This window comes from Oratosquilla oratoria, chromosome 6 (assembly GCF_046742065.1).
Source record: "Oratosquilla oratoria isolate Oo_2021 chromosome 6, ASM4674206v1, whole genome shotgun sequence".
Classification (NCBI taxonomy): domain Eukaryota; kingdom Metazoa; phylum Arthropoda; class Malacostraca; order Stomatopoda; family Squillidae; genus Oratosquilla; species Oratosquilla oratoria.
This window is the reverse complement of record NC_134782.1, coordinates 43,358,860-43,430,948: the sequence shown is the minus strand read 5'-3', so window position 1 is coordinate 43,430,948 and position 72,089 is coordinate 43,358,860. Positions and strand designations below refer to the sequence as shown.

The following is a 72,089-nucleotide window of genomic DNA, read 5'->3' as shown; positions in this document are numbered from 1 at the left end:
TGTGTGTGTGTGTGTGTATTTGTATCTGGGAATGTGTGTATGTGTGTTCGTGTGTGTCTGCGTGTGTGTGTGTGTGTATGTGTGTGTGTATGTGTGTGTGGGGGTGTATGTGTCTGCAGGCGAACGTACATGTGTGTGCTTACATGATGTTTTTGTCCGGGAGGGTATAAACTGTCGATTACGGGCACAGCACGTGATCCAAGACCATGATGACTTAAAGACACGCACGGGCACACACACTCACTCACCTGCATCTACACACACGCGCGCGCGTGCACACATACAAACACACACACACACACATACACACACACAGACAGACAAACAGACAGACACACACACACACACACACGCACACACAAACGCACACACACACACACACACACATACATGTATTGACACTGGTGTGTAAATATACTATCGGCATTGTGTCTTTATATATGAAATGTGAAACGATTGATTAATGCTGTAAAATCCAAATATTATGTGAAATATGATAGTGCTATTTGTTTTCCTCTATTTTTACACAAAACATCAGAACATGACAGGATATTTTCGGCTTTGATTTATTAGAAAAGTGGGGGGAAATTTCCGGAAAAATATTAATTTAATTCTCTTTTCTTTTTTAATTCCTCAAGTGTGAGTTCTTTCGAATTTTTCGATTTTGAATGGAGACTTTGTTGCAATATATTTATGTTTTTTCAGTATCATAACTTTTAGCCGAGGCTGTACTTTTCATAGTTATTTTTACCAGCGTTTGTCTTTGAATAATGTTCTGATTCACACTTGGTGTCAAGTTTATATTGTTTCGATCAATTTCATATGGTTTCGTGCTTTCTCGATGATCCCTTTGAGTTCGTCATTGTCCTCTTAAATACTTTCACTACCGAAAACGATTTATAATCTTTATTCTGAATGTCGCTAGGCAATTTTATTCAAATAAAGAAAACACCGTCAGTCAAAGAATTCGGCCTTGAGAACCTTCGTGGGTAATTATTTTCCAAATCTTATTTCTGATGACGTTGTAGTGGTTTGGTTCGAACAAGCCAGGGAAAATGAAATTCACTTTGGTCTCTTATTCTAATCTCTTTGGTAAAACCACAAGTAATAGCCACTGGTTAGTGGATCTGATCAGTCGTAGCTGGACGGTGAGCCTAACGTCAGAGGCGGTGGCGGCTGATGACGGCGAGGCTCGATGGGACTGCTACAAGACTGGACGAGATGTTGTTGCTGCTGCCGTGGCTATTACTATTCTGCCCTGACTGGCCGCCGCTGCCCTATTTAAGGGTCGCTCGTGGCTCAGCGTAGTTGGCAAGAGAGGTCGCTAGCCGCTCGAGAACCATTTGCTGGCTCCTGATTGGCTAGCTCATATTCACCTCTTGCCAACTATGGGAAGTGTGTGACCGCCTGTGGCTGCGTCACTACACCACTCCCCCTCTCTTCGAGAGCGGGCGTCGAGGGAGATAGGGAGCGACGCGCGCGACGTGGTTGAATCGGTGTGGCCTTCGTATCACTCGCCCAAAACGTGTGGTCATTCCATCAGGGGGCATGTCTGGCGAGGAGGGCCTTGATGGAGGGGGGCTCGAATGCAGGGTGGTGTGGTCGAAGTCAGATGCCTGGCGAGGTGGGGTCGGTTGAGTATGGAGCTGTGGAGACATAAGGTTGGGTGAGAATTGTTGCATTGCATGGTAGAGTGGGGGCGTAGGGTGGGGAGGATCTTGCGGGGTGCCGGGAACAGTTGTAGAAGGATGTGGTTGCGGGGTGGGAGAAGGAGAAGGGTTCGCTGTCGTGTGCGTGTGATCTGTGTATGGTGAAGAGTCAGGGGCAGGAGGGGAGTGTTGGTTTGGAAGGGAGAGTGTTTCGGGGGGTGAGGAATGACTTGGTTCGGTGGTGAGGATGGGGTTAGGACCATGTTGTAAGATGTATTGTAGTGGCCCTGGAGGGGAGTGTTGGTTTGGAAGGGAGAGTGTTTCGGGGGGTGAGGAATGACTTGGTTCGGTGGTGAGGATGGGGTTAGGACCATGTTGTAAGATGTATTGTAGTGGCCCTGGAGGTTTGGTAGGGGGATTGATGGGGAGATGGGCCGGCTTGAGCCTGTCGATGGAGACGCTATCCGGTTTGGCATCTCGGTTGATCACGAAGTACTTTGGTGATCTGCTGAGGACTCGGAAGGGGCCGTCGTATGGGCGCTGAAGAGGAGCTCGTGTGGAGTCTTTCCTGACGAAGACGTAGTCACTTGTAGACAGGGCCGGGGGAAGGTGCTCCGGCTGTGGTTGTGGTGGACGAGGGGGTGTTGGACGGGTGTTGGCGAATGTGTCCTTGATGAGTTGGAGGAGGGCGTGACGATCCGGATCGCCGACGGCAGGCGTGGCAATTTCCCCAGGGAGGCGAAGGTTCTCAGCGTAAAGTAGCTGCGATGGGGAAATGTCATTGTCGACCTTAGGTGTGACGCGGATCGTGAGAAGCACCAGGGGAAGGGCGTCGACCCAGTCGCATGAGGGTTGTCCATTCAGCGACTCCTTCAGTTGGCGGTGGAACCGTTCCACGAGTCCATTGGCTTGGGGGTGGTAAGCGGTGGTCCGGTTACGTTTGGTGCCAAGGAACTTGAGGAGGCTGGACCATAGGTCAGACTCGAACTGGGGGCCCCTATCGGTGACAATGATGTGAACCGAATATGCAAAACCATCAAGAGAGGAAAGCACGGGCGGTCGTCTCGGCGGATATATCCGGAAGGGGGATCGCTTCTGGCCACCTGGTGTATCTGTCGATACACGTAAGGAGGTAACGCATGCCGCGAGAAGGCGGAAGGGGGCCCACAATGTCCACATGAACTGACTGGAAACGTGCCGTTGGTGCAGGAAAACGCTGGAGTGGTGCGTGGACGTGGCGCGTAACCTTGGCCGTCTGGCAGGGGAGGCAGGTCCGGGTCCATTGTCTGACATCCTTGTTGATGCCTGGCCAGACGACTCGATCCGTGATGAGGCGTTGTGTCGCGCGGATGCCCGGATGACTGTGGTCATGGAAGGAGGAGAAGACGTCCTTACGGTGACAGGCGGGGATGTACGGACGGGGTTTGCCTGTGGAGATGTCACACCACAATGGTACGGGGTTGTTGGGAAGCTGTCTTAGCTGTAGGGATGAGGTGTCGTGCATACGTAGGAGGCGGAGTTCACCGTCGTTGTTCTGAGATGCGGCGATGCGTGCGTAGTCTATGTTGTGGTTAGGGAGGATGCTGGAGGTGATTCTAGACAAGGCGTCGGCTACCTGGTTATCCTCTCCCTTGATGTATTCAATGCGAGTATCAAATTGGGAGAGGAAGGACAGCTGCCGAGAGACTCTTGGGGACTGATGGTCGGAGACTCTGTCTAGGGCATGGGCGAGTGGCTTGTGGTCTGTAAGGATAACGAAAGGCCGGCCTTCCAGGAAGTAAAGGAAGTGCTTGACAGCCGAGACTATGGCTAGCAGTTCCCTGTCAAAGGCGCTGTAGCGAATTTGAGGAGGGTCCAGACGTTTGGAGAAAAAGGCGATAGGCTGGAGCTGGCCGTTGATCTTCTGTTGGAGGACGGCGCCAATTGCTGTGGAGGAGGCATCAGTGGTAAGGAATGTGGGTGCGTGAGCTACTGGGTAGGACAAGCGGGCGGCTTCAGCTATTGCCGCCTTGGCTTGTTCGAATGCCTGGGTCGCTTCGGAAGACCATCTCACAGGTTTGAGCGACCGCTTGGAATGGTTCTTGGTGAGGTCGTTCAAGGGAGCGAGTTTTGCAGCTGCGTTGGGGATGAATCTGTGGTAATAATTGACGATTCCTAGGAATCGTCGGAGCATCTTGATGGTTGTTGGCTGTGGGAAATCTTGGATTGTGTCTACTTTCTGAGGGAGAGGATACAGACCTGCTGTTGAGATGCGGTGTCCGAGGAAGTCGAGAGATGAAACTCCGAGGAGACACTTGGACGGATGTACCCGGAGGCCATAATCTTGGAGGCGGCGGAAGAGGAGGCGGAGGTGTTGGCGGTGTTGGTCGTGGGTATCGGAGGCTACGAGGATGTCGTCGATGTAAACGGTGATGAAGTCAAAGTCTCTGAGGGCATGGTCTATGAACCTCTGGAACGTCTGGGCGGCATTCCGGAGGCCAAAGGCCATCATCTTCCACTCGAAGAGGCCGAACGGAGTGGCTATGGCTGTCTTCTGGACGTCTTCCGGCGCTACAGGGATTTGATGAAACGCCCTGACCAGGTCAATTTTGGAGAAGACCTGCTTCCCGTGAAGCTTGAAGTGGAAGTCTTGAGCGTGAGGGATGGGGTAGCGGTCGGGCTTCGTGATGCGGTTAAGTTGACGGTAGTCACCGCAAGCCCGCCATTGGTTGGGCGGTGGGGGTGGCTTGGGAACCATGTGGAGTGGTGATGCCCAAGCACTCTCCGATGGTTGGATGATGTCCTGGTCTAGGAGTTCTTGGAACTCCTGTTTGGCAGCGGCCAACTTCTCTGGGGAAAGTCGTCGAGGCTTGCTGTGTACTGGCGGTCCAGATGTCTGGATGTGGTGCATGATGTTGTGAGGGGTGGTGGTGGTGTTGGTCTTGTCTGGCGATGTTAGCTGGGGAAACTCCTGCAGGATGAGTACATAATCGCCAGCGGACTGGAGGGACGATATCTGGTGGGATTTGGCGTTAGTGGTAGTTCCCGGTATGCTTGTCGTGCCGTGGTAAAGCAGTTATCCTTGGCGCTAACTACCATATTGTAATGCCGGAGGAAGTCGTAGCCAAGAATGGGGTGCTGGACCGCTGCTATGACGAATGTCCAAGGGAACTTGACATCGTGGAGGTCCAGGACGCTGTGGTGGCTGCCGTACGTTGCAATGGGCGTACCGTTGGCTGCAAGCAGGTCGTAGGATGGCCACCGTGTACCGTGGTTGGGTTCTTCCGTCGGGGGTATGATGCTGACGGCTGAGCCCGTGTCTACCAGGAAAGAGAGGCCAGAGTGGCGATCACGCACTGAGAGGAGGGTGTGAGTATGGTTAGCGGGGGTAGGAGTGCTTACCGACCCCCGCGTTTGGCGTTTCCCTGCGACCAGCTGCATGGTTGTGTGCATCTGAGCGCCTTGGCTCCGAAGCGGGTATGGTACCAACAGGAGGCAGTATCCTGTCGTGGAGCGGGGCTAGGTGGTGGTTGAGGGGGGGTTCCCTTCTCGGCAAGCAACTGGTTGAGCAAGGTCTTCATGTCGGCGACTTCCTGCCGTAGTTGCTGCATACTTTGGTCACTGGCACTATATGACATGGGAATGTTTTCACTCACAGCACTATGGTCGGTAACACCTGGGTTGTCACTACACTTTGCACGAACACTATGGACTGGTTTGTGTACCGAGGTATGTCGCTGGAACAACCTATCTGCTATTTCGCAGTATTGTTCGTCGTCCTTATCGCCGGCTAGAGCTTCCAGGTGTAAGTGGAGGGCGTCCGGCATCTTGGAGAGGTGAATGGAGCGGAGGAGTTCCTTGGGCAATGACACCTTTGCCCGGGTGTTGAGGTTGGCCATACGGGTGTATAGCTGTGAGGGGGTGGTGTCGCCGAGTTCGCTCTGCTGGATATCTCGGTAGAGCTGGTCGTCAGGCCTGGCGCATAGCTTCCGTAAGGCAGTCTTGAGGGCGGCACACTTGCCTTCTTCCGGAGGAGAAGAGACGGCGTTACGGACAAGGGCGATGACGTCCGTTGGTAGAGCGGCGATGTACGCGCCGAAGGCTTGGTGGTCCGGAACGTCACCTTGAGTGGCTAAATAGGCTTCTGTGTGAAGTAGCCAGCTCTCCAAGTCACGGGAGAAACTGGGAAGTTTCACTTGTGAATTTTCCATAATCCTGGTTGTCCTTCACCGGGGTCACAAATATGTAGTGGTTTGGTTCGAACAAGCCAGGGAAAATGAAATTCACTTTGGTCTCTTATTCTAATCTCTTTGGTAAAACCACAAGTAATAGCCACTGGTTAGTGGATCTGATCAGTCGTAGCTGGACGGTGAGCCTAACGTCAGAGGCGGTGGCGGCTGATGACGGCGAGGCTCGATGGGACTGCTACAAGACTGGACGAGATGTTGTTGCTGCTGCCGTGGCTATTACTATTCTGCCCTGACTGGTGTGTTTAATTTGGGAGTTAAGGCTCCCACGGGCTTTGGGTGTGAGCCCGTTTGGTGGGTGATTGTACATACGAGTGTGTGTGGGCCCAGCCACACACACTCATACATTCACAAGATGTGCACACGCATCAGAATGCGCATGCACATCTCCGTGAATGCACCCTTCTCAATATAGCTGAATTGGATGGTAAGTGGTGACATATTCGTAAATATAATATAAGAAAAGGGGAGGGGGGTGATCCGATGTATGAGTGTGTGTGACCTTGGCCACACACACTCATACATACATTGGATGTGCATACGCATGCAATATGCGTATGCAAATCACCATGAATACACCCTTCCTGACAATAAGCATATATATATTGAAATTAAAGGGGGGGTGATTCAATGTATGAGCGTGTGTGGCCTAGGTCACACACACTCATACATACATTAGATGTGCATACGTATGCAATATACGTATGCACATCGCTATGAATTCACCCTTCCGAAAGAGACATGTATATATAATATTTTAAAGGGGGGGCTGACACTCCACAGCCCTGACTGGCCGCCGCTGCCCTATTTAAGGGTCGCTCGCGGCTCAGCGTAGTTGGCAAGAGAGGTCGCTAGCCGCTCGAGAACCATTTGCTGGCTCCTGATTGGCTAGCTCATATTCACCTCTTGCCAACTATGGGAAGTGTGTGACCGCCTGTGGCTGCGTCACTACAACGTCTTCAACCTCCTCCTTTCGCGGATCCTCTTCCTCCTCCTTCTTCTTCTTTATTTCTTTTCCCGTTCTCTACATGGTAAAATATCTCTTACGTCTTCCTTGCATCTCCTCCTCTTCCTCCTTTCTCCTCCTCCTAGCTCCTCCCCTTCTTTGTAGTTCTTCTTGTTTATTTATTTATTTAGTTTTCTTTACATCCGGACTGCGCCTGGTGTCCTTCCCCGGACCACTCGAGCGTGCTCGAGGATATAGGCAGGCACTTTCAAGGTCTCCTCTCCAAGCCTGACCTCCACCTGGGTAGGGAAAAAAATTAGTAACGAACACAGGAAGATTTTTTTTTTTTTTTCGTGCTAAGGCCTAGTCTCCAAGTTCGACAAAAAAGAAAAAATATAATATATGATATAATATATAGTATAATATATAATATAATATAATACGACATAACATAATATAATATATATAGTATATATATGTATATATATATATATATATGTATATATATGAAATGAAAAATATCAATTAATTTCTTATCCCTCATTTCTCCCAGCTGAATGGTCATTCCGTGTTAGCTATAAGATCCCAAACGTGCAACAGGGAAAAAAGACATATTTAGAAACTTCATGGCTTTGTTCTTGTTAATGCTAGATGATTTTATTCAGCTTAGAAAAACTTTTAGAAAGACATAAACAGCTATTGCTTATATCAGGTTCATCTGTCGACTTTTAGAACCTAAGCCAGAGAGTGAGGTATCTTGGGAGTTACCAGAAAGTCTAAGTGGTGACGACTATTTCGTTGAAGTAAGGGACTTATTATTTATTTTAATTTTTTCTGTATATTTTTTTCTGGGGCTGAGGAAAATAATAGACAAATGTTAAAGGTTACAACTGCAATTTGTTTACATATTTGATCTGCCTGGCGCTAGGTGATTTTATACAGTCAAGGAAAACCTTCCTTACAGATTAACCCTCTCACTGTTATTGAGAACTTATACATTTATTGTGGCTGTCTCCAGGCAATTTTATTTAGCAGAGGGAAACTCTACCTTGCGTATCAAATGGGTTAAAGGGTCAATATGTGTTAGTGTCGTTTTTACTGAATATAGAGTTCTCCCTAATGGGACTCTCTACAATTGAAAAAGATCTCCAATATTTGGAACAAAATTGTCTAAAATAAAGAAACTTTTGTTTACCAGAAGCATTTTGTGATATGATATGATATATTTTTGGAAGGCATTTTTGTTTCGAATAGTAGAGCGTTCTGAATTCTAAACATTATTAATAGAAAGGACTGTTTGTACAATGAGAAGCAAGATTTTGTAGACACTTCAGTTAGTAAGATAAAATATTATCTATATATGCGAGCCAGTGTGTTTGTGTGTGTTTGTATGCGTGTGTGCGTGTGTGTGTGTGAGAGAGAGAGAGAGAATATAAAGGAAAAAGAGAGGAGGGAAAGATAGATACATGTATAGGTAGGTAGGTAGGTAGGTAGAAAGAGAAAGAAAACTATGGAGAAAACGAAGTGTGGAGATGGACATACAAGGAGAGAAGAATAGAAAGGAAGAGGGAAATAATCAATTGGATAGATGGATAGATGGATAGATAGATATCAAAGCAGATAGAAAAAAGAGAGATAGAAGGAGAGAAAGGGAAGAAGGAAGAAAGTTTAGGAAACTGGGTTGGGAAGTCAACATATTGATTGTGTTCCTGTCGACATGACCATATATGGAAAGCAAATACCACAACTGTGAACCTATGGCCACGCAGCACGTCTAGTATCCATCGACTTAGATTGACTCTTGCTTGGGACTCTTCTAAGCTGAATAGATTCATCAGGCCTTAGTCAACCTTTCAAGGTGTCAGATTCATTCTTAATCGAGATGGCTTTGTTGATTTTGTTTTTGTTTTGTTTTACACTTTCATCATTGCCTAGCTGAATAAAAGTGTCTGATGTTTAATCACTCTGTCAAGAGGACTTCCTTAGCCTCCGCCTGCCCTATCTGACTCCGGCATGAATAAAGTCGCCTGGGGACTGAATGTTGGACAAAGGAAACTTTCTACAGCTTCATCACCTCCTCACTACCCACCAGATCATTCGAGGATCGCAGGTGCTCCTGACGGGGGTGCCTGGCGACGTCCTCCTCTTCTTCCTCGAAGGGCTCGCTGAGAATGAAGTCGGGGTCGGTGACGTCATAGCCATAAGGCGTTTTTACCAACGCATCAGAATATCAAACGCTATCAAAACTGTTTGATGTTCTTGCTTGGTTTTTATATACCACTCCGGACAACCGACATATGTATAATGCTAGGATGTAAACACTCCAAGTGAACGAATTTATGGAAACGATGACTCGATTAACCCGATTCAGTGAAAGTTGTGCGATTTGAACGCGTGATTCACGAGTCTTACATCACTATTCCACACACTGTTGCCAAACAACCAAAGTCCAGCACTGCATGACCTCTTGCATCATTTACAAGCTTTAACAAATTACCATTAGTCATCCTTACCTTCACCGTCTCTCCGATTTTCGTAAGAATCTGGACAATGAAATGAGACACCACATAAAACACACCTTGACACTCAACCATCCCCCCTATGGGATTCTCTATGGGATTCGTAGCATATCTTCCAGCTCCGTCCTTGATATACCACCATTCCTCTTTTGTATGTCGGTCGTCCTAGCATTGCTCCACCAATCATAGAATGTCTTTGTATAATCACCACTCCTGATTTTCAGGTCGCTTGTCACACTAGTTATAGTCGAATAAGGTCTGCTCATATCACCAACAATAATACGACACAAAGCATTTCATGTCGTAAGTTACATCGGTATCGGCAGATATCACTAATTGTCTTTCACTGTCAAATCACATGATATGAGCATAAACGCCCTCACAGAATCAGGCAGCGTTATGCCTTGTTCCAAAAACTTAAAAGTATGCATGTTCGTATCTAGCCACAAAACTGCACATTTTCATGTCACTATTGACTAGACCTTCTAAGGTTACAGTTCATGGAAAGCCACAAATTTGCGACGTCCTTCATCCACTAGAAACAGCTCTTTTCAACAATACTTCAACCCCATTGTTTCTTTATATCCGTGACGGGAATTTCGGACGAAGGTTTGCGAGCCCGCTCCATCAAAAGTGGATTGTTGATGCCTGTTCGTTTTTCGCTAGATCCAAACTCACACCAAATGTCTATATTTTTTTCCAATTTTCTTATACTTCTTCACGCTCCAGCTTCGGTGGCCATTTTGTTGAGCAAGCCATCATCGCTAAACTACGCTTTGCTACCAGTGTCAAGCATACGAAAAACACCGCGTGCCTGAATGTAAACATGTCGCTGGGCGCTGTCTCCTCGCACGAAGCTCGACAACCGCATACCACGGCGTGTCGGTTTGTGATAGGTCCAACACTAAAAATCATGGTTAAATCACCATCACGCCATTTTTATGTCATCGCCACGACCGTTATCTACATACACCACTGTATATAGATTCACAAATACCAATAACGGCGATGCTGATTTTTTTTTTCTTTAGCACAGTATGAGACACTTGGATCGGTGCATTAGCGGTCGAGAACGGCACCACTGTATCGCCGAGCCATGCGGGATATTATGCTTGTGTCTAAAAATACAACAGTCTGCTTGTTGGACTGGCATGTGATTTCAGAAGAGAAATCTATAAAAATGTTGATTTGTTCTTTCCAGGCTGGAATTTTGGTATTTGAAGGGATGACGGCTTCACGTATCATGATGTGTCTCCTATTATCGTTGTTAATAGACCATAGTCTTGTAGAATTGGCCACTTGCCATTGACTACTGAGAAGGTCACACACATGTGGGGGTAGCTACAATAGCAGTAATTGCCTGAGTACACAAAGGATGAATAAAAGATATATTTATAAAACTGATTTGTAATGGCATTATAATACAGAGTTCCTCTCATCTAAAAATCTGCTGCTTGCATAAATATAACCTGTCACACAATATTATGAAGAATGGTCTTGAAAAGAAAGTAATGAAAATAGATTGAATATGTAAGAATTTACATGTAAAATGCATAGATTGCTAAATTGTTATGCTACTTTACTACACAAATTCAACCACTAGATAACCACTTGTTATATATATATATATATATATATATATATATATATTGCAAGTAATCACATCACCATGATACAAAAATGCAAAATAACCACAGGAGAAGGGAAACTTGTAGACAGTAAGTACTTTCGTATATTACATCTTCAGTCTGAAGATGTAATATACAAAAGTACTTACTGTCTACAAGTTTCCTTTCTCCTGTGGTTATTTTGCATATATATATATATATATATATATATATATAATATACCACAACTGCCATAAGTTTAGATGTGAGAATGCTGACATCAGTAATTATGCCACAAATAGGAAATCCCTTGCCCTCAATATCCCGAATGAGCCAGATATTTTTTTGTATGCCTGGCAGCAAGACCAAGGTTGGCTGCCACCAGTACATTCACTGTTTCCAGGCTCAGTGCTGTTTGAGATTCAACAGGGGGAGGATTATGTTTCTGGTTTGGCATCTGTGTTGCTGGCTCATACACGGAATACTGCCACTGGGAAAATTGCCACTGGGAACATTGCCGCTAGAAACATTGCCAATGTGGGAAAATTGCCACTGGGAACATTGCCAATGTGAAATTACCCATTTTTTAACAACTTTTATTTAAACAGACATTTAACTTTTATTAAAAAGAGAATTAACTAGTATTCTATTTAACTTCCATTTACAATTTTTTTTTAGTTAGTACAAAGCAATTTTTGTTGGTGTTTTCTTTACATAACTTAGTTGAAAATTTTTTAGCTTTGAATTGTTTACGGTTTTAAAATAAATTTGTTCATTCTGAGATAAGACCCATAATGGCACATGTGATAAAAACTGAACATGGAAGTGATATGCTCGTGGATGAGCTGCAATATCAAATGGTTGTTTCTTTTACTTTTTTAAGTCATTATACAGTAAGGTTGTTGATCTTGGTTATAAACAACAATATCACATCAATAATGCATTCATTCTTTTAATGAGGCATTTTTCTGCACTTGCATTTGTACTACCCAATGAAGTTATTGAAGTTTTTGAAGAGCTATCAGAGGATAAATGTAAACCATCAGAATTTATCTCATACTTTGAAATGACTTACATAGAGGAAGAAGAAACAACTGATGCAGAGATCAATCTATGTTCCCAATTGCTTTCTGGATTGTCTTCAGTCGAACTGAGCTAGCTTTACCATGTACAAATATTAGTGTTGAAGCATTTCATAATGCGCTAAATAAATCTGTGAGTAATTCTCACCTTCACCTTTGGAAAATCATCCTTGCATTGAGACAGGAGGAAAGCTTAGCTAGAGCTATGCATGTTCAGTTTGAACGTGGTGACCCTTTCCTCGGTGTAATTATCAGTAATGATCTCAAATCATCTAAGCAGTGTATTTCAGCCTCTGAGAAAGCAAATAAGATTCTAGGACTGATTACGCAATCCTTTGACTTCAAAAGTCCATCTCTCATTAACAAGCTATATAAATAATTAGTTCATCCACATTTGGAATATGCTGTTTCCGTATGGTCACAGAATCTCATTAAAGACATTGACAGATTGGAAAAAGTATAATGGTGAGCCACAAAACTGATTCCAAATATCAAAAATAAATCATACGAAAATCAACTAAAACATATGAATCTGTTTTCCCTAAAAAGCGTAGACTCAGAGGTGACTTGATACAGGTCTTTAAGATTCTAAAGGGAATTGACATCAAGAGACAAAATCTTTATACTGAATGAGAACCTGACAAGAAAAAATGGTCTCAAACTGTCAGGAAATAATTTAATTTGGAAGTGGATAGAAACAACTTCGCCAACTGTGTAGTTAATGAATGGAATAGAGTTCCTGCAGGGGCAGTGCAATGTAGTTCAGTTCGAAGCATTAAGATTAATTTAGATAAACATCTAAGCAAGATGCTGTAATGATTGCCATTTATTTTATTTGTTTATTTGTTTGTTATTATTTGTCTGTTTATTATTTGCTTGATTTTCATTTATTATTATCTATCTGACAATCTATTATTATTTACTATTTACCTGTTTGTTTATTATCTAATTATACCTATGCATTTATTTTATTTATTATTAGTTTGAATGTGAGATGAGGTGTCTGAGAAGTATGATGGGGGTTACTAGTCTGGATAGAGTGAGAAATGAGGAGGTGAGGAGGAGAACAGGGGTGGAAAGGGAGTTGTTGTTGTTGTTGTTGTTGTCGTTCCCTAGACTGTCTGTCCGAGCAGTCCCGTCTCCCCAAGGAAGGCCACAGCCGAAACTGGGTTTTCCCACAAATCCTTTATAGAGTGTATGTTGTGTTGTTTGCGTGCATGATTGTGTATAATGCAGTCTTCCATTATGTGTTGTATGGTATGGGGTGAAGTGTTACATCCTGGGCAGCTGTTCACAACACGGTCATCCAGCCTCTTCTGGTAGCTTAGAAGTGCTGGGTGGTGACCGCATCGCAGTCTGGCCAAGTGGACTCTGTCCTTTCGTGGGAGAGAGGATTCAGAAGGGTGGATATCAGGGGGTCTGGCATGCAGCAGTGTGTTGTCTTTCAGTGTGTTAATGGAGCGGTGAGTGATATGATTATGAATATGTTGTTGTTGTTGTTGTCGTTCCCTAGACTGTCTGTCCGAGCAGTCCCGTCTCCCCAAGGAATGCCATAGCCGAAACTGGGTTTTCCCACAAATCCTTTATAGAGCGTATGTTGTGTTGTTTGCGTGCATGATTGTGTATAATGCAGTCTTCCATTATGTGTTGTATGGTATGGGATGAAGTGTTACATCCTGGGCAGCTGTTCACAACACAGTCATCCAGCCTCTTCTGGTAGCTCAGAAGTGCTGGGTGGTGACCGCACCGCAGTCTGGCCAAGTGGACTCTGTCCTTTCGTGGGAGAGAGGATTCAGAAGGGTGGATATCAGGGGGTCTGGCATGCAGCAGTGTGTTGTCTTTCAGTGTGTTAATGGAGCGGTGAGTGATATGATTATGAATATGTTTCCGGAGGCTGGTATTTGGTGGTTGTGGAGGAAGAGAAGAGAGTATCTGTGCGTGATAAAGGTCTTTGTCTACGTCGTGGGACCACCCCCCAACCCCAAGAGTTGGGGGCCAAACGGCAGCAACCACCCCTGGCCACCGGCTCTACGCAGGTGGCACCGATCCCCAAGAGGAGCTACGCCTACCTTGGGGAGTACCACAATCCTTTTTCCCAACATGGAAAGGGAGTTGGGAGATAGAGTTGGACACATGGAAAGAATGAGTGAAGAAAGACTAGTAAAAGAGGTATGGAAGGCAGATGTGGAGGGAGTGAACATGAGGGTATGTCCTAGGATGAGGTGGATGGATGGGGTGAAGGGGGCTTTGGGGAAGAGGGGAATGTCTGTTGAGTAAGGACGGGAGAGGACAGAAGACAGGGGTGAATGGAGAATGGTTGTATATGGATGATGTTGTGATGCATGAGATGGAATGGGCAGGGGGATGGGGGGTGAGGTAGTATGTGTGAGCAAAATTTGACGCAGCCCGAAGGGATTTCTCCCCGTCTTCTCCTTTTATGCTTGGGGGGACGGAGAAGGGGGGGTCGCCAATTTAATGAAGCGGCCTTGCTGTGGATGTGCTGTGTCTTGCGACACTGCTTCTGACCCAGGGCAATGGACAAGGTGCAGGGATGACCCGTCATCCAGGAGGTGATAAGATAAGAGGGAGGGTGGAGGGGTGTGGAGTGTATTCAGGGATGGAATGGGTGGGAATGATTTTATGCCTTTTCCTTTTTGGCTACCTCCCTTGTAAGGGGAAAAAAGCCTTGGTATATGTATGTATGTGTAATTTTTTTTTTTTTTTTTTTATCATTATTATATATTTTTTTTGCATCCAACCTAGTTGTGGACCAAAAGGTCTCCTGTCGGCATGCTCCGCCTTTGTAATCCTTTGTAATAAAAAACTATGTCAACATCAACGCACTCATAATAAATGTTGTTGATAATTTTGGAAATCCCCATGGTCAATTGGTATATTTGAGGGCTATTGCATATAAGTTGCAAATATTTTAAATAAATTTCTAAATATGTAAATCCTATATTAATAATAATTTATTAAATTTCAAATTTATTCCATTTTTAATTATACTATCACTTACTAAATATACCTTTACATAAATTCAATTTCTAGATATCATAATGCTTTTCAAATAAATAATTAATTGTCTTTTTAAATAAAAGTTTGATTTTTTTCAAGACAATTCTTATCCTTAATTTCAAGTATAAGGCTACAAACATGTGTTGAAAAGAATGGGCAATGTTCCCACATTGGCAATGTTCCCAGTGGCAATGTTTCCACATTGGCAATGTTCCCAGTGGCAATTTTCCCAATGGCAATATTTCTATCGCTATTGCTGGCTATGGGTAGTGGACGTGAAATTGAATGTTACAAGATTGCTACTATAGTGGCCCTGTTTAAGGCAGAGGATTCTGTGAAAGAAATATCTGAAAATACAGGAGTTACAGTGCATTCAGTGCAACACTGGTTGTTACGTTTCAAGGATGGTGGGGGCGGCAGTATTGCATTGTGTGAAGAGACACACCACCTAATAGCCTAGGACTTTCCTGCTGAATTTGTTTAGCAAATTTACAAGGAGACTTGTCTATCTCATGCTTAATAACATTTAAAGTGCGTGGTGTAAGTTTCCTGGGTCTGCCACAGCACTGACGTGGGGTAGGTAGTAACGCCCCCCCCTCCCCACCATCCTTGAAACATAACAAACATTGCACTGAATGCACTGTAACTCCTGTATTTTCAGAGATTTCTTTCACAGAATTCCCCTGCCTTAAAAAGGGCCACTATAGTAGCAATCTTATCACATTCAATTTCACATCCACTACCCATAGCTGGCAACACAGATACCAAACCACTGACAATTTACATAGGATCAAAGGCAAAGCACGGAGCTTCAGAAACATAATCCTCCCCCTGTCAAATCTCAAACAGCACCAAGCCTGGAAACACTGCATGTCCTAGTGGCAGCCAGCCTTGGTCTCGCTGCCAGGCATACAAAAAAATATCTGGCTCGCTTGGGATATTGAGGGTGAGGAACTTAATTTGTGGCACAAATATTGATGTCAGCATTATCGTGTCCAAACTTACGGCAGCTATTGTGTGTGTGTCTATATATATATATATATATATATATAAGTATGCTAGTGAGAGTACACTATGATTTTCTTTTCTCTCTCATTATGCCTGTGAATGGCTGTAACTGTGCAGCAACTGAATAAGATAATAGGAAAATATTTGAGTTATCTCTTGCGTTTGCCTTTGGCTTTTTTCCTTCGTCCACGTTTCTTGGGACCTGAACCAGATGACGGTGATTTGGTGTCTGATTTTTTGGTTGGAGGTCTGTCAGGAAAATTTTAAATAAAATTAGTACAAATATTAGGTAAAGTGAACTTCATTCCCTCCCCCTCCTGCTTTTCCTTTTTTCCCTTTCTACAACTCAACTTACATTTTATTGTTTTTCTTCTTTCTTTTTTTTTTACACCTGCCTTCAAACTTTTAATTACCAACCCTATGAGAACCCCTTAACTAACTTTCTGTCCTGTGGCAAGAGCTTTACAATATATGAACTGAGTGAGTATTGGGTAGTATGAGATGTGTTCTGTATTTCTGTGTGATGACTGCATTTAGGGTATATGTTGTTTATAGTTGGCATTACCCTATTGAAGGAATTAAGATGTCTTAATATCTTCAGCCAAATAAAATCTGAACACCTAGGTTTCCTAATCCAACATTTGCCAACCGCCACTTTTGTGGATGTTTGGGCCCAGGATATAAACCCACTTTAGGAATTGCCCCAGGACATAAAACACTACCAATTTCTGAAGTGGGTTTATGTCCTTGGCCCAAACGTCCACACAAGTGGCAGTTGGTGAGTGTTGGATAAGAAGACCTAGGTGTACAGAGCATCACTGTGGTAAATGGGCAAGGCCACATCAGTTCACAACAAAATAGACTTACTTGCTTCCACCCCTGGGCATAACAGGGGAGGGTGCTGACCGCTTCTTCTGTGGCTGTAGCTGCTGTTTGACTAAATCACTAAGATTGCCTTGTTCAGCTAACATTGCAAGAAAGGTGATGATAAATTGGTCATAGTTGTGTGTACGTCGACTGTCATCAATCTGTACAAACCAAAACACATGCAAGATCAGAGTAAAAAAATACAAGTTTGACTTCTTTGATAAATACATACATACATATACCAAAGGCATTTCCCCCCTTACATGGGGGGGGTAGCCAAAAAGAAAAAGGCATAGAAACCACTCCCACCCATTCCATTTCCTATATATTCCACTCCTCTCCACCCTCCTCCCTCCCTCTTATCTTGGCACCTCCTGGATGATGGGTCATCCCTACATCCTGTCCACTGCCCTGGGTCAGAAGCAGTGTCGCAAGACACAGCACATCCACAGCAAGGCTGCTTCATAAATTCGGCGACCCCCCCCTCTCCATCCCCTCATGCAGAAAAGGAGAAGACGGGGAGAAATCCCTTCCGACTGCGTCAAATTTTTCTCATACATACTTCCTCACCCCCCATCCCCCATCCACTCCCCCTCATGCATCACAGCATCATCCATACCCAACCCTTCTCCATTCACCCCTATCTTCTGTCCTCTTCCGTCCTTCCTCCACAGACATTCCTCTCTTTTGTAATGCCCCTTTCACCCCATCCATCCATCTCATCCTAGGACGCCCCCTCATATTCACTCCTTCCACCTCTGCCTCTGATAAATACATACATATACCAAGGCTTTTTCCCCCTTACAAGGGAGGTAGCCAAAAAGGAAAAGACATATAATCATTCCCACCCATTCCATCCCTGAATACACTCCACACCCCTCCACCCTCCCTATCATCTTAGCACCTCCTGGATGACGGGTCATCCCTGCACCTTGTCCATTGCCCTGGGTCAGAAGCAGTGTCACAAGACACAGCACATCCACAGCAAGGCCGCTTCATTAAATCAGCGACCCCCCCTCTCCGTCCCCCCATGCATAAAAGGAGAAGACGGGGAGAAATCCCTTCGGGCTGCGTCAAATTTTGCTCACACATACTACCTCACCCCCCATCCCCCGCCCATTCCACCTCATGCATCACAACATCATCCATATACAACCATTCTCCATTCACCTCTGTCTTCTGTCTTCTTCCATCCTTCCTCCACAGACATTCCTCTCTTTTGTAATGCCCCTTTCACCCCATCCATCCATCTCATCCTAGGACGCCCCCTCATATTCACTCCTTCCACCTCTGCCTCTGATAAATACATACATATTCCAAGGCTTTTTCCCCTTTACAAGGGAGGTAGCCAAAAAGGAAAAGGCATAAAATCATTCCCACCCATTCCATCCCTGAATACACTCCACACCCCTCCACCCTCCCTATCATCTTAGCACCTCCTGGATGACGGGTCATCCCTGCACCTTGTCCACTGCCCTGGGTCAGAAGCAGTGTTGCAAGACACAGCACATCCACAGCAAGGCTGCTTCATTAAATCAGCGACCCCCCCCTCTCCGTCCCCCCATGCATAAAAGGAGAAGACGGGGAGAAATCCCTTCGGGCTGCGTCAAATTTTGCTCACACATACTACCTCACCCCCCATCCCCCGCCCATTCCACCTCATGCATCACAACATCATCCATATACAACCATTCTCCATTCACCTCTGTCTTCTGTCCTCTTCCGTCCTTCCTCAACAGACATTCCTCTCTTCCCCAAAGCCCCCTTCACCCCATCCATCCACCTCATCCTAGGACGTCCCCTCATGTTCACTCCCTCCACATCTGCCTTCCATACCTCTTTTACTAGTCTTTCTTCACTCATTCTTTCCATGTGTCCAAACCATCCTAATACTCTCTCATCAACCCTATCTCCCAGCTCCCTTTCCACCCCCGTTCTTCTCCTCACCTCCTCATTTCTCACTCTATCTAGCCTAGTAACCCCCATCATACTTCTCAGACACCTCATCTCAAACACATTCAAACTCCTTCTCTCTTCCTCTCTTATGTTCCATGTTTCTGAGAGAGGAAGAAAGAAGGAGTTTGATAAATACATATATAAAATACATATACCAAGATGCTTTTTCCCCCTTGTAAGGAGGTGGCCAACCATTCAAATCCCTTTTCACTGTTCCTTCCATCTTAACACCTTTTGGATAAAGGGTTGTCACTATCCCCTGCCACACTGCTCAGGTCAAAGAAAATGCAGTAAAACATGACACTATAGCAGTGCCTAACAGCTGAAGCTGGATTATTTCCACCACTTCATTATATTCCCTCCCACCCATCCACTGGAGCAATATATAGAACAGACAAGAACATCCCTTCAGGCTGTCATTTCTTCTTCTATTTACAACCACTCTCCATTCATGCCTACCTTCTATTCAACAGGTATTCTTTTTTAATTCAATACCCACTTCACCCCATCCATCCCCTCAGGCTCCTTCTATCTACTTTTGATTTCCACTATTACTGCTAGTCTTTCTTCACTCATTCTTTCCATTATTTGTGAAACCCTATTTGCCAGCTTTCTTTCCATAACCTGCTCTCCATCTCATTTCAACATTTCTCATTGCACCCATCTTCACCCACCATACTTCTCAACCTCTTCAATATGAGTCAAACATTTGCATGCACATCAAGTTGTCTGATGTACGATGATGCATCACAATACATGAATTACAAAATACAGGGATTTCTCAATTTATGCGAGGGATATATTCCTGAAGGGATCGTGTAATTTAAAAATTGCTTAAAGTCAAAAGTTAACTTTTAGTATTGCTTACTTGATTTTTTACATTGTGTTATTCTAAATAATCCGTGTAATATGAAAAAATAACTAGGTTTTTTACCTCATGTTATACCAAAATTGTACATTCTAAATACGCATAACTCGAGAAATCCCTGTATAAAGTTACTGCTGTTATACTCATTCTCTTTCACCCTGAATAGATATAACATCACAGAAAACATGATCAAGCCTGTTCACAGAATACGGGGTCACTCAGCTACAACTACAAAATAAATATAATCAGGAAGCCAATGCTGGGATCCTCATATACCTTACTTGGAGCTCATGACGCATACATAGGCATCTTCATATTCAAGAAATTAAACACTTCACCTTAAACACATTTTGGCTCTTCCATTCTGCCTCCTTCAAATTCCAAGTCTCAGCTCGATACAGTGTCACAGGCATCTGCTAGTGGTGAACTTGCAGAGCTGTTCATTTTCAAATTCCATCAACAATATTTCTTATGCCTTCTCACACATGGAGAGCTGACAACTGTCAACAGCTCTCCTACTATTTTCTGCCAGTGACAGAGAAACAGTTCCACATAAATACAACACAGACAACAGTCCAATTTTTTTTTACCAAAGAGATCTGTGGAAGAGCCTTTTGTTCTCATCCATACCACATCCACACACACTGACCAACTCATTTACTATGATTCTGGGTGGAATCCTCCTTGACTTTTCATAGGAAAAAATACATACATACATACATATACCAAAGGCTTTTTCCCCCTTACAAAGGAGGTAGCCAAAAAACAAAGGCATAAAAACCATTCACACCCATTCCACCCCAAATACACTCCATTCCCCTCCACCCTCTACCCTCCCTCTTATCTTGAGATAATACCTAATCCACTCAGTTCATCCCTTCTAGTTGCCTTCTTTGACAAACCTAGGAACACAATGGAAGTATTCTTTTCCTCCCCTACCACAGCCAAAATCATACTACTATTAATAATTCACTTACTCTGTACTTCCTTCTCTTATCCAACTCTTCTTTGAGTAACGTATCACAGCCCTTCATTTCTGCATCCAATTTCTGTACTAAATTCAGTAAATCTTTTGGACCAAACATTTCATCAGAGGTAGAATTCAAATGATCCTTGATAAAATCTGTAAATTAAAAAGCAGTCAAAATGTTATGTAAAAGCACTGATAAAGAACCATTACATGAACTTTTAATCTGAGCCTAAACATATATATTTCCTTCTCCAAAATTTACCTAATTTACATGGATTCTATGCCTCATTGTACTGTCTGACCCATACAGTGTAGTGGAGTGGTAAGATAATGCTGGAGGTAATGAATTGATTGACCAATTTCTGTATTTACAGATCATCTAGTCATTCATTTTCTTTACAACCCCAAGTTCTTACAAACCCTTAAGGGGCAATGACTGGATAAATTATGTGCAGTCAATACTTTAGGGACTTGGTGATCAATCAATTCACTGCTCTGGATCTCTCTCGCGAGAGACTCTACCCCAGAAAGCCAAAAAGAGCCACTGGTTCAGCCAATAAGTTACTAAGTCACATTTTTGTGTTCCTCTTTGGAAAAAGTGAGTGTGAAGTACAGTATAAGGTACTCTGTGATCTGTAGTAACTTGAGTTTGTTTTGTTAGGTTGATTCTGTGCTAGTACTGTTTTAATGTGATGTAGTAACCTGAATGATGGCATCCCAGTGCTCAGCTCTGTGCCATCCCCTTAGTTACAATGTGGTTAACTACACATCACTATACATAACAACAAAAGTTAACTCACTGCAGGTGTCCTGGTATTTCTCCAGCTTAGAGTCGTTATCATCCAAAAAGTCATCTATGTCATCATCACTAAACATAATGTCATCTTCCTTCTTGACAGTTGAGAGTGAACCATCATCACTTCCATACCATCTTTTTTCATCTAAGATGGCCAAGGATGACTTTTTCTCCTCCAGCAGTCCCACAGGGGACTTCTTTTCCTCCTGCATCCCAAACGACTTTTTATCATCAGCAGCATTAAAAGGAAGCCTTTTCTCCTCAAACATCGCTTGTGATGGTCTCTTTTCATAAAATCTTTTCTCATCTAACATTGGTAATAATGCTTCAGAATTGTTACTATTCATGCTATAGGCATGCTGGGAGAGTGAATAATCTGATTTAGGTATTGAAGGGAGGATATTTTCAGATGACAGGGAGCCTAATGCTGGCACATCATCTTTCTTATCCATAAGCAGAGTGGGCTTTTCTTCACCTGCAAAAAAAAAAAAAAATAAATAAATAAATAAATAAATAAATAAATAAATAAATATATACACAGTGGCCGTGAAAAGTTTGGGCACAAAATTATAGGTGCCCCAACTTTCCCCTAAACTCAAAACATGCGAAAAATACAACTTTCCACCCAAACTTTTCGCTATTTTTCAATGCTAGCGTTTGTACCCGTATTTAGCCGAGACAATACACACTATTTGGCAACTCTGTTTAGGCGCACTCGATGTCACATGGAGTCACTTTCTAAACATCTCTCACGGAGAGTAGTCTTTTTTTTGCGGTGGTCTCTGTTTTTGTGCCTTGATATCTCCGTAATGGGAAGTGGTAAAGAGCTGGAAAGAGACACAGTTGTTACAATCATAACCCTCTATAAGGAGGGTTATAAGTGTAAAGATATTGCTACTCGTGTGGGAATTGGAGTGCGTCAAGTGCAAAAGTGGACCAAGAAATTTCGAGACGAAGGAAGTGACATCATTCATACTCCAAAGCATCGCTCTGGTCGGCCAAGGAAGATATCAAATCGTACTTCTACGGTTCTAACTGCCTCCTAATAACCGTAGGAGGCAGTTAGAACCGTAGAAGTATGATTTGATATCTTCCTTGGCCGACCAGAGCGATGCTTTGGAGTACGAATGATGTCACTTCCTTCGTCTCGAAATTTCTTGGTCCACTTTTGCACTTGACGCACTCCAATTCCCACACGAGTAGCAATATCTTTACACTTATAACCCTCCTTATAGAGGGTTATGATTGTAACAACTGTGTCTCTTTCCAGCTCTTTACCACTTCCCATTACGGAGATATCAAGGCACAAAAACAGAGACCACCGCAAAAAAAAGACTACTCTCCGTGAGAGATGTTTAGAAAGTGACTCCATGTGACATCGAGTGGAAAGTTGTATTTTTCGCATGTTTTGAGTTTAGGGGAATGTTGGGGCGCCTATAATTTTGCGCCCAAACTTTTCGCGGCTACTGTATATATATATATATATATACCTATATATATATATATAGGTAAAGAGGAAAAATTTAAAAGTGTTTGAGATGAAATGTATGTGAAGTATGGTAGGGGTTACAAGGTTGGATAAAGTGAGAAATGAAGGGGTGAAGAAGAGAGTGGGGGTGGAAAAGGGAACGGAAGACAGGGGTGATGAAAGAGTATTGGGATGGCTTGGACACATGGAAAGAATGAATGAAGAAAGATTAGTAAAAGAGGTGTGGAAGGCAGAGGTGGATGGAGTGAACTTGAGGGGACAACCAAGGATGAGATGGATGGATGGGGTGAAAGGGGCATTGAGCAGAAGTGGGATGTCTGTTGAGCAGGGAAGGGAGAAGGCAGGAGATAGGGGTGAGTGGAGAATGGCTGTGTATAGATGATACTGTGATGCAAGGAAGGGAGTGGGTGGGGGATGAGGGGTTAGGGAGTGATTATGTGTGAATGATATTTTGATGCAGTCCAAGGGAATTTCACCCTGTCTGCTATTTTTCTGCATGAGGGGGTGGAGAGGTGGTATTGCTGATTAAATGAAGCAGCTTTGATGTGGATATGCTATGTCTCGCTGCATTGCTTCTGACTCAAGGCAGTAAGCAGGATACAGGGATGACCCATCATCCATAAGGAGCTAAGATGACAAGGAGGAAAAGGTGGTGGATGGGAGTGGAATGGGTGGGGGTGGGTACATGTCTTTTGACTATGGCTACCTTCCTGGTAAGGAGGAAAAAACCCTCAGTGTATTTACCTAGTTGTATTTTACAGGAAGAGAGCTATGCTCGTAGTGACCCACTTTTGTATCTTTCAGCATCCAATTTGATCTTAAATTCTTGTATAGTTTTTGCACTATTTTTCTTCATTCAGTTTGTTCCAGATATCTATCACTCTGTGTGGGAAGCTATTCTATTTCAGATCTCTTCTGAAACTATTCTTTTTAAATTTATTTTCATGTACTCTTGTTTTTCTTCTATCCCACTTTAATAAGTCATCTCTATCAATGACTTCCATCACTTTCATAATTTGGTATATGGTTAACAGGTCTCCTCTTTCTCTTCTTTGTTTCAGGGTAGGTAGTTCAAGTTTGTCCAATCTTTGTTGGTATGTCAAATTGGAGAGTGTTGGTGCCATCTTTGTCATTGCTCTTTGAATTTTAATTTCTTTATGCTCTTTTTAGTTCTAGGTGTCCATAGTGTCACAGCATACTCCAATTTTGGTCTTATCAATGTAACTCAAATTTTCTTTACCATTTCTTCATCCATGTAGTCAAAAGTCACTTTCATTGATCTTAACAAATTGAAAGTTTCTCTGACTAGTTTACTGATATGTTTGTCTGGTGTCATGTCATTGGTGATAGTTACTCCTAGGTCCCTTTCCAAGTTGACTTTTTTAATTTCCTTTGTACCAATTTTGTATTGTCCTGATATTCTGTTTTTGCTTTTTCCAAATTCCATTATACTACATTTCTTGATGTTGAAATTCACTTCACTCTTCTGACTCCATTTCCAGATTTTGTCCAGGTCTTCTTGTAATGATTTGCAATCTTCCTCTGTACTTAACTCTCTTTAGTAGCTTTGCATCATCTGCAAAGAAGTTCATATAACATTTCTCACTTCATCCATGTCATTTATATATATGGCAAACATTATCAGAGCCAATAAAAAGCCTGGTGGGACTCCACTTATCATTTCTTCCCTATTTGAGTTCTTGTCTGAGTACCACCCTCATTTTTCTCCCATTCAAGAAATCTTTCATCCATTCCAATAACTTTCCTTGTATTCCACCTATTGTTTCAATTTTTCTTAGTAGCTTTTTGTGTGGTACTTTGTCAAATGCCTTTTGTAAATCTAAGAAGGCACAATCTGCCCATCCGTCCCTTTCTTGAATTATTTCTATTAATCTCGAGTAAAAGCATATCAAGTTTGTGGCACATGATCTTCCACTTTTAAATCCAAATTGTTTTGGATTTAGTATTTTGTTGTCCTCCAAGTCTTTAAGCCATTTATTTTTGATAACTTTTTTGTATATTTTTCCTATGGTACTTGTAAGGAAGACCAGTCTATAGTTGGTTGGGTTTTCTTTGTCTCCTCCTTTGTATATTGGTACAATATTTGCATTTTTCCAATCTTGTGGTACTTTTCCTTTTTTGAGTGAGAAATCAATTATCTTGTGTATTTTGTCCATTAGTGCGTCTATACATTCTTTCAATATCCAATTTGCAATTCCATCCAGCTCATGTGACTTTCTGATGTCAAGGTTTTTTATTTATTCTTATTTCTTTCTGTGTCACCATTATTTCTTTCATTGCGGGAGACTTTTCTCTCTGTCCTTCCTCCCAATTTTGTGAGTTTTCAATTGTGAATACAGATTTAAAATCCTTGATCATAATCTTAGTTATTTCTACATCATCTATATATTCTTTATTTCCATCACACAGTTTCACTATTTCATGTTTGTCTTTTAGTTTGTCATTTATATATCTGTAGAACAAGTAGGTTGCTCCTTGCATTTTTCTATTATGTCTTTTTCATAGTTTCTTTTTTCTTCCCTGGATATCTTTGCCTTTTTTTTTTACGTCTTTTCCAGGCTTTGTCTCTTCTATCTTTAGCTTCACTACACTTTTTGTTATACCAACTCTTTATGTATACCTGTTTTTGTTTCTTTTTTGGTACATATTTATATTTTCCCTCCTTGTATTTCTCTTTTAATATGTTCCACTTCTCTTCCATCTTTGTTTCTTCATTTAAAAGTTTTTTGAAGTCTGTTTTGTTGTACATTAGTCTTCCTTTTCTATGTTTCTCATCTCTTCTCACATCATTTTGTTCTTTTAGTTTGAACTCTATTAGTATGTGGTCACTCTTCCCAACTGGTGTCTTGTATTCCATTTTGTCCATTATTTCAGGCTCAGATGTGAATATTAAGTCCAGTCTCAACAGTTCTTCATAGTTTCTATATCTGGTGTTTTCCTTCACCAATTGAGTCAATGTGTATTCAATGGTCATATCCAGTAGAACATTTCCTCAAAGTTCCTCTCCACCTTTTACTGTCATTTCTTCCCAACATATTTCCTTTGAGTTAAAGTTACCTATAATTACTACGTTTCTTCCTTCTTTCATTAATTCAATTAATGTATTCATTGTGTCTTCCAGTAGTTAGGAGTGATCACTATCAGTCCAAGCCTGTGGTTTTTGGGGGCACATATACTACTATAAATTTCTACTTTTCATATTTCCGTTTTCAACTTTAATCATAATCAATTCTAGATTATTTTTTCCTTCTGTTATTTTTGTCACATCTAAACTTTTTTTTAGTCAAAAACATGATTCCTCCACCCTTTTTTTCCATTCTATTTTTTGTCCATTGGTTATATAGACTTTGTCCTATAGTATTTCCAACACTTTTGTGGTAGTGGTCCTTTTAATTTTGTTTCCACAATTCCCATTATATCAGGTTTCTCTTTTAACAGATAGTCGTCTAATTCATTTAGTCCAGAAATCATTCTGTCAATGTTTGTGTATGTTATTCTTAATTTCTTCCTTTCTTATCTTTTTTGGTTTCCGTTTCCTTTTTTTGATGTACCATTTCCTCAGCCTCAGGCTCAATAGCCTAAAAAAAAAAAAGAATAATAATAATAATAATTTTTTCAGTCCCTGTTCTATTCTCATTTTTTTCATTTGTTTCAATTTTAGGTGCATTTTCTTCTTCTATTTCCTTATCGCTCATTTCCTTTTTTATCCATACATTTTTATATTTTTCACTGTTTGCTAGCTTTGCTGCTTTCAATAGTACTTCAGCTATCATTTGAGTCCTTAGTTTGATTTTTAGTGGCCTATAGTGTTTTTCTCTAGAGTATTGTCCCATTCTATGTACCTCATTGATGTCTTTGTTGAACTCTTGCCTTTCTTCCTGAACCACTTTCAGAATTTCCTTTGCAATTTCTTTCTCTTCTTTTTCTCTTTGGTATTTGTATACATTATGTTTTTCTTTGATACCATAAACTGTAATGCACATTTTTTATCTACTGTGTGTGTGTGTGTATATATATATATATATATATATATATATATATACACACACACACAAAATATATAACATAATAAGTTGCTTACTCAAAGAAGGTAAAATATTAGAAGACTGGAAAAATGCTGATATCATAGCAATTTATAAAGGAAGAAATATGGAAGAACCAACAAATTACAGACTGGTTTCCCTTACAAGCATGGTGGCTAATATTTGTGAAAAAGTTATAAAAAGTAGATGGATAAAACATCTGGAGAAGAACAATATCCTAAATCTGAGACACTTTGGATTTAGACAGGGAAGGTCATGTACCACAAATTTGATCTGCTTTTACTCAAGACTACTACACATAATACAAGAAAGGGGTGGATGGGCTGATTGTGCATTCCTAGATCTAGAAAAAACTTCTGATAAAGTCCCTTGCAAAAAACTATTAAGAAAACTGGAAGTGTTTCAATATTTCATTCTTTGTTACCTCTATTTCTTTCATAGGGGGGATTTTCTCTTTCCCTTTGATCTCTTCAGGTTGAATGTTCTCCCTTGTAAACACTGATTTAAAATGCTTGTTCATAATTTCCGCCATTCCTATTTCCTCTGTGTATTCAACTCCTCCTTGTCTTAATTTCTCCAAATCTTGTTTGTTTTTCAGTTTGTTCTTTACAAATCTGTAAAATAATTTTGGTTGATCTTTACATTTTTCTATGACATCTTTTTCATATTTTCTCTTTTCCTCTCTGCACACTTGTACATATTCATTTCTATAACAAGTATATATTTTCCATTTTTCAGGTCTTTTGTCTTTCTTTCATTTGGTCCAAGCTTTATATCTTTTGTCTTTTAACTCCCTACAACTTTTGTTGTACCAGCACTTTACATATTCTTTTTCTTGTTTTTGTCTTGGGACATACTTTTCCACTCCTTTTTATAAATTTTTGTCAAAATATTCCATTTCTCTTCCACTGTTGTTTCTTCTTTGTATATTCCTTCCCAGTTTTCTTTTTGAAAGAATTCTCTTATTTTATCAAAGTTTGTTTTTTCATACATCATTCTTCCTTTTCTATATTGTTCATTTCTTTTCATGTATTTTTCCTCATTTAGTTCCAGTTCAATCAATTTGTGGTCACTTTTACTTATTGGTGTTTTATATTCAATCTTTTCCACTATTCTAGGTTCAGATGTGATTATTAGGTCTAGTCTCGATGGTTCTTCTTCATTTCTATATCTAGTGTTCTCCTGTATCCACTGTGTCATTGTATGGTCAATAATCATCTCAAGTAGAACATTTCCCCATGAGCCGTCTCCATCCTTTACTGTCATCTCTTCCCAGCAGAGTTTGCAATTAAAGTCGCCCATCATAACTATTCTTCCTCCATCTTCCATTATCATATTTAATGTTATCCTTGTGTCTTCTAACATACTTTTATGTTCACTCTCTTCCCACAAGGCTGTTTTTGGAGGCACATAATTTATCACAAACTTTCTGCTCTTCTTATCTCTGTCTTCCACTTCAATCATAATTATCTCTACTGTATTCTTTCCATATGTGACACACCTCACGTTTATATCCTTTTTAGGAACATAACTCCACCCCCTTGTTTTGTCTCTCTGTTTCTAATCCAATAATTATATGCATCATGTCCTACACTGTTGGGTGGTAGTGGACCTTTTAATTTCGTTTCTACAATTCCCATTATGTCCGGTTCTTTTTCCTTCAGATAATCATTCAGTTCATTCAATCCTGTTATTAATCCATCTATATTTGTGTAAGACACTTTTAGTTTTCTGCCACTTCCATTGTATTCTGTTTCCCTTTTGTTTTTATCTAGTATGTCGTATTTCCTTACTTTCATATTCACTACTCTCCAATAGAATTTCTCTTTTTCTGACTCTGTTCTGTTCTTGCTTTTTTCCTTAGCTTCATGTCTTTTCATTTTTTCCTCCTCTCTTTCTTCTTTATTCATTTTTCTTTTTATACATACCTTTTTATATTGTTCACTTGCTGCTAGTTCCCTGTTTTTGCTAAGATATTCTCTGCCATCATTTGTGACCTGAATTTAATCTTAATTTGTCTGGTCTTATCTGTACTATACTCTCCAAGTCTATACATCTCTTCAATTTGTTTCATGATTTCAGGTTCATCTTCCTGAACTAATTCAAGTAAACTGCTTACTTTTTATTTTTCCTCATTGATTCTTTTGGTTCTATTTAGGTTATATTTCTCTTCCATTCCTAATATAATTATACATTTCAGTAGTTTTGATGTATCATAGGTCATATTCAGCCATCCACAATAGTATCTTAATAATATGTCCTAATGTAAAACTGCTTTCACTGTACCACCTTCTGAAAACTTGTAACAAAGCATATCTCTTTACATTCAACATTTACAAGAAAAATACATCTTTCAGGTTGTAAAACTCATTCACTTCTCCTACTCCTCTGGTTTCCAGTCAGAAAAGCTCTTGACAACAACTAACTGACTCCCCATATATTCCTACTATAATATTAGTCTATCATCTATTTATATAACAACAGGCTTCTTCTCCCATTATATGGGAGGTAACCAGCCAAGGCACACACCCACACATCCTACTCTTACCCAATACCCAAATGTTTTCCCTTTCATCTTAGCTCCTTGTGGGTCACCTAGTCATTACTCATTCTACATGAATATCACAATACTGAATATTTTAACCAAAACTTTTTCTTCAGCCCCCCCAAAAAAACTAAACACCTTCATACAACCATTATTCACTACAAAAAATATAATGTAAATTTACCTGATGCAGGTGGCATTTCTGTTGGCAGCCCTGGCGTAAGCTCATTAGAAGCTTCCATATTGAGTCGTCTCACAACACCAGCAAGACTTTCTGTTGGTCAAAAAATATTTTTCTAGTCCATAAAAACCATAATCCCTTATTGTTACAATGTTGTAAAAGATTCGAGTAACTGTGTCCTGAAATTATGTGCCCATGCAAAGACCCTCTCCCCTATAAAGGGGTCATCACACAGGGCTATTTTTCCGCTCACATTCTATCTCCAGCCACCAGTCGAATAACTAGAATACAACTTCGCTTCCAGAAATTTAGACCTCTATAAGAACATTTCAGAAGTATATTTAATATTTGTATAGGTTTACAATCTATTAGTTCATCATTCAGTTTTACTATATATGACAAAGATATTTTGATATTTGGAGATTTTAAAAATAAAATATTGTAACCATAGTCCTTTTTTACTCAAATGTTGTCTCAACTATTGGTGATAGTGAAGCCTGTAGAAGCCAGTGTGATAACCCTTCAAGGAGGGTGGCCAAGTCGTAGCACACACCCAAATCATACTGAAATAACACCCACTCAGCCACCCTTCCCATCTTAGCACCTTGGGGGTGAAGGATCACCCAGTCCCCCGTCAGATTGATTGGTTCAAAGGCAATGCGCCAAAGCATAGCTTTTCTACAGCAGGACCTGACTGCCAGAGCTGGTTTGCCCCTAACACTTGATCATAAGGTGATCCCCCTTCCTCCTTGATCCACAAGAGTTATAATGCAAGTGTCCTGTCACAAGTTAGTATCAATATTATTCTAATCCCACAGCTAAATTTTGAGAACTACATTAAGTACCACTAAAGTGGCTGGTTCCCTTGGAAGAGTGTGCAATCATCTTAGTTTAGCTAGAAGAATGTTTATATATTGTGAAGACCAAAGAACTTAGATAAACACCTTCCATAACAAGTAGTACCCATCCTTTTTTTACCTGATTCTTGTCAAGTTACTTTATTCAACCAAGTAGCACCTGAGTTGTCCTGAGGTCATGTATATCTCATGTAACCCTTTCCATACATAAAACATAAGTCACTCAAAACAGATTTTGTGTTATTGTTTCAGTATAGTTTCAGTGGGTCAGTGTAGGATGAGGTGTGTAGTGTCTTATGTGTTGCGATTGCATCTGGGGCAATTTGCTTTTGTGGCTAAGCCTATTCTGTATATTCAATCAAAAGAAACATAAATCCTGTAACATGACTAATTTATGCATTATGAAATCAACCAATCTGTTGCCTAGTACTCTTTTGCAGGAGACTCATCACGACCAAGAAACCAGCCACACCCAAGAATCTGACCTATAAATCACTCAGTGAAGAGATCTTAGGCTGCTATCTAGAGTGAGCTATGAAGAGTGTAGTATTGGGTGCCCTGTATCCCTTAGGAACCATAATTTTGCATCATGATATGACACTAGTGATATCTGATCTCACATAAAGTGAAGTTACTTCTTACCAGCAGTATTAGGAACCTCGCAGTTGGTTGTGGAGTGTGGGCCAGGCACCATACGTACAACAACAAGACGCTGAAAATCGCTGCAACTCTTTGGACTGGAGTCATAGTCATGACTAGGCTATTTAGAAAATAAGATCAAATTCACCATTACTTTTTCTATAATATAAAAACAAAGAGTTTAAAAATTATCTTCAAAATAAAGATTTCTAAATTCAGTACTAAACTTTTTTTTTCATTCCAAGTAAAATTTCTAACTAATCCATCATAATCGTCTAAAATCTATCTATTTATTCACCCATTCACTCATTAATATTGCATCTAAAATTTCTTTTTATCTTTCCCTATTTACTCTACCAATACATCACAACATTCATGAACAAAACACCTATTATCCTAACCTGTGGAGAGTTGAACACACTTCCACTCTCTGATGCTGTATAAGTACTCGGAGTACTTGGAGTTCCTGGTGACGTTTCGATTGTTAGGGGCTGAGAAAAATCTGCCAATCCCTCATCCTTTAGTGCACGTGGCATTCCACTTTGCTGTATAATAGTTAAGTGTTAAGTTTTATATTCTCTCATTTTCCTTCTGCATGACACATCAGGAGTACTTAATTCAGTTCTTCCTAACACCACAAATAACAATCAAACAGTGCAATAATATAACAGTTGTTCCCTGATACCCAGAGCTGCCTAGTGTAGGCCTTATGGTCTCTTGCAGTCTCCTTCATTCTTATGTTCTTATGTAGAGTTGAAGTTAAGGTTAGGAAGGCCTTAGTTAAGCAATGGACTTTTGAATCACTAATAACTAACATCACCATGCTAGGAATGATAACAGAACTTCAGAATATACAGTTAAGAATACATGCACAAACATACACATACCAAAATTCCATTTCCCCCTTAAAAGGGGGTTGACTTATTCAAAGTAACACCCACCCTACACCCATCCCACACCCGTATATTGTCCTTCCTACCCTAGCTCCTCATGAATAAACCTCTTCAATACGTGTCAAATATTCACACGCACGTCAGGTTGCCTGATGTATTATGATGCATCACAATATGCACATTAAAAGATATAAAGTTATTGCTGTTTTACTCGTTCTCTTTCACCCTGAATAAATATAACATCACAGAAAATATGATCAAGCCTGTTCATAGAATATGGGGGTCACTCAGCTACAACTACAAAATAAATACAATCAGGAAGCCAATGATGGCATCCTCATACACCCCACTAGCAGCTCATGATGCCTACATAGGTATCATCGTATTCAAGAGGTTAAAGGTTATCTCTGTTCTCCACCCACTGTTCAGGTCAGAATCCCTAAGATAATCAGCATAAGCATTTACCACTTGATGTTGCTAAGAAAAAATAAATAAATAAATAAATAAAATAAATGAAATACAAGGACTAGGCCCTGTTTTTAAATGAAAGCAACACTTACTGCTTGGTTATGCTGCTCTAACTGGTGTGGCTGTTCTTCTTTCAGTGGGGGTATGGGTTCTGCATAACCTTGTGCTTCCAGCTTCTTGGAGGCTGCTACAGCCAATAAAGAAAGGTTGCTCCCAGCTGCAAGATACACACATACATATAACAAAGGCTTTTTCCCCCTTACAAGGGAAATAATCAAAGTCAAGGGCATAAATCCACTCCCACCATTCCATCTCCACATACGCCATTCCCATTCACCACCCCTCCCTCCCTCTTTTCTTGGCTCCTCCTGAATGACAGGTCACCTGCAAGATGCAAATTCCAATTATACCTTATGACCCACATGTCCCTTTAGCCATAAATTAACTTGTCTAGCAATAACCAGAACAAAATATTTCTATTTATTCCTACATACCAAATGGCTTCTTCCTTTTTATAATGGAGGTAGCCAGACAAGGCATGCGCCAATCCCCCACCACCAACCATTAGTTTCTATTTTATCTTAGCTTTTTACATATGATCATATGGCACAACATGCCACAAATAGTTAATAAATCCATTAGCCTAGACCTCTCTTGTAGGAGACCTAAAGACCTCAGAAAGTGAACCATGGCTACTGGTTCAATCCATAACCAAAAAGAGGAGAAAGTAATGAAGTATTTGAGAAGGAAAAGAATATTTGTGGAGGAAGTAAATGTTTGTATATGAGAAACAAAGATAAAGGTAAAGAGGAAGAAGAGGCAGTTAAGTAGGAGATGGTTGAAGGGAAGATTAAAGAGAGAAAAGATAGAGGAACATAAGGATGGAAGCAACAAAAAGGGTACAAGGGATGATACACCACATCTGGGCAAGACATATCACATTCTCCTTCATCCTTGTTGTAATTATATTTTTCTGAATTATGGCCTAATGTATCCTAACACATAAAAGAGGACAACTATTTTCTTACCTATCTCATTGTCTAAAAAATCTGGATCATTCTGGATATCTGGAAACTTTTTGCCAATATATGCTGGATACTGCAACTGGATGTACTGATGGAGAGCCTCAAGTATCGTCTGCCTGACAAAGACACAATGATCATTTATACATATAAGTAATTCTAACAAAGAAAACATTCCTAAAGTTATATACTGCATCTTACATCCATACATCTTTTCACTTAACTGAAATCTTGATCACAAGTGGTTTTATTTACACTACCCAACCACCTTTTCTTTATTTCACCTTTTGTTTTTATTCCTCAAGACCATTCCCAAGCTTCACAAATGTTATCCTTTTGGTACATACATATACCAAAAGATCTTTCTCCCTTATAAGGGAGGTAGCCAAAAAACAAAGGCATAAAAACCACTCCTACTCATTCCATCTCCCAACATACTCCACTCCCATCCACCCCCTTCTCCCCCTCTTATCTTGGCACCTCCTGGATGACGGGTCATCCCTGCATCTCACTCACTGCCCTGGGTCAGAAGCAGTGTCACAAGACACAGCACATCCACAGCAAGGCTGCTTCATTAAATTGGCAACCCCCCCCCCCTCTCTCTCTCCTCATTTGGTACTTATTACATTAAAAGCATCTAAAAAATAAATAAGTAAATAAATAAGAAATATAAAATGCATACATACATATATCAAGGGCTTTTTCCCCCTTACAAGAGAGGTAGCCACAATCAAAGTCATAAATCCACCCCCACTCATTTCATCCCCACATACTACACTCCCATTCACCACCCCTCCCTCCCTCTTTTCTTGGCTACTCCTGGATGACGGGTCATCCCTGCATCTCGCCCACTGCCCTGGGTCAGAAGCAATGTAGCAAGACACAGCACATCCACCGCAAGGCTGCTTCATTTAACCACTTTGGTACAATGATGCCCACTGCTTCTAACTGAGGTGCAAGTAGGTACACGAGGATGCCAGTGACAGCATCTTGATTATATTTTATTGCGGATTCTGTGAACTGGTTTGATCACGTTATCTGTGTTTATTATTACTCAGAGTAAAAGAGAATGAGTAATACAGCAGTAACTTTATATTTTATAATGCAAGTAATGTGATGAATCATACATTTGGCGGCCGATGATGCGCATGAGAATTTGAGTCGTACTGAAGTGGTTAATTGGCGACCCCCTCTCCACCCCTCATACAGAAAAAGAAAAGAACTATCTATCTACATACCAAGAGCTTTTCCCCCCCTATAAGGGAGGTAGCCAAGTCAAAGGCCCATACCTACTCCCACCCATTCCACTCCCCTCCACCACCCTTTCCTCCCTCTCATCTTAGTTCCTCCTGGATGACAGGTCATCCCTGTATCCCACCCAATGCCCTGGGTCAGAAGCATATCAAAAAACTTTATGTTTTTCATCACTTCACACCTTCTAGAGAAAATAAAAGAAAAAGTATCTCTAATGATTACCTATCCCTTCGTAGGCTACTAAGTTTAACCCTGAAGGCTTTTATCTTGTCTGGCACAACGGCCATGAGATTGAACCGAATATCATGGTAGGGCTCTCCACCTGTTGCAATGCCTAATCGCTCTGTAATGACCCGACGAAATTTTTCTGTCCAGTCTTCTCCTTCCTGCCAGGGTCCTGTAGATTTGAAAGAGAAAAAATAATCCAATGTAAGTCACTTTTACTATCATTAAAAATTCTAAAAAAAAAATCATATCTTTCCAAGCATAGCATTATCATTTAACACAAACAACAATGATTACTTACTTTTATTTAGTGAGTTGGACACTGAGAAAAACAAGAAGAGCTAGGGTGGAAAAGAAGATGGCAGATAGGGTTGATGAAAGAGTATTGGGATGGTTTAGAGACATGGAAAGAATGAGTGAAGAAAGATTAGTAAAAGAGGTGTGGAGGGCAGAGGTGGAGAATGTGAACATGAGGGGGCAACCAAGGATGAGATGGATGGATGGGGTGATAGGGGAATTGAGCAAGAAGGGAATGTCTGTTGAACAAGGAAGGGAGAAGGCAGGAGATAGGAGTGAGTGGAGAATGGCTGTGTATAGATGATACTGTGATGAAAGGCAGGGATGCAAGAAAGTGTGTGTGTGGGAGGGGGGGAAGGAGGAGTTATGTATAAATACTTTGACACAGCCTAAGGGATTTCTCCCTGTCTTCTTTTCTACACAAGGGGACTGAGAGAGGGGGGTCACCAATTAAGTGAAGTGATCTTGCTGTGGATGTGATGTGTCTTGCTGCACTGCCTCTAACTGAGGGCAGTGGGCAGGATACAAAGATGACTTGTCACCCATGAGGAACTAAGATGAGTGGGAGGAAAGGGTGGTGGATGAGTGGAATGGGTGGTAGTGGGTACTTGCCTTTTGACTTGGCTAACCCCCTTTAAAGGGGGGGGGGGTCCTTGGTATAGATAGATAGATGGACTTTTGGAAAAGGTCAGTCATCTGTATTAGAAAAATATTATAATATTTTGTTCTGGACTCGGGGAGAGTTGGCCACACACAACAACAATTACTCATACTGTCGATTCAGCTTTCTTGCTTGACCCTTTACAGCCCACACAGATAAATTCATTAATTTAAAAGATTTTGTCTGGATTAATGCCAGATAGTTTAATTCAGTTTGACACAAGCAATGTGGCAGAAACAGAATAAGCCTTTAGCCCCCAAGGTGCTGAGATAAGGTAAGCAGATGAGCGAGTTTTTGGTGTGCATGTGTTTTAACTTGGCTTCCCCTTTACAAGGAAGACAAGGCTACTGGAGCATCAAACACCTTTTCTCTTACCATGATCAATTGGCGAAGGCTTGAGTCCATCTAATTCAAACAGCCTTCCATTGATAGGGACATATGAGACAAAATGGAATGTCTCTGCATTGCTAACTCTGCTGCTAGTAGGAACACCTGGGGTCTTGTCATGGCGACGTCTGGCTTGTGGTGCAGCATGAGAATTGTGTGCATTGGCCAATTCTGGTGTATTACCAATAGCCCAACCCTGTAATGTTTAAGTTCAGTTCAGTTCAGTTCAAGAGTTTATTCAACAAAAGAAAACAAAATTTATACATACAGATATACAAAATTTTACAAAATACATACATACATACATATACCAAGGCTTTTTCCCCCTTCCAAGGGAGGTAGCCAAAAAGGGAAAGGCATAAAAACACTCCCACCCATTTCATCTCTAAATACACTCCACACCCCTCCCACCCTTCCTCTCATCTGAGCACCTCCTGGATGACGGGTCATCCCTGCACCCTGCCCACCGCCCTGGGTCAGAAGCAGTGTCGCAAGACACAGTACATCCACAGCGAGGCCGCTTCATTTAATCGGCGACCCCCCTTCTCCGTCCCCCTTTGCATATAAGGCGAGGACGGGGAGAAATCCCTTCGGGCTGCGTCAAAATTTACTCACACATACTACCCCACCCCCCACTTCCCCGCCCATTCCTCCTCATGCAGTCACAACATCATCCATATACAACCATTCTCCACTCACCTCTGTCTTCCGTCCTCTCCCTTCCTTCCTCAACAGACATTCCCCTCTTCCCCAAAGCCCCCTTCACCCCATCCATCCACCTCATTCTAGGACGTCCCCTCATGTTCACTCCCTCCACATCTGCCTTCCATACCTCTTTTACTAGTCTTTCTTCACTCATTCTTTCCATGTGTCCAAACCATCCTAATATTCTTTCATCAACCCTATCTCCCAAATCCTTTTTCACCCGTTCTCCTCCTCACCTCCTCATTTCTCACTCTATCTAGCCTAGTAACCCCCACCATACTTCTCAGACACCTCATCTCAAACACATTCAAACTCCTTCTCTCTTCTTCTCTTATGTTCCACGTTTCTGCCCCATACAGTGCTGTTGGCACAATCACTCCTTCATACAGTCTCCTCTTCGCATCCATTCCCAAATGTCTATTCCTCATTACACTCTTTAAACCACCATCTACATTCTACCTCCACCTTCACTCCACCTTATTTTACAAAATAACTTGTTGAAAAGGGATAGCATGAAGAATTATTTCTATTTTTTTTTTTTTTTTTTTTTTTACAATTTAGTATATATACTTTTTTACAATGAGATGAAATAACACTTGCAGACATGTGACACAATGCCTGTTTTAATCATACATACATATATATACTAAAGGCTCTTTCCCAACATGGGAGTTAGCCAAAAAACAAAGGCATAAAATCCACTGCCACCCATTCTATCCCCACATACTCCACTCCCACCCTCTTATCTTGGCTAGTGTTTTAATACTTATATTTTATAGGAATAAGACATACATACAAAGGGGTCTTTTTCCCTTTACAAGGTGGGTGACTGACCCAAAGTATATACCCACCCAACATCCATCTCAAGGTCTTTTCCCTTTTACAAGTAACCTTTGCATCCACTTTGTTCTATGCCTTTTCTGTGGCAATATAAAGAATCTGTACTGATCTAGTGAAGGAACTAATTTATAGGTTCACGAATTAACAAAGGTCAACCTGTATTATTATTCCTGTAAATGAGGAAAAAATCAAAGGAAAATGTTATACATTACCAACACAACTACCTAGGAGCAGGTTACACAAAATGTAGATGAAATAGCAAAAAATTACCTTCAAATTTGAATTCAGCATCTAATATGATTCAAAGTGGCACCTCTCATCCCTCTAACAGAAATTGCTTAGACTTGTTACCAAGTATAGAATGCATGACTGACACATGGCACCAAATATTATTTAATAAAATTCATCCTCCAAACTACAAGTTCCATATACTCTTTTCGGTGCAAACATCAAATATCACTATTGTTTACTATGTTTGTTTGCACATTATGGATGGCAGTCCAAAGTTTCTTCCTAGAAAGATCTATGGGAAGGTCCGAGGACCGTTGCCAGTCACTGCAGTCAGGAGTTTTCAGTCAGTGAAACTTGAGGCAACAATTAATTATCAACATCACTGGATCTGCAATCCATGATGCTGACCTGTAATCTAAAACCTCTGCACACTCACAAGCAAATTCCCACCACAAAACCACCTACTTACCTTGTTCTCTGGATCCATCCCAACTGTATGGGTCTTAAGCCTTGAAAGAGTCGGCCCCAAGTCAAGTCCTGAGCAGTTAAGTAATACTGATACTAAGGAATGTGTTGCACAACTGTTTGGCACCATCTGTTGGTATCAGAATCATATTAATTACAAGAAATTTTGACATATAGTGCAGGTACTGCATAGAACATGTTCTACAGATATCCCCCCATTCTCTGTAGATATTATGTAAGAATACAAACATGATACATGAAAAAATGTCTATGATTCCTTTATTTCAATAAGCATTCCAGATATCAAAGACCTTTGCTACCTGGGACCACTGTGGTAAAGGTAATGCAGTTATGTATCAGCATTTTGCATTAGTCAAAAGCAACACACCTAACTGCACTACCAAATACAAATACTTTCATCTTGTACACTTTTACCCACAAAGTGAGGTGACTAGGAGCTGGCAACCTTTTTTAACTTTCCTTCAGTCATTTTAGAATCTTTTAAGATTGTGAAAAAGGGCACTATGGTGGTATTATCACCAAACATTTTTCCATATTTGAGCAGCATAGATATAGGTGATATCAAATTGAAAAAGGTTAAGAAACACTGCACTAAAGCTTTCTATGTATCCGTGCGTGAAGAAAAACACAATAATGATTGAGGTCTTCCCTAAATTAAGAACCTAGGAATGCACATTTCAGTTAATTATAAAAATAATAAAAATAGATATTATTGTACCATACTAATTCAAAAACTACTGTATCAAGACAACAACACAAACATCATACAGACGCTCCTCTACTTACGTTCATTCGTTTTACGTTTTTTCGATTTTACGTTTGAACTGACTGTAAAAAAAAAATGAGTGAATTTTTTAGTTTAGCGCGCTCTCCGTAGTACGAGACGTTCAAACGATACTTACACATGACGCTGCGTCCATTGTTTACATGGCACAAACGACAGACTGAACGTGCCTTGCCTCCTCCTCCACCATCTCACTTTATGTTGCTTGAATTTAATTTATTTGAAATTAATGTTATTATTTTACAATGTTATGTTTATAATTAATGATTTAGGGGTGTTTTATAAGATACGGTAATAGAATTTATGGATGTATAGTACAGTATGAACGGTCATACATTACTGGAACATACAGTAACAACTTACGTTCATTTTCATGTTACGTTCGGCTGTTCGGAACGTAACTAAAACGTAAGTTGAGGAGCGTCTGTATACAAATAAAAAATATTTTAAAACTTACATGAACCAAATGGTCATCTCAGAAATAAATTTCTACAACTACAGAAGCAATCAATATTTATCATCACTAGATTTGAAGATCCCTATTGCCTACCTGCTGGGCAAAAAACATATTGTTGACAATGCTCTCTTCTCTCACATAATTGTCTGAATGATCAATAATCTTTCGCCTTGATCTTCTTTCTTCAATCCACCTGTAGAAAATGAAATCATACAATATTCAAATAAACTCCTCTTATGCCAAATAAATTCATGAATATTACTTTTTTCTAAATTCAATTTATGAAATACAGTATTAACATAATCATTAAAACCATGAATGCAAATTTACCTAAAAAGGAAGATGAATCCATATACTTTTCCTTCAAATGCCTTTTGAAGATCATAAATTTCTTCCACCTGAACACCACGCACACCCATGTCCTCCAACAGAAGTGTGAAGAGACCTATCAATGGTATAAACAAAAAACATATATAAAAATCACATATCTTAAGCTTCAAAAAATTACAAAACTACAAACTGTGTTAAGCAATCATAAGATATTTACCTTCCACTATGCTCTATTTTTTATCAAATACAATTATATGTATGGTTTGAAGAAGAAAATATTAAATACAGAGAAGATCGAGACAGATAAGGTTACAATTGTTTGAACACATGAGAAGGGAGACAGACGTGGGAACATTAGGACTGTTGGAAGAAATAAAGAAACCAGGAAGGAGGCCAATTATATGACCAAGAACATAGAAGGACAGTGCAGCAGGATATGGGAGTGTTTAAAATAGAGAGAGGATCAGCCCTGGATGGACAGAACAGGAGGAGAACCAGTGCAAGCCCAATCCCAATGTTTTTCATCTTTTCTATCCTTATATATGATGCATGCTGACTGAGCGGATTAGAGCATCACTACTTTCTGTGGAGGACGAGGTGATGGCTGTTTGAACTTTGCCACAAGCAAACTGGACCAAGGGCATGGTTTATTTAAATCAATGCTACCAAGTCCTCTGTAAGGGGAACCATCCTAGCCTCCTGATAGGGGGAATTTGTGACATTAAACTGAATCCTATACATGAACCTTGATTTTTTTTTTTCTTTTATAAAGCAGGTGGCTAAATCAAATTATACACCTATCCAAAAACCAACTCATCGTCCCTCCTATCTTAGTACCTTGTGGATAAAGGATCATCCCTGTCCCTTGCCACAATGCTTAGGTCAGAGCCAATGAAGCAAGGCACAGCACTATCACAGCAGGGCCCAACAGACAGAACTGGTTTACCCTCACTGCTTCATTATGTGGTGATCCCCCTCTTTCATCACCTCAAATGTCATAGAGCAAACAAGAACATCCCTTTGGGCAGTCATTTCTGCATCCACTTCTGAACACTTGCCATTCACTCCTATTTTTTGCATTCTTTCTTCTTTATTCAACTGACATTTCTTGTACCTCTAAAAATAAATATCTAAATAAACGTATAATATATATATATATATACATATATATATATATATATATATATATATATATATATATATATATATATATATATATATACATATACACACATAATTACATATAACAAAATATTTATAAAAAAAAATGTAAACAAAGGTCTGCCATTAAAAACATGAAAAACTTTGATACAATAAAATATTTACACAAAAGCTTTTTAAACATATGTCAGTCACAAACATGATTTTATCATATTTATTTACATATGATCCTTTACAAATTCTTTAATGCCTTATTGAGTTATTGCATTAATTTATATAGTTTCTACATTTCTACAGAAAACTATCAAGGTATGTGTATGTAAAATAACTTTACAAACTGTGTTCATTATTCTTTAAAAATATGAATAAGAAAAAAATACTATACTTTTTGGTTAAACAAGTTACAATATTTCCTAATTAATTGATACTAGTTTTACAGTATTTTGCTGCATTACATCTGATTTACCAATACATCAGAAAAATATATACATCATAACTTATTGAACCAATTACTGTAATATTAAATGGTAGGATATTACTTTAATAAAAATAATAAATAAAAAATAAAATACAAATAAAAATACATTAATCTATCCTATTCTAAGGGTAAAAGTAATCTTTGTTGTAGATAATCTGCTATATCGGCATTTGTGACTGCATACATTTTCTTTAAAATTAACACTTATCCGTACACTGTCTTTTTACTAATTTGTAATCAAACTTATTAATATTCATGCCATCAAGGCATTAAAATAAAGTAAATGTGATATCCTCTATTTATATACAGATTCATTTAGTTATGAGTTAGGGTGAGGGCAATAACTTTAGAAAGGTCAGGAGTTGAGATCTGGACAGGGTTTTATCCCCAATTTGAAGTTTTACTATATAGTGATAATAACTTTTTGTCTATAATAGTTCATCTGTTGACACAAGTCTAGTGGTATTGCACTCATACACTCCAAACATCCAAATATATGTATACATATATTTTTTTCACAGAGTGACCATTGATGATTGTTAGTTTTTTTCAAAGTTGTGGGTCTCCTGCAAGTGAAATAGTGTGAATAACCCTAAGATCATTTGCAATGGTTTAGTCACAAAGAAAATACAATTAGAATTGGCTGTGTATTTCAAATACATATGATAAGTAAATTAGATGATTAAATTAGGGGTTAGGGAGTGTGGTATAATAATTTATTAATTATAATACTACTACAAGTATCTTAGTTATTAGTATCATCATGATTATTCATTAACAAAGAGTTGGTAATATTTTAGTCATTGTAACTTTAAGCCGAAGACCTGACTAATGCACAAGGATGCATGACAATAGTAACTATTCACGAACTTCATTAACTTACAGAAATCAATCGGTACTTTATTAAAATACAAGCGCCAGAATTGGCGTTTGGAAAGCAGTTTAACAAGAAACTTACCTGGGTCACTCTCCAGCTCCAACCACCCATCTGTGAGATTATTAATATCGACCGGCATTGCACTTCTACTGCCGTCACACTTGCAAACACTAATGAGGTTTATCTAATGTGGATATATTTTCCTTCATATTCCTCTATTTGAAGGATAACCTAGACGCCTTCCCCATTTGGATGTAAACAAACCTTTGACAAATCATGGAACTATCGTAGTCAACTAAACTGTCTTATATAGATTTTGTGTACATTATAATGTAAGAAAATCTCGCATTTTGCAAATGATAGCACATGAAAAGTCAGAAGAAGTAAAATTAAAAACATTATTAATTAGCAAAGCAACCAGAGAAATCACAGTTCTGAGTAATTACTTTACTGACATCTATACGGTATAGAGTCACGCACTGCTTTATGTTATTGGAAACTAGTTTCCATAAAAAATAAAATCTACCTACTATTACCCCTCATTTATACTGTCCTCCACCTCTCCTACACCTTTGAGCCTCTGACTTTCCTCTTCCTCGCGATATTGTCCACAAATACAAAAAAAAGGGCTGCTCATCGCCAAGGTAATACAAATGCACTTATGAGAAAAGAAAGGCAAGATTGTAGGATGCGCAACTGATAATACATCAATGGAAGATGGAGTGGCCAGGATTTTTTTTGATAGTTTGCCAAATATACTAAAGAAGTTCATCAGTCACAGAATGACTTGTAAAAGAGCTGAAGGTCCTGAGCAAGTGTTGAGAGGTAACTGAATCTCGTTTCTTCCGGTTGTCTTATGTATGCTTCTTCCAAGTCATATGTCTTACTTTATTGGTCACAATGAATTGTGAAGTAAATAATCTGTTTGGTATTTTTCATACCATTAATATTTACTGTGATTTTTTCAACTTTGATGTTATAAATTCCTTTTAAAATCTTAAAGACACATACCAAATCCCCTCGTGAGTCTCCATTTGTTAGAGAATAAGTTAACATGTTTTAAGCAATTTTAACAGGCTATCTTATAATCAATGAGATCTAATTTGCTGCTGGACTTTTTCCAAGATATCAATGTCTAATGAAATTTGGGGACCATATATAAATTGCACATTCCATGGGCAGACCAGTAATCTATATAATCAACTGGTGAGCTATCTATACGGCAAAGGCTCCTTCACTTTTATAAGGGAGGCAGCCAGCCAAGGCATGCACTCGCCTTGACCCATCCCACTCCCATTTGTTTCCCTTTTATCCTAGATCCTCATCTGATGATAGGGGAATTTTTGCCATCAAAAGATTGCACTACTAATCCAAGTATCCCATTTGCTTTCCCTGAGGCAGAAATATGATGCTCAGATGTTTCAAGATTGTTATTGATAATTGCACTAAAACCCTTTTCATTTTCCACATGTTCAGTTAATTCCCAAGATTTTACAGCAAAACACACCAAACACCCTTCCATGTCAACACATGGCTGAAGGATCAACCCTGTTCCTCCATCACAATGCTTGAATGAAGATCAAAGCAGTAAGGTACAATTCTTCCATAGCAGGGCCCAATAACTGGAGGTGCTTGAGTCTGTTCTCAGAGTTCATGCCTTTTACTGTACACACTCAGTCTTGCTGGTGAAGATTCTTTGGACACTCAAGTTTCTTCATCTCCCCTGTACTGTCTGGGTTCCACAGTTGCCAACAGTATTTAACTTTAGGTAGTACCAGGGTTTTCCACAGGGTAATCATGCAATCTTCATCTCATAATGTAAATGTTCTGAGAATCCAACCTGATCATTTTCTGGCATTGTCAACAATGTTGTCAACATGTGTGATAAACTTGCCATCTTGACTCAACATTACTCCCAGATCTCTAACATTTGCCTTGTTCATGATCTCTCCATAAGCTGTGGTGTAGGGTTGGATGTTATTTGTGAGGCCTTTGCCATATCTCATCAGTTCATATTTGGTTTTGTTGAATTTCATGTTGTTGATGGCCAAGAAGTACACATTTTTGAGGTCCTTCTGGAGTTGGTTGGTATCTTTGATCTGCCTTATTTCTTTGGTGGCTCTGGTGTCATCTGTGAATGAGGATATGTTGAAGTATAAAACTGTGCTGTCAATGTTGCTGACGAGTACTAGGAATAGGAAAGGGCCTAGCACAGGGCCCTGTGCGATGCCACATAATGCTGAAGACTGTTATGAGGCTGTCCTGTTGATGGCTACTCATCTCATGGAGAAAACTTTGCAACCACTGACCCAACTTCCCTGTTAGTCCTAAGGCCTTCAGCTTATGTAATAGGATACAATGATCTACTTTACTGAAGGCCTTAGCAAAGTCCAGGTATACAACATCTACATTACATTCCCTTACCAGCTTTTCCATTATGTTCCCAGTGGGCTAGCAGCTGGGATAAGCAGGATTGTCCTTTCTGGAAACCATGTTATCCATCATTGAAGTCTTTTTTTCTAAAAAAAAATCAACCAGGCATTCTTGCATGACAGCTTTGAATTTTTTTTAGATGAATGATGTTAAGGTGACATGTCTAGTATTTGTCTTTTCTATTGCTCTCCCTCTTGTATATGGATGTTATTAGTCCTTGTTTCATGTCTGGGACCCTACCTTTATCTTGGAATTGTCTCCTTATTCTGTGCAGGCTTTTAGAAGGGGTACTACCATGCCATCTGGCCCAGCTGAGGATGAGGATTTGAGTCCTTTTATTGGCCTCACAATGTCCTTACTGGAGAAATCAAGGTCACATAGTGTATCTTCCCTTGAATCAGTAAGAACAATCTAGGAGAGTCTATCACCTTATTGGAGGTTATGCTGAAGGTAGATTTGTACTGTTTTCTTAGTTGTTCAGTTATCAGGTAATGGTCCTGTATTATATTCCCCTTTTCATCTTTTAATGGGCCAACCTGAGATTTGATTTTCTGTTTTTTCTTTGCATATGTAAACAAGTATTTACTCTTGTTTTTTATTGCACTTATTGCTTTCCTTTCATTGTGTTTACACTTCCTTATGCAATTTTATTATCTCACTTTCTATCTTAATTAGCTTGTTTTTTAAGGTTGATTGCTTTGGTGTTGTATTAGGCTTCTGGAATTAGCAGAAGAAATGTTTCCTTTTCTTGAAGAGAATCCTCCTGTCTCTCAGGATTTGTGTTGTTGTCCTTTTTGCTGCCCTGAGTGGGACATGCAAGCTGCATATGTTGTAGCACATCTTCTGGAGGATCTGGATCATTTGCTATGTGGATTTACAGTCAAGATGTCCCTGCCAGTTTTCATGTCTCATTTTCTTCTTGATCTCATCCCAGTTGATTTTGTTACTAGTTCAGAGTACTTAGCCAATTCAACAAAATCTGCCAGGATGGGGAAGAGTAGTTATTCCCTCCAGCCTTGTATGTTCTCATCAAGATTAATCTGTGGTCTGATATGGCCATATCTTGGACCTCGTAGCTATGAATATGGTCATGGTTTCTCATGAAGACCAAGTTTAATATGTTTTTCTTTCTAGTTAGTACAAAAAATGTGCTGGGTTAGGCTCAATTTCTCTACTAGATCTAGCAACATCTTGGCTTGTCTGTGTTCTGGTGCCCTGTTGATGGTACTTTTTTCCCAGTTTATTTGTGGTATGTTGAAGTCTCCCATTAAGATAATTCCTGGTGATGTATGGCAGGAATTGATGGTGTCTTTTATCTTATCCACTGTGGATCTGAATCTTTCTGCTGCACTGCCTGGGGGGTGGTACATAGTGAACAATAAGGTGTTGTGTTTTTTTATCTTTATACCCAGTATTTCACAGTACCTGTATGAAAAGGAGCAAATTCTTGAGGCACTTGCTACTACATCAGACCTTAGGTAATTCATAACTCCTCCATGTGTTCTATTTACCCAATCCATCCTGAAGATGTCATAGTTCAGTATGTTGAGGTCACTGTCTTGTATACCTGGGTGTAGATGGGTTTCTGCAAGGGCAATAAACATAAATCTTTCTTCTTCTGCTTGATCCATGAGGATGGGGTTTTTGTATTGGATGCTTGTGTGATACAGCCCTTGTATATTCGCGAAGTGAGTTTTCTAGTAAACTTTCTGCCTCTCTGCTTGTGCATGGTGGTGTGCTGGGACGTAGTGGTGTGGAGGTGCTTGAGGATATATCATAACTTGATTCGTCCCTCTGAGTTGGTCGTTTATTGTTTGGGTGACTAGGCTTGTTATATGGTTTTGGATTCTAGACAGTTGTGTTCCTAGGTTCTCCATTAGTTTTGTCTTCAAGGTCTGAATCAACCCTAAAAAATACCCATTGCTTGCAGCTCCTCTGTTCTCGTGGTTGTCATTTGCCCAAGCTTCCTGTTCAGGTAGTACCTCTGGTCTTGATGGATGGAGTTGGACTTCGGCTTGGATATAGTCATGTGTTGGAAATGCTGTACAGGAATACCTCACTATACAACCCTCCTCAATTTTTGCCTGGGGCTTTCACATACACCTAACATATGTTTTACCTACTTTATAGGACTCAGTCGTATAGTGAGGTATTCCTGTATTAGGAAATCTTTGGGTTCCTTTTATGTGTGTGAACCTGCAATCTTCAATGAAGCACTGGCAACTTGAAATTGAATATCTGCAGAGTTTTGGGTAGTAGTTGGGGCATTGGGATCTGAGCTTGAATCCTCTGTTGTCCTTATTTCCATATTTTATCAGTCTCTGACAGGGCTTGGGGTGTAAAAGAGGAAAGTTCTTACCACTGAGGCCATGTCAGCACTGCTTTCAGTAGAATTTGCAAATTTTGGTTTTTGTTTCTACTTGATGTGGAGACCTCTGGCTGGTCTGGCTTTGAGTAGTAGACTTTTCTATGGTCTTGTTGCACTTTGTTCTGTAGGCTGCTCAGCTATCACTGTAGTCAGGTATTGGGAAGATTCTTCCTCAGACCCTGGGTGAGCATATTCCTGTTGATCTTGTTGGTACTGTTGCTGTGTGGCTCTGAATTCATAGCTCAGCAGCTGTTTTACAAATGCTTTTTGTTCCACTTTTGCTTTTTGTGCCTCCCTGATCCACTTATTCTCACATCGCTTATATCCATGTGCGGAGCACTTTTCGCATGTGAATTTTCTGTTGCACTTAGAAAAGTTCATTAACTAGTATATGGAAAATTGATTACAGTTGTAGTGGATCCACCCACTGCAGTCATCACAGTGGATGGTATGGCTCCTGTGATCCTTACGACCACATTCACTGCACTTAACTGCTTTGTTTAGGCTGTTGTGCACCACCATGTGTATCAAGTCACTGTACTTTATTTTCACAACATTTTCTGGTCCATGTCCATAACACTTGTTTTTTATTATCTTTTGTTTATTTCATTCATTTGCTATACCAAGTATAGTATGCAAGTACAAACTCTATGGTCTCTAAAGTCACTTAATCGCTGCTTGTCACTTTATATGTTTCGTATTGAGGGGACTCATACAGACAGGTTCTCTCACGACAGGCAATGCTCACTACTTATGAGTACCTATCATTACTCTCTCCATAATTTTATGTTACAGTAGGACATTATTCATTACACAAATGTAGTAATAACAATCTATTTTATTCATATTACAACAACTGCTTGCTCGTGTCCTCCAGTTTCTTCTGGATTTTATATCTTGGTAATTCGACTTGTTTTCTTTCGATATCTAAAGAGTGATTTATATCAAGAACCTCCCTAATACATTCTTTGACACAGTTGACAGACTCCTTGTTCATTTTGGCTGAGCATGGGATGATGTCATCAAACTGAATGAGCTGTTTAGGCTGCATCTCTTCTGGAAGTCCTTGGCAATAACCTACGAGAGACAAAATAAAATATAGACACTCATTAAGATTCAACTTTTTAACTAATAAAACATCTGTAGTTATGTATGCTCATAAGATTCATGGTACCTTTGAGTCTAAGAAAAAAAATTGCAATATATTATATTCATGCATTTATTGTTTATTTAATATTTTCTTGTTCTACTGTTCCTCATGCTTTCCCCTCCTCCCACAGACTTAGTTTTAGAGTGTAACAGTGAACCCAGCCAAAATTTGGAAATCATGTTAAACTGACCTCTATTGTAGTGGCTCACAAAGATACAGATAAGGACTATCTATCTACATACTAAAAGGCTTCTTCCACCAAACCTGACCCATCCCACTCCCATCTATCACCGATGAAAGAAAAACAGTAAAAATTATAGGAGTGAGGTAGTAAAAAGGTGTCACTTCAAGCAACAGTGGGGATGGTTGGAAAATACAGTGGAGCTGATATTACAAGCAAATTGTGTATGGTCAGAAATGTGGCCATATGAAGACGAAATGAAGATAGACCACATGAACAAACAATACAATAAGTAACAAATGAGGACTTAAAAATGCAAGAAAGATGATGCATTGGATTTGTTGGGATGATATAGGAGTGTATGTGAATGCATATATTGTACACTGTGGTATATAATATGTATGCCTTACTTTTATAGTTGACCATTCCTTCCATGAGTTCCTCCAACTTCTTTTCAGAATTTGGTAAATCCATCTTATTTACCACTAACACTGACGGTCGTTCAACCAACTTTTCTTTATATAATTCCAATTCCTGCAATAATGCACAAATCTACTAAGTTTATGAATACAACAAACAAATGAATATTTTTTTCTTCATTAAATTTATTTTCTTCTTTATAAACAGAAACAGTTGATCAATCAATCAATCAATCCAGTGACCCAGGTATCTCCTGCAGGAGACCCAGTTAACCAGCAACAGCCACTAGACTGGCCCATAAGTCACTCTTGGGAGGGATTTACCTTTGGGACTAATGTGTGTAAAGGTTTGATGGAGAAGAGTGTTCAGTGGTGCTTGCTTTGTGAATCGGGTGTAAACATTTGTATAGCTGTGTTGAGTAAGTGGAAGATTGTATTATTATTATTATTTTATATATATTTATTTTATTTATTTATTTATTTATTTACTTATTTACTTATTTATTATTATTATTATTATTATTATTATTTTTTTTTTTTTTTTTTTTTCCATTCCAACCAGTTGGTTGTGCTTGTGTGATGTAATGAGATGGGTAAGTAGGGTTGAGGGCCCTTGCATAGATGTGATGTTCTCTGAAGAGGATTTTGGTGCCTGTGAGTAGGTGTTCTATTTGGATGGTTTGTGCATCCTGTTATCATTCTCAATGCTTAATTCTATATATTTTGTGAGGTATTTATGTTTTCTTAATTGTTGGAAACCATACTGTGAAACAAACTAAATATAAAGTACTTCTTACCCTGTTGAGCAAAATCACATTTTCTATTGCAGGTCTGAAGGGGTATTTAGGACCAAGTCTGAATCCATGAATGTCAACAACAAAGAGTAGCAGTTTGGTGCGTTCTACATGACGTAAAAACTTGTGTCCCATTCCAATGTTTGCCCATGCACCTTCCACCAGACCTGGCAGATCAGCTAATGTGATAGTTCTAAAGTCTTTATATTTCATAACTCCTAGTTGTGGCTTCAAGGTTGTGACTGAAAAGTGAACAAAAATCAAAAGATAGATTAAACTGTTAATCAATCAATCAATCTTACTCCAGATCATTTGCAGAAGACCCAAGGCTCCTGGGTAAGTGGCAAAAACCACCAAACTCCCAAATAAATAATTTAAAGAAGAACTATTGTGTTGTTGTCTGGATATGGTTAGGGTGGAACAGTGTACCTCCCTTGTAAGGGGTACAGAGCCTTTAGTATATGTGTGATGAGGTGTTCAGTATTTCTCATGTGATAACTGCATCTGGGTGCAGTTTGTTTCTGTGGCCAGGCCTATTTTCCGTATGTACTGTCTTTATTCTCAAAGATGTTACCATAGTCACCCCTGGTGTTTATTACGTTCTCTAATTATGTAGGCTGACGACTATTTCTATCGTGTTTACATTCATGGACGTAGATCCACATGCTGAAATCTAAGTATTCAAAAATTTAATATGTCTGAAAAATATGTTTATTCCTGTGAGATTATGATGCTCTAGTGATGTAAGAATTCATAGAAATATTTATTGTAATTGCTTTTGGTGTATGATCAATGTATGATTTATATTTTACACTACTGACTATATCGCGGGGAGAGTTGAAACATTATTGGAATTGTCGTCGAAAAAGAAGAAAAAAGGAATGATTGCAATTCCTCGCTGGTTCCTTCTTCTGTATATGGTTTGAATTAGATATATAAGTCTTTTGAGGATAATATGGTTGAAAGAATATAAAATGGGAGTAGAAATATGGGGATATATAGTGATAAAACGCACAGAGGAAGAGTAATAATGGATATAAATGGTATGTTGTAAAAGCATGATTTGTAAGGATTAACATTTTGAAGTGATTATATTATTAAGAATTCAATATTCACAGTGCTTGTAGAAGCAGAGCCTGGTTAGAAGACTATGTGAAGGTTATGTAATATGAATATCATATATGGAATGTAAACCGATTAATGGTGCCTTTGATTTGTATATACATTATATGAGTGGAGAAGTGAGATAATGAAACACCTCATATGTACCAAGAATATATTATATACTTGAGTCTGAGATGCAATAATCAAATATATACATTTGATTCTATATTGTTAGGTTTATTCAATATAGGTTAAGATATAATTACCTACTATCTTTCTATATCCTCCATTTATGATGATAATGTGAAGTAGGGATTTCTTTTCTAACTGAAGGGTATGATGAGATATGCTTGTTAGAGAGGGAACTATGCAGTAAGAAGTGAAACTAATATCCGTTATTGTCACTCCACCTTTAAGGGATGAGGCAAGATCTGTTGTTGTCCTCCTAGATCCTTTATTTACTAACCAATTACTTTAAGGTTAGGGGTGGTAACGTGACAAAGATGACACTTCCATAGCAAAAGCCTACAGCTTTTTCATGTGATGACCTCATATACTGATGGAAATCAATACATTGCATACAAAGACATACACAAGGATTACATTTCTTGATCTGTTACAATCTGTAAATCTTATGGTTTAGAATAATAAATCATATGCAAGGCGTACATTGGTTTACTCTTGCAAAGACCTATACCCAAGATGCAACCACCAAACCGAAGACAGAGAGCATATCTTACTACACTGCCCTACACTCACTCTTTCTAAATACCAACACAAAATTTCTTTAATGAATAATCTGTGGGCTGAACCAGTGATGTGTCCCACTTCCTGGGGACCGCAAGTCTACTGGAAATGTGAGCCGAGGCACACATTGTGGCTGTATGTCTATCATTCTTATATCCTGTTCACGGATATTAGAAAAGTACATATCCAAATGCATGTATGAAAAAAATTTGATGCGGCCCGAAGGGATTTCTCCCCATCGTCTCCTTTTCTGCATAGGGGGACAGAGGGGGGGGGGGGGTCGCCGGATATATGAAGCGGCCTTGCTGTAGATGTGCTGTGTCTTGCGACACTGCTTCTGACCCAGGGCAGTGGACAGGATGCAGGGATGACCCGCCATCCAGGAGGTGCCAAGATAAAAGGGAGGGAAGAGGGTGGAGGGGAGTGGAATATATAGGAAATGGGATGTGTGGGAGAGTGGTTTCTATGCCTTTTTCTTTTTGGCTACTCCCCGTGTAGGGGGAAGAAGCCTTTGGTATATGTATGTATGTATGTACATATCCAAATCCACATTAAACTGTATCAGGTTCATATGTCCATAACCACATGTATATGACAAATTAACATACACACACACATACCAAGGCTTCTTCCCCCCTACAAGGTGGGTAGCCAAAAAGAAAAAGGCATAAAATCATTCCCACCCATTCCATCCCTAAATACACTCCACACCCCTCCACCCTCCCTCTTATCTGGGCACCTCCTGAATGATGGGTCATCCCTGCACCTTGTCCACTGCCCTGGGTCAGAAGCAGTGTCGCAAGACACAGCACATCCACAGCAAGGCTGCTTCATTAAATCGGCGACCCCCCCTCTCCGTCCCCCCATTGCATAAAATGAGAGGACGGGGAGAAATCCCTTCGGGCTGCGTCAAATTTTGCTCACACATACTACCTCACCCCCCATCCCCCTGCCCATTCCACCTCATGCAATCACAACATCATCCATATACAACCATTCTCCATTCACCCCTGTCCTCTCCCGTCCTTCCTCAACTGACATTCCCCTCTTCCCCAAAGCCCCCTTCACCCCATCCATCCACCTCATCCTAGGACGTCCCTTCATGTTCACTCCCTCCACACCTCTTTTACTAGTCTTTCTTCACTCATTCTTTCCTTGTGTCCAAACCATCCTAATATTCTTTCATCAACCCTATCTCCCAGCTCCTTTTCCACCCCTGTTCTCCTCCTCACCTCCTCATTTCTCACTCTATCTAGCCTAGTAACCCCCATCAAACTTCTCAGACACCTCATCTCAAACACATTCAAACTCCTTCTCTCTTCTTCTCTTATGTTCCATGTTTCTGCCCCATACAGTGCTGTTGGCACAATCATTCCTTCATACAGTCTCCTCTTAGCATCCATTCCCAAATGTCTATTCCTCATTACACTCTTTAATCCACCAAGGCATTTACTTGCTTCTCTCAATCTACATTCTATCTCCACTTTCACTCCACCTTTCCCTGCCACATTTGCACCCAAGTATCTAAAACTATCCACTTCCTCCAGTCGCTCTCCCTTAATGCTCACTTCCAGTCTACTGCCACTTTCACCCCTTGTACATCTCATCACCTTACTTTTACCCACATTTATCTTTAGCTTTCTTCTATCACATACTCTCCCAAACTCTGCCACCAACTTCCTCAATCCCTCCTCCGATCCTGCCACAAGCGCAGTGTCGTCCGCAAACAATAGCTGGCTCACCTCTCCAATCCCTTGCCCACTACCCTTGCATTTACCTCTCTCACCACCCCATCCATGTATAAGTTGAACAGCCAGGGCGACATAACGCATCCTTGACGAAGTCCCACCTTTACCTTGAACCACTCACTCTCTCCATTTCCAATCCTGACACAAGCTCTACTACTCTCATAAAAACTCTTGACAGCTCCCAGAAGCTTTCCTCCTATCCCGTATATCTGCATAACCTCCCACAGTGCCTTCCTGTCTACCCTATCATAAGCCTTTTCCAGACCCATAAAAGCCCAAAAAACATCCTTCCCCTTTCCTATAGCTTTCTCACATATCTGTCTTACCACAAAGATCTGATCTACAAATTAACATATATATTAAATATAATTTTAACTACTCACATGGGTAGCTAGCAATTTTGGGCTTGGCTCTTGATAAAGCACTGAGTAAAGTGGATTTGCCAGCATTTGGAAAACCCACAAATCCCACGTCTGCAATCAGTTTAAGCTCTAATTTTACAGTCTGTGCCTGGATGGGAAGTCAAGGAAAATAATCATATAAACTTCATATATATAGACAGAGAACATTTGGAAACCCCACAAATCCCACATTTGCAATCTGCTCAAGCTCTAGTTTTGCAGTCTGCACTTGGATGGGAAGTGAAGGAAAGTAATTATACACCTTCATGTATACAGACAGACAGATAGGTAGATTAAACCGCAATGGTGAAAATTAACTTTCCAAGACCTTAGCATTATGAAGCAATTCCTAGAGAACTAATCAATCAACATACAAACATGATGCTAAAATATGACTTAAATTTTACTTGTTTACCTATCTATATACCTTTACCTATTTTGTTTGTCTGCCTATGAGGCAGCCTTGCTGTGGATATGCTGTGTCTTCCTACATTGATTCTGACCCAGGGCAGTGGGTAAGATGCAGGGATGACCTATTATCCAGGAGGAGCCAAGAAAAGTGGAAGGGAGGGATGGTGAATGGGAGTGGAGTATGTGGAGATGAAATGGGTGGGAGTGGATTTATGCATTTGACTTTGGGTCAGAAGCAATGTAGCAAGACACAGTACATCCACAGCAAGGCTGCTTCACTTAATCAGAAACCTCCCTCTCTATCCCCTCATGCAGAAAAATATTCAAATCAGTCACTATGGGAGTGCAAATTTAAAAAATACATACATACATATACCAAGGCTTTTTCCATATACAACCATTCTCCATTCACCCGTCTTCTGTCCTCTCCCGTCCTTCCTCAACAGACATTCCCCTCTTCCCCAAAGCCCCCTTCACCCCATCCATCCACCTCATCCTAGGACGTCCCTTCATGTTCACTCCCTCCACATCTGCCTTCCATACCTCTTTTACTAGTCTTTCTTCACTCATTCTTTCCATGTGTCCAAACCATCCTAATACTCTTTCATCAACCCTATCTCCCAACACCCTTTCCACCCCTGTTCTCCTCCTCACCTCCTCATTTCTCACTCTATCCAGCCTAGTAACCCCCATCATACTTCTCAGACACCTCATCTCAAACACATTCAAACTCCTTCTCTCTTCCTCTCTTATGTTCCATGTTTCTGCCCCATACAGTGCTGTTGGCACAATCATTCCTTCATACAGTCTCCTCTTAGCATCCATTCCCAAATGTCTATTCCTCATTACACTTTTTAATCCACCAAGGCATTTACTCGCTGCTCTCACTCTACATTCTACCTCCACCATCACTCTACCTTTTCCTGCCACATTTGCACCCAAGTATCTAAAACTATCCACTTCCTCCAGTTGCTCTCCCTTAATGCTCACTTCCAGACTACTGCCATTTTCACCCCTTGTACATCTCATCACCTTACTTTTACCCACATTTATTTTCAGCTTTCTTCTATCACACACTCTCCCAAACTCTGTCACCAGCTTCCTCAATCCCTCCTCCGATCCTGCCACAAGCACAGTGTCGTCCGCAAATAACAGCTGGCTCACTTCCCACTTTTCTCCATTTTTTTTTAACCATCTCCAATCCCTGACCCACTACCCTTGCATTTACCTCTCGCACTACCCCATCCATGTATAAGTTGAACAGCCAGGTCGACATAACGCATCCTTGACGAAGTCCCACCTTTACCTTGAACCACTCACTCTCTCCATTTCTAATCTTGACACAACCTCTACTACTCTCATAAAAACTCTTGACAGCTCCTAAAAGCTTTCCTCCTATCCCGTATATCCGCAAAACCTCCCACAGTGCCTTTCTGTCTACCCTGTCGTAAGCCTTTTCCAGGTCCATAAAGGCCCAAAAAACATCCTTCCCCTTTCCTATAGCTTTCTCACATATCTGTCTTACCACAAAAATCTGATCTACACAACCTCTACCCATCCTAAATCCACACTGTTCCTCACCAATACTTAAAATAAAAATACTTAAAATAAAAGAGTACACTACAAATACTTCCACATTTAGTTTCCATATGTTTACAACCTTTTCTCAAGAGGTGAATAAACCTGAGATTAGCTATAATAAGATCTATAGTGCACATCACCATAGCAATAGGGTTATATCATTATATCATCTATATATCATAGTAAAAAACAGCAGTTCTATCCCAGTATCATGCAAACAAAATTTTCACTTCTCTTTTGCACATGCAAGATCTATTTTTTCTATAGAATGGTTACATTAGATTACATTAGGTTAGGAGCTATTGGACAATGCATGTTTCATGTTAAATATCTGTGTTTGTGTGATTCTGGAATTTTACCAAAATAACTCACCTGTCCCTTCTGACCATTGAACTGATTCTGAGAACATCCTCCGGCACCACCCTTAGCCACAACTACTTGATCACCTTCATTATTGAGTTCCCCTGAAGATAAAAACATGTTTCAAGTATACATATCATGTCATTCATGCCCTTTACATTACCATTTTTTTTCTTATCTTTCCTCTTACTAAAATGCATTCTTAGGTTCTCCTTCCTCAACAACACTACGGTCTTTCCTCTATAAGTATTACATTCACTTTATATTCAAATAACATTCTTTGTTGGCCCTTACCTAGCACCATTCCTTCTTCAGAGTGAACAATTGTACCGACAGGGGCAGGAATGATATTATCTGTCCCTGGTTCTCCATATAATCGGAACTGGTGGCTATTTCCTCCCCCAGTAGCACTCCATACCTTTGTAGGGTTTTTCTGTACAACATCATATAAGTTTAAACCTGCAATAATTGAATCATTATAAGAAAATTATTATAATAGAAAATAAAATATCATGAATAAATAAAAATAATTTATACATCAAATAAAATCATTATATCAACAAAATCTTTAAGTTAGGTCCACTGGGTGGTAATGGATCAAAAGAATAAATACAGTGATAATATTATATCAAACCTTTCTTTGCTTGAACAAAGACTTGACCACCTGTTCCACCAAATCCACCATGGCGGGGCAATCCCATTCCTCCTGCACCACCTTTCACCTTTAGCCTCACAACATCTAAGAACTTTGAACCTTTAGTCCTCATCTGTAAATTCAACATCCTAAGTTATGAATTAGTTACAACAGACTACTGCATATATTGTAAAAGGAGCTTATACCAGAAAACATTTGCCTGAAGTTGAATCTGTCATCTTTACCCTATTTCCATAGGAAGCTATAGGCAATCAGTGATCATAGAGGGTCAAACTAAAACTTTCACAATTAATAGGCAAGACTTAAGCCCAATGTGTTACAATAGCACAATGTATATTGATTATACTATAATTCAAATCAGTACATAGTAACAGTTAAGACACGTTTACAATTTTGAAGATATTCTTTTAGTATATCTTTTAAGAAATATTCCTGTCTAGCAATTAATATTTATGATGTATATTAAAGAATCACAGTACATCACCACTCTATCACGGCAGATACAATTTATTTGATATCATCATGATCTTCATGATCTACATAACTGCCCTCGTAACAATGTCCACAATTACTGATCACTTATCTTCGAGATTAGCTTATGAGCAGGTTCACAGTTTGAAAGGTGAGGCTCATAATTAATCAGTGCCTCAACTGATGCTTCATGATAATGCAATTTATCACACACACTTTAAAACAAGTACTGAATATCATCAATTACCAATAAAAGAATATTATTTTCAGGGCCTTGGTTTTATGTAAGTCTAAGACCTGGCAATTCTATTCCAGTATCAAACAAACACATTTTTCACATTTCTTTTTTGCATTTGAAAGATCCACTTTTTCTATGTAATGGTAAGGTTAGGTTAGGTTATTACCATTATATTAGGTTATGAGCTATTGGACAACGTAAATCTCATGTTAAATATCTGTGTTTGAATGATTCTGGAACTTTATCAATCTGGCTGTATCTCTGTGCAGCCAATTTCAATACTGACCTTAGGTCTTGGATATAATCCAATCTAAGATTGAGCTGTATCTGAGTATAGCTATCTTCATCAGACATCATATGTAGCTAGGTCAAACACTGCTAGAGGCACCACCGTCTATGACGTCCGCCAATAGCACATCATTTTAAGCGCACGCCATTAGGCTTAATTTACATATTGTGGGAAATTTAATTCATAAAAATGTCGCATGAGTGTATTTTACTACAATCATAATAAATTTCAACTAATCCCATCATCAGTTACATATCGGTACATAGAAACATGAATGAAACATGGCAGCCTACATTCAGCAGTAAATAAAAAAAAATTCATGGTTCAATGAAAAAAATGAGCCAGAAAACTCCAATACACAGGTAACAGACCCAATTAAACAGAAACTACTAGTCTCACAGATTATGCCGATACCATTACCAGGGCAGGGTATTACAGGAGAGCTGAGAAATCATAAGTACAAAATGAGTTTCTTCTGTTAGGTCGTGTAATGACAACGTTTAATGTATTGTGGCATCTCAGCCGCCGATGCAGACATGTCCGTCAAATCATCTTTGCATGCTTTATCACGATCTATACTGGTACTCTAACCTAATGTAATGTAGTATAATCCAGTTATATCTTGCTATTGATCATTGTGTGAATAACTGTACTTGTTGATATGTCATTCCTTGGGCCGCCATATTGGTTAATCAAGGTAATAGTTATTTCCTAGTTCTCCCAACTTTCTGATGCTTGAAAAATTTAAAATGAAGTCTAGACTCTAGGGCACTTCCAACCTCTCAGGTCAATTTGGTACTACATTTCCAAAAGTGTTGTTACAAACAATGTTATGTATATGGACTTGGCTACACACTTTTTGGCCTGATTTCCTGAGACAAAATAGACCTGATTTGGTACCTTTCAAAATGCAAGTAAGTGAAAAATGTGTTTGATACTGGAATAGAAACAATTCCTCTCACAACTGTTTAGTTTCGTACATTTATGTCACATGTTGCAAAATTATATTCATTATCAATTTAATGCAGCAAGCATCCCGTCCCCGTACAACCTGACTGGGTATTCCTGGTTTTAGTAATAATAATTATAATAATAATACTTAGCACTAATATTCAACCTGTAACGACGACAAACACTTACTCTGTTCATCCTTTTAAGCTGTCAGGCCATAATTCCGTACTGGATTGATGGTTCAGTTGAGCAACCTAAATAATTACTTCATCTGATGGTCATCTTGCAATACAAAATACTATGTCCACTGGTTTCCCTAACGTTATCCTTTCTTTCGTTTACAACTTTACATTGTTTACCTTCGGCTTCGAGTATTGTTACTCTACTAACTACTACTTTTGTATAGTAAATAAAAACTACCTTATCACAAACACAAACCCGCTTGTATTTCTCAAGTGAAATAAATTCATGTATCTTTTTCGCATCCTTCTGTTCCCTAGAAAGTGTCGTTACCAATGCAGTTTCTCGTGCAGAAATCGATTTATATTGCATAACTTGAGAACATTCAGAGCTAAGTTATGCAGCTTGAAACTTTGATATAACAAAAGTATAGATATAATGTACACAGATTTTGTAAATTTGATCAATAATGCAGTTTTTCATGTACATTCTAATCTTGGAAATTGAATCAAGAACGTGTGCCGAACGCAAACTCTCCGAATTATTCTTACGCAGCCAAAGAGAATGTACTGAGGCTGCAGCATTGGAGTCACAGGCCTCTTCCAGAAATTCGTCCATGTAAGTAGTTGGAGTTTCTCGGCCGTATTCCGCCGCTTACACGGCGCTCATTACAGCCGCCCTCATACAAACTAACACTTGTATTCTTGCTTCATAGTCATATCATGATAATCTGTCGGGAATAAATCCCGGCAGAGGCATTTTTTAGAGTAAATAGACTATTATTACATATTAATATAGACATCTGTGGTTACGGCCTCAGTTAATTTAGTGAATTGATAGCTGTAGAATTAGGATCAAGATTGAAATACAGCAATAAGCATATCAAGCTGTATGAAATTTGTATTCTAGAAACTTAGTATATGAAAACATGCATAACAGATTATACAGTCTTACTTTTTCCATTTAGAGTGGCCTATCATTTTTGTTTCTATATACGAAAACATATAAAGCATTATGTAAGGACTCGACACCCCTTAGTTACCACAAGCCGGTTGTTCTAACCCCTCTCAGGAATGTCGAGTTACTGATATGTCATTTTCATTATTAATCATTTTATTTACCACTTGGTGTCTTCTCCGTCTTGAGTATTGGTTCTGGTGCATTACCCATCTATAGTTCCCATGCATGGGGATTATATAATATATGTATCGTGCAACATTTTCACTTCAGTTAAGGTGAAGTTGTACTTCCCATAGACCCTTGGCAACGAGAGGTCAAAGGTCACTAGGCGTTCTGGGCCAAGAAAGGCCCCTCTCGTGTCTATACAACGTGGTTGCGTGGTTGAGTTGAAGTTGAGTAGGAGTTGAGGACAAGACAAGTCCGAAACAAGAAATGTAATTGACCTGTTAGTGATTCGTGACTAGGGGATGATATGAATTCACCCCAATCACAGACCTCCTATATATCATGTGTGAAGTGCATATACGACGAAGCGTGTCTTAAACCAGTGAGGGGATTCTGTGAGAGAACCATTCCCCTCAACATACCTTTATCCTTTCCACTTCCCATACTCACCCTCCATGCCACGCCCGAAGTTCGTCGCGCACATCACCGTCAACCAGAACAAAGACGAAGAAGATTTCCAAGTGGCCCCAAGGCCACGGTAAGTCATATATTGAGTTACATATAATATTCAAACCAATATGAATAATTAAAATAATCAAATATTCATAAAGATACATGATGCTTTGTGATGCCATTATACGTTTCAGGGTTCGATGAGTTCCCTGCCCTTTACAGGTACGTAGTTATGTAGTGTTGAAACTTGAAAGTTGTATACAAGTTCACGCAGAGTATCCCAGTATTAACTCGGTGGGACGGTCACCTAGATTATCTTACACCGTCAACATTTCGTATTAAAAGAGATGGGAAATCTGTCGGAAGTCATAATATTCTCCACATAATCATCCAAATCATAACACTCGGTAAACAAGTATGTCTTCAGTCTTTTCTTGAATATTTCAACATTTTCGGCCATCTAAGATTTAAAGGTAATTTGTTATAGATTCTTGGAGCACAATTTTCAAAGGCTCTAAATCCAATTTCCAGATTATACCGTGGCTCATGTAATCTATGTGACATCACACTGTGTCTTACAACATATCTGAGTCTATATGGAAGTCCTCAAAGAGATCACGTATATATTTGGGTCTACCAGAATTTAATGCCTGATAGGCCATCACACATATTTTATACACAAGTCTGGCCTTAACCCTATATGGACCACATATATTTTGGCCGGACAAAAAAAATCATGCGTTTGTTTCTAGGCTATTATGGACCTGAGGAATGTTATAGATCAGTTTTCCTGGCAATTGCTACATTCTATGCAATAATACAGTACCATGACGAATTAGTCATGTTGGTCACGAGGGAAATGAAATTGGCTAATGATTGTATTATCAAGATTTATCAAATTATTAGAATATAGAAAGCAATTATGTTGCTTATCTCGGCAAAAATGAATATCTTATTGAAAAATTATACTTGAATACAATTTCTTTTGATAGCTTGACATCTTGTTAATGGAAATTAATTGTTTTAAGTATATAAATAATTGAAATATCTTTATATATAATATGGGTTATTACAAAAAAAATACACCTGTTCTTAGCAGTGGAAAACCTGCTGAAAATTGTAGAAATATCATCAATAACACCTTTATTCAAAATATTATACTCTAGAAAAGAAAACAACTGAACTCTTCAGTGAGAAATTTGTTGGAAAGGAGGAAAATAATAATTATCATGAAAAAATACAGTACATGTATTTGTTTGTCTCACTCCTTACACTAGGAAATGAGAGGGAGGGATTCACACTATCTTAAGTATGGAATTGTAAAAAACAGTTGTTTCTCTCATTTAGACACAAACTCACTTTGCACTTGATACACCTGATATTGGTGCGACCCGCACATCCAACTCGTTTGCAGTACAAACGAGGATTTTTCACCTCTGGGAAGTGCCCTACTTTATCTAGTCTCACATCATTCTGGGGCTTGAATTGGCCAACTCTTTGAATTCTTGTTGATGGTGGAGGAGGAGTTCTCTCACTTGAAGATGGACGACCTCGCTTGGGAATATATTTCCCTGCATTGATGAGTGATTCTGACAAGGACATCCTGAAGGTCAGTAGGGAATGTCTTTTTTCCTGGGGAATACTTTTGGCCTCACAATCTCTTCGGTATACCAGCCATGCCTCATTGATAGTCATGTCAATCATGTGATAGATGAGTCTGTGATAATATTTCTTAGAACGTACCGGGATCCTATATAGTGCTAGAAGACAGTCAGCCAGGTCTACACCTCCCATGTTCTTATTGTACAAATGTACGATGTTAGGCTGTGGAATTTCCACAACTTTCCTCTGACTTCTATCATAGCGTCGTGCAGTGTGAGTTGGATTGCCCTCAGCAAAGGAAGACAATAATGTCACACATTTATTGTCAAACCATTTGACTGTTGTTGCCTGGCTGCCCTCACCAGATAATTTCCATTCCTCAAATGTACCTCTGCCTTTCTTCTTCATGTCAGCGTCCATTGTGAACTTGAGGCCTTGGAGCCGATTTGCCCGGACTGTCCCACAACACCATATATTCCTGTCAGCCAGATGTTCTACAAGTGGTAAAGATGTAAACCAGTTGTCAAAATAAAGTAGGTGATTCTTATTGTTTGGAATGGTCTCAGCTAAGTGTAAGACAATATTAGAGGATGCACCCAGATCTGGAATACCATCTCCATTCACAGGTTGAATTGAACCTGTGTAAGGTATGAAGTCATGAATAAGACCCCCACTGTCTGCAAGAACAAAGAACTTGAAACCCCATTTTCTGGGTTTCATGGGCATGTATTGTTTCATAGAAAGGCACCATTTGTTCATCAATGCAGAGGTTTTGTTGCATTGGAAGGTCTTGGAATTTTTTCCGCAAATGGTCTACCATTGGCCTGACTTTGAACAGTTTATCATTGTTTACCTCATCAGTGTTGTCCCGAAGATGTAAGTTGGATTTTATAGTCTCCCATCTGTTGCGACTCATAACTAAAGCAGTATACTCTCTATACCTCCCAAATAATTCACCAGACCAATGGAGACGTGTCTGGGGAGTCCTAATAATGCTGAAATGAATAAGTAGACCTATCCATTGTTCAAGTTCTTGACTAGTGAGGTTTAGAGGTTTGTTCACATCTTTTTGTGTAGCATACAGATTAGACTGATAGACTATCATATCTAAAAAATCAGGAGTGAAAAACTGTGTGAAATACCATAGTGGGTTTGACTGTGATGGGTTCAAGTCACTGTTGACTGAAGCTGTTTCATTGCCAGGGATAAAATTTGGTAAAGGTGAAGGGGTGTACTCTGTTTTTCTGGTCCAAAAACGTCTTCTAGAGGGCCGAGACGCTTGTGTACTACTTGATGGGCGTTCAATAGAATCTTGTATTTCCTCTATTTCTTCTAAGTGACCACTAGGGATGTCAATAATAATTTCGTCAACCCTTTCGTTCACATTGACATCCGGTGGCACCTCTGTAAAATACATAGTTTGATTAAAATTTCAGAAATAATGAACAACTAGGTAAATACACACACACACACATTTTTGGACCTCTCACTGTATTTCTCACGGGTGGGGATGCCAGCAGGCAAGGCAATTATTGGTTTTAGTCCTCACTTTGTCTTAGTGTAGATAAAAAATACTCCCTACCTTGATCGAAATCACTGAAACTTGGGGTGTGAATGGAGTCTAACTCTACTTCCTCTTCCTCCTCTCCATCAGACTCGTCACTCAACCCATTATCTTGTTCAATTGGCATAATTTCTGAATTTTCCCTGCACATTTGCCTGCTTACAGCTCTTGAGTAAAATGAAGATACGTCAAACCCTGCAAACAAAGGCATACATACAAAAAATATTAGTAATAAACAAATGAATACACAAATACTGATAAGAAATATTGTATGCCCTATGTAGATGACGAATCCGTCATGTTGGTCATACGTTTCTTTGTGTGCGCCATATGACCAACATGACGGATTTGTCATTGACATAAAATGAGCTATTGTGTCCTTATTTCATCAAAAAAAGAAACAGTATGACATTCTCAGATATCTATAACTATTCCCATTTCAGAAAAAATTTATTTGCAGCATGTAACATACCAGACAACTTCTCCATGATGAAATAAATAGCACCAGAAATACCACGTTTCACACCACTGTTGATGTTATCAGCTGATGATGAACTGCCCAAGGGACTCTCGACCAATCAGCTTCAAGTGTTGTTCTCTGAGAGAGGAAGCCTAGACGAATTCGTCAGGACAGACACACCGGTTATAACTGCTTTTCTATGCCAGTGAGACTCACCCGAAACTTGACTGACGAATTCGTCATGTTGGGATATATAGGGTTAAGGTAACCAATGCAGGTCAATTAAAGTTGGTGTTATTCTCTCATGTGAAGATAACCCTTTAATTAACCTTGCGGCTCTATTCATGACAAGTTGCAGCTTTCTCAGTAGATAGTTAGGGAGGCCATAGTTATTAGTACAATTACAATAGTCGAGTTTACTAATTACATAGTTATGAACGAGCATTTTGGTAATATTCTCGTCAAGATACTTTCTTACAAAGGCTATATTTCGTAAGTGATAGCCTGCTGCTCTCACCATCTGATTTATCTGACACTTAAAACTTAAGTTGCAATCCACCATCACTCCTAGGGCCTTCACAACATCTTTTACTTCCAATACAGTATAATTAATTGTCAAATGAGGAATGTTCAGTCTCATGATATCATGTTGTTTTCCAACAATTACACAATCAGTCTTATTTTCATTTAGTTTCAGTTGTTTGGACTTCATCCATCTATTTATATCTACCATAATTACACTCAACTTTTCTTCAATATTATCAATATTTGTCACTGTCATGTAAAATTGAGTCATCTGCAAACAACTTGAAACTCGCGCTGTTTCTCAAGTATATGAGATAGTTCAATTGTATATATGCAGAACAAAGCAGGACCCAGCACACTTCCCTGGGGAACACCTCTTTCTAAGGTTTTTTCCTCTGAGTAAGATTTACTTATTTGAACACAGTATGTCCTATCACTCAGGTAACTCCTTAAGTATTCCAATGCATCCCCATCTACACCAATCGATCTGCAGTCTCTCAATAGCAATTTATGCACAACAGTGTCAAACACAGCACTGAAATCTAATAAAATCAGAATACCACACTTTCCCTCATCCATTACCACAAGTAAATCATTGATCACTGAGCACATTGCCGTTTCAGTAGAGTAAAGTCTCCTATAGGCAGACTGGTTATCAGGTAACACATTCACTCGTTGCATATGCTCGAGCAGTTGATTCAAAATAACATTTTCCATCACTTTAGATAAAAATGTCAAATTAGAGACTGGTCTAAAAGAATTCAAACACTGTGCATCAAGATTTCTTTTAATTATTGGCTTCATGATCGCTCTCTTCTCAGACATTGGGAATATATTACTTTCAATACTTTTATTCACTATGTCCACATAAATGTCCAGAAATTGATCAAAGTTCTCACTATGAATAATGTCTCATTGTCACAATTCGTAAGTTTCACTCTCTGTACTATTAAACTAACAGTAGTTCTGTTTATTGAAGTAAACGACAGTAATTTAATTTCTGGTACATGAGCAGTAAGGATTACTTCATGGTTCATGTCCATATCAAAACCAGACACAATATTTCTAATATTGTTGTCAAAAAAGTCTAAGAATTTATTCGCTAGCTCTCTGTCAGAAAACCCTTCTGGTAACTTGTTTTTCTTTTTATTTCCTGTCAAATTATCCAATATTCCATACAACTTGTTAGTATTAGTACCCGTGTCTAGCGTCTTTTATCTATAATACTCCTTCTTTCTCTTTAATATAAGGCGATTTTCATAATGCTTAAAAGTGGCAGTCTGCCGACAAGATTGACTAGATAAACACCTCCTCCTCCTCCTCCTCCTCCTCTTCCTTCCCCCCCCCCTTTTTCTCTCCCCGTTCCCTCCTTTCCCCTTATTTAATCTCAAGCATTTGTATCTCAACTTGTACTTGAAAAAGCTGTAATAAGCGAAACGTCGTACAAATAAAGGCTCCGTCCGCATATGGTGTTTATCTAGTCGATTTTCATAATGCCTCGCTTTTTGATAGTCTCTCCTGGCTTCCTCAGTTTTCTGTCTCCTCCAAAGCCTCTCTTTTCTCTTTTTCTCTTTCTTCACACGTCCCACTTCATCATTGAACCATGGCACACTATCTACAATAACAATTTCTTTCTCTATTAACGGGCACATATCTTCATATTTTCCTTTAGCAATGTCATTAAATAATATCGAGAGACACATCACACACTCTTCATATTTTCTATGAATATGATTACATGACTCAAGATTCTCCACATTTAGGGTGTTATTACATTAATGTTACTGCTGGATGAGAAGAATTGGTGGGAACAGGGGAAAGGGCGGTAAATTATGGTGTGCGGTGGTGGCGGAAGAGGCGCATATACGAACCTGTATAATACATAAATATACAAAATGCCTTTTCCCCCTTACAAGGGAGGTAGCCAAAAAACAAAGGCATAGAAACCATTCCTACCCATTCCATCTTTACAAAGGATTACAAAGGCGGAGCATGCCGACAGGAGACCTTTTGATCCATATCTAGGTCGGATGCGAAAAAAAATCATATTAATAATAAAATAATAAATAAAAACTATGATAATGTAAATAACAAATAAAATACATAAATAAATGCAAAGGTATACTTAAATAATAAACAAACAGGTAAATAGTAAATAATAGTAAATTGACATATAACTAATAATAAATGAAAATCAGACAGAAAATGATAACAAAACAAAAACAAATAATATAAGATAAATTTAAATCATTACAGCATCTTACTTAGGTATTTATCTAAATGATTCTTAAAGCTTCGAACTGAACTACATTGCACTACCTGTGTAGGAAGTTTATTCCATTCATTAACTACACGGTTGGCAAAGTTGTTTCTACCTATTTCCAAATTGAATCTATTTCCGGACAGTTTGAGACCATTGTTTCTTGTCTGATTCTCATTCAATGTAAAAATTTGGTCACTTTTGATGTTGTCAATTCCCTTTAGAATTTTAAAGACCTGTATCAAGTCACCTCTGAGTCTACGTTTTTTTAGGGAAAACAGATTCATATGTTTTAGTCAATTTTCGTATGATTTATTTTTGATATTTGGAATCAGTTTTGTGGCTCGCCGTTGTACTTTTTCCAGTCTGTCAATGTCTTTAATGAGATTCGGTGACCATACGGAAACAGCATATTCCAAATGTGGACGAACTAACGATTTATATAGCTTGTTAATGAGTGATGGACTTTTGAAATCAAAAGATCGCGCAATCAGTCCCAGAATCTTATTTGCTTTCTCAGAGGCTGAAATACACTGCTTGGATGATTTGAGGTCGTTACTGATAATTACACCGAGATCTTTTTCACTATCCACTTTTGTTAACGAATTTCCAAATAACTTGTAATCGTACTTACTGTTATTTTTACCTATGTGCATTACCTTGCATTTACTTGTGTTAAATTTCATTAGCCACTTTTCAGACCATTGCTGTAATTTATCTAAATCTTCTTGAATATCTAATTGGTTTGAGTGATCATTTGCCACTCCGCACAGTTTTGTATCATCATCCCCTCTACCCTTCCTCTTATGTTGGCACCTCCTGGATGAGGGGTCATCCCTGTGTCAGGGTGAAAAGTTATCCCTCTAATATTTTGGATGTACTTAGAAATTGATTCATCATCCAGCTCTAATATCTTTAAATTACTATTGTAATCGTTAACATTAATTATAATGAAATACATAAAAAGGACTTTATTTGTCAACAAACACATGTAAAAATGTTACCATGTCAATTTATGTCCCTACCCTCGCTATCGGACACGGGATCTAGAACTTTTCTTTGTTTTTCTTGCGCCCACTTGGTCAGATAGGGTGAAAAGATGCCACGTAGGCACTGCCAGACGGCCAAACAAGGCTATTAAGGTCTTCTTCAAATTGTCCCTTTTTTAAAGGTAAGAGTTAAAGTCAGAACCAGTAAAGAGACCACGTCCGATATAGAGAGAGGGAATGAGACGTAAAAGGGATTGCAAGTTACACGGAAGCTGGCAATAACCCCATGCCTTGTGCTGTTGCTACGTGTTTCCATCATACTAGGATAACCCTTTACGGTTCTCATAACTTTGTTATACTCTGTTTTATGAAAAGTAATATGTGCAAAAAAAAAAAAAAAAAAATTCTCATTTATAGTTATTTTTTCTGTTATGCATGAGGGTGTTATGAAATGGCTGCCGTATAAGGGTTAGCCTACACCCCACCTAACCTACAATTAAGGGTCACAATAACCTACTATAGCCTAGCCTAAAATCATTTGTAAACCTTAAGTAGGGTAATTTAAAGATTTCTGAAGAGGCCTATCCTATGTTATATTGCAGGAAGAGGCATATTAACCTCATGTTACCTCACTTTAATCTTATAAGGATTTCTTCTGCCTCACGAATCTTTCAGATACCCTACTCCATTTTCACATTGATGCGGTATATTTTTCTGAGGAAAATGTAGACTTACAGGGAACTGGTCTGGGAGACTGAATGGGACGCAAGTTCTCAATTCCCTCCCTCTGTTTGGGAAGCGTTTGGAATGATGTTGGAAGAAATAAACGCAGCAATGACGGCCGATTTTCCTTTCAACCACGAATGGCAAGTGGACTAGGACCCACCTACCCCAGGTCCTACCATACGACTAACCTGCAGCACAGTACAACTCCTCGTCCTTCGGTTTGTGTCATTGGAAGTCAAGGAGTAGCGGAATAATGTCAGTTCGCTTCCTCCAGCATCTGAATTATTGTTGATCTATACTGTATATATATATATTATATATATATACAGGTAAACGTCGACTTACGATGGCCGCGACTTACGATTGTTCGACTTTACGATGACGACGACGATATGATATATTTAACCCCTTCCATACGGTGCCGCACACGTAGGCGTCATGAGGAGCAAGTGGATTCGCGACGCTGCCATATCGGCGTCTTGATTATATTTATTGTAGTCGCCCCTGTGTTTTTACATTCAATCAAATGTGCCCTGAATCCCATTCTCTGTGGTTTTCAAAATTCGCGGGTGAAAGAGAGAACGATCGATATAAGCGGTGACTATATTTTATGGTGCGAGTATTATTACGTCACGTCGTACGGCTAGCATTGGCTGCTGCCCGCGAGATTTAAGTTCCGTACTGAAAATACATATTATAGTGTTTGAATATGGTAAAAAGGATAAAAATGATTAAATAAACTACTGTACATGTTTAATAGGCTATATTCAGTATCTCTGGTGGTTAATATACAGGTAGGCTAGGTACAGTGACCACGGAACAGAGTGATACACAAATTGGGGATCGACTTACGATGAAATCGTCTTACGATGGCTCTATCGAAACCTAATGCCATCGTAAGTCGACGTTTACCTGTATATATTTTTTATTTGGTCACGGTTCGCCGTGACAGAATGGTGGCAGCGTTTCGGATTCTTTAGCTTTATGCTATTGATTCCATCTTACCCACGAGACCTAATTACAGTAAAGAAGGTCACATAGTGTAGTGGTAGAAATTTCTTTGTGAAATATTTTTTTTTAGCTTGATCATTTTGGTCATGATTTATACTTTGCATTCCTCTCAAGTATTGTTATTGAACAGGTATGTCTGATGTTATATGTTCACCCTTTTAGGAATTTATTGGTGTAAGTGGTTAAAGCACATTGAAAAATAAAGGAAAAAATGCCTCATGGTTTGGATGACTCTTTTACGGAATTTATTCAATTGGAAAATGAAGTCCAACAAGCAGAAACAGAAACACAAAATCTTACACAGTCCTATCAGGGAGTTTGTTCACAAGTAAGGGATTTAACACAACAGATTAACAATATGGACAGGAAGATGTCTAATCTACAGGGGACAGTGCAACACTTAATACAAATACATAATAACACACAACCACCAGTAATACCAACACCACATACACCTCACAATCCATACAACCCCTCCGCAAGTGGACCCCTCAATACTGTAACAGGGACACCACAATGCAGACCCCCAGTACCACCGTGTACTAATACACAAAGCACACCACTAGGTGCATCTGCATTCATCAGTACAGTATCCCTAACAGCTATAAGAGCCTGGCCAGCATCACATAACCTTACAGTCACCACACTCCCTCCTACACAACTCCCCACACCTGTCCCTAATCCACCCCCAGCCTATCCTCCTCCGCAACTTCCTGTTAATCAGACAAACCCTTCCAATCTGCAGCAAGGTAATCAGACTGTCACAGCCAATCCTTTTAGTGGATCACCTAATTATCCTCTTAATAACACCAATCCATTCCTTTATTCAAACATTACCCCAATGCCAATCCCTCAGGAAATACCTATACTCAAGCCAAAAGATGTAAGTCTCCTCAAACTTAGTGAGCTAAAGGGTGTTAGCGCTGATAATAGGTTGAATACTTTCTTTAGGCAGGTAGAGTCATGCACCTACTCAGATGAGAAGAGAATAGAAGTGGCATTAGCCAGGACTGAACAGGATATAGCTACATTCTTAACAGCGGAGCTAGCCACGAAGGGTAATAATCTAGCTTGGGATGAGATTAAGAGGATAATGAAACGTCAGTTTATAGTTTCGGTTACACTGGTGCGGGCATGGCAAGAGATAACTGCCCTGACTTATTATTTTGATGAACCTCCTAGCTCCTTTATTAATAAATTACAGTGTAAAATTTCAGCTTTAACACTGAAGTTCCCCAATGATCCAATCCCAACATCAGATAAGTTCCTTAAGAAAAAGATATACAAGGGATTGAATTCACACGCTCAAGCTAAATTAGTTGATTTCCTAGCAGATCATATTCCTTTGAAATTTTTTATGACATATGCTGAAGAGGAATACTATCGAGCTCAAGAAATGAACATTAGTAATAGTAACAGAGTCATGCCCATTCCCGGTGCTGGGAATTCCCAGTCACCAACCCCAGTGACAGGTATTCCTCAAGTGGGAACTCTAAGTAATGAAATAGATAAACTGACAAAGAGATTGGAGGAATTAAGCAAAAGGTTTGAGAAAGTATCCATGAAGAAGCAAAAGAGTAGTAATACTTACTGTGCCTTTTGCAGAGTGACTGACCATAACCTGTCTGATTGTCCTTGTAATCCACCTAGGGGAGTATGCTTTGATTGCAATAAACCAAATAGTAGAAGAGGTCATGCAGGATGCCCAGGACAATTGAATGGTAATAATACACAATGACTAGGAGGTCAAGCAAGATCTCCAAGTATAAGTTTGATGGTTAATGATACTATGGTTGCAGCTTTAGTTGATACGGGTAGTTGTGTCAGTATAGCTAAGAAATCCTTTGTGGACAGTTTAGGTTTGAAGCCTGCTAAGATGAGAAATTTACCTAGGTTAACGTGAGTCACAGACACAGTTGTACCGGTATTAGGATCTGTTTATTTGGGTGTTAGTATTGGCCACTTATTTTATATTGTGCCAGACCCTCTTTTAGATACAGAAGTCCTTTTGGGTGCAGATTTACGTGGAAGTGCCCGTCTAACATGGGAT

At 39.6% G+C, this 72,089-nt stretch overlaps 2 protein-coding genes across 3 annotated transcripts; both read right to left on the bottom strand.

Annotated features, from left to right (window-relative positions):
• Positions 1–13,517: 13,517 nt before the first annotated feature.
• On the bottom strand, positions 13,518–48,338 carry caly (ubiquitin carboxyl-terminal hydrolase calypso). Its single transcript, XM_076186873.1, has 15 exons — positions 42,925–48,338; positions 40,328–40,442; positions 40,091–40,190; positions 38,740–38,865; positions 36,483–36,690; positions 35,147–35,321; positions 33,677–33,789; positions 32,741–32,865; positions 31,689–31,832; positions 31,291–31,408; positions 29,795–29,884; positions 21,517–21,987; positions 20,724–20,869; positions 16,923–17,083; positions 13,518–16,304 (listed from the first exon to the last, which is right to left on the bottom strand). Exons 1-15 carry the CDS (start codon positions 42,980–42,982, stop codon positions 16,205–16,207), a joined length of 2,250 nt encoding a protein of 749 aa, XP_076042988.1. The 5' UTR covers positions 42,983–48,338; the 3' UTR covers positions 13,518–16,204.
• A 126-nt stretch (positions 48,339–48,464) lies between these two features.
• LOC143026458 (GTP-binding protein 10) lies at positions 48,465–59,794 on the bottom strand. 2 transcript variants are annotated; one of them, XM_076186874.1, is made up of 8 exons: positions 59,334–59,794; positions 57,175–57,307; positions 56,835–56,999; positions 56,553–56,644; positions 54,171–54,297; positions 50,192–50,430; positions 49,386–49,509; positions 48,465–48,721 (listed from the first exon to the last, which is right to left on the bottom strand). In XM_076186874.1, the coding sequence occupies exons 1-8, from the start codon at positions 59,340–59,342 to the stop codon at positions 48,492–48,494; spliced, it is 1,119 nt and encodes a 372-aa protein (XP_076042989.1). In that variant the 5' UTR covers positions 59,343–59,794; the 3' UTR covers positions 48,465–48,491. The 2 variants fall into 2 exon arrangements, with proteins under 2 accessions (XP_076042989.1, XP_076042990.1); XM_076186875.1 differs by lacking the exon at positions 59,334–59,794 and adding an exon at positions 58,191–58,318.
• Positions 59,795–72,089: the final 12,295 nt, after the last annotated feature.

What these genes read in the sequence shown, in the direction of transcription:
- caly (XM_076186873.1), bottom strand. Translation starts at nt 42,982, where the DNA reads ATGCCGGTCGATATTAATAATCTCACAGATGGGTGGTTGGAGCTGGAG. An exon ending in ATATGTTTTTTGCCCAGCAG is followed by an intron (nt 38,866 to 40,090) that starts GTAGGCAATAGG and finishes TGATACCAACAG; the next exon opens with ATGGTGCCAAACAGTTGTGC. An exon ending in GGATGGATCCAGAGAACAAG is followed by an intron (nt 36,691 to 38,739) that starts GTAAGTAGGTGG and finishes TAAACATTACAG; the next exon opens with GGTTGGGCTATTGGTAATAC.
- LOC143026458 (XM_076186874.1), bottom strand. An exon ending in CTTTGTTCAAGCAAAGAAAG is followed by an intron (nt 57,000 to 57,174) that starts GTTTGATATAAT and finishes CAATTATTGCAG; the next exon opens with GTTTAAACTTATATGATGTT. An exon ending in CAAAATTGCTAGCTACCCAT is followed by an intron (nt 50,431 to 54,170) that starts GTGAGTAGTTAA and finishes TTCACTTTTCAG; the next exon opens with TCACAACCTTGAAGCCACAA.